The sequence below is a fragment of the Pteronotus mesoamericanus genome, unplaced genomic scaffold, assembly GCF_021234165.1.
Source record: "Pteronotus mesoamericanus isolate MK-2021 breed Mesoamerican mustached bat unplaced genomic scaffold, CSHL_Meso_final contig_1176, whole genome shotgun sequence".
Classification (NCBI taxonomy): domain Eukaryota; kingdom Metazoa; phylum Chordata; class Mammalia; order Chiroptera; family Mormoopidae; genus Pteronotus; species Pteronotus mesoamericanus.
The window spans coordinates 107604-172513 of record NW_026555035.1 but is presented as its reverse complement, the minus strand read 5'-3'; the positions used below and the strand labels follow the sequence as shown (position 1 = coordinate 172513).

General features: G+C 44.2%; 1 long non-coding RNA gene across 1 annotated transcript; it reads right to left on the bottom strand.

Moving 5' to 3' along the window:
* Window positions 1–14801: 14801 nt before the first annotated feature.
* On the bottom strand, window positions 14802–39047 carry LOC129077690 (uncharacterized). The gene is made up of 4 exons (XR_008529887.1): window positions 38857–39047; window positions 21286–21420; window positions 18916–19045; window positions 14802–17627 (listed from the first exon to the last, which is right to left on the bottom strand). It is a non-coding gene; the product is annotated as an uncharacterized LOC129077690 (long non-coding RNA).
* Window positions 39048–64910: the final 25863 nt, after the last annotated feature.

Here is a 64910-nt window from a genome sequence, read left to right as displayed (position 1 = left end):
TTATATTCATAAAGTTCTGCAACCATCACCACCATCTATTTCCAAAACTTTTTCACTCCAAACTGAAACTGTAACCACAAAGCAATCACAACCCATTCCTGCCTCCCCCAGATCCTGATAATTTCTAACCTACTTTCTGCCTCCATGAATTTGCTCATTCTAGATATTTTATATAGATATAAACTTAAAATATTTGCCCTTTCGTGGGTGGTTTATTCCATTTAGCATGATGTCCTCAAGGTTCCTCCATGTTGTATCAAAAATTCATTCCTTTTATGGCTGAATAAAATTCCATTGAAAAGCAATATTACATTTTGTTTGTCCATTCATCTGGTTATGGACACTTGTGTTGTCTGCCTTTTGCCTGCTGTAAATAATGCTGCAATAAATATTTATACATAAGTATTTGTTCATGCTTTTGTTTTTATTTCTTTGGTTATATACATAAGGGTGGAACTTCTGGGTCATAGGTAATTCTATGTTTAGCATTGAGGAACTACCAAACTGTTTTTTGTAACAATCACACCATCTTACATTCCCACTGGCAATGTACAATGATTCCAACTTCTCTACATCTATGCAAACAAATATTTGTTCCCAATATATGGCTTGCCTTTTAATTCTTGTAACAGTGTCTTTCTCAAAGGAACAGCTTTCAACTTTAATAAAATCCAGCATCAATTTTTTTCTTTCAGGGATCTGCTTTTGGTAATATGTCCAAAGAGTCATAACCCAATGCAAAGTCACCTAGGTTTTCTCCTGTTATCTTTGAAAAGTTTTAGAGTTTTGTGTTTTGCAGTTATGTCTACAATCTGTGAAAAGCCTGTGTTTTAGATTTATTCTTTTTCACATTGATGTTCAACTGTTGCAATATCATTTCACCTGGAACCAACAACTGAACAACAGTGAGAGAGGAGCCTTGTAACCTCGGACAGACAGAAAAATCAGCTTTAGCGCAATCTAACTGGTAAGGAGTGCGGTAGAGACTCCAAAAGGCAGGTGGGGTGCCAATGGGCAGCAGCACCAGAAGGATATTGAAACAGCCAGTTGTATCCCCCTGAGAGGAGTGGGGTCTAAACCAAAAGAGAGAATCCCCAGCCTAAAGCACCAGAGCCCAAAAAGTACACAGAAAACAGCCAGCTGTGAAAAGAAGCACGGTTGTTCTCTATCAGAGACAGGTGGCTGGAGACACAAAGAGCTGTTTAAAGGGCCAATGCATAAATTTTTATTTGCAGCCACTTACCCTGATCTCTGGCAAAAGTTGGGGCAAAGTGGGCTGGAGATGCCTGGGGACAGACTGGGGAAGGAGGCTTTGGAGAGAGAACAGAGAGTGGCTGGCGAGATCTCAGTGCTGACTCCTCCCTGATGTTGCCGCAGCCATCTTGTTCAGGCAGAGACCACTGCCTCCAGCGGCAGCAACATCAGAGGATGTGATAGCCCTGCCCCCAGGCAGGATTCCGCTGCGCCCTGTGCTGTCTAAGCTGCCTGCTGAGTACAGAGTGACTATATTAACAGCTGAAGGACACAGCCACAAACAGTAGATTCCTGGAAGTCTCAAACAGACTACCTAAGGTCTGTGTCAGACGGGGTCAACTTCTGACATCATCAGAGGCAGATCCAGAAAGTAAAAACAGCAGTCTCCTACCATAGAAGGTCAAACCACAAAGTCAGAAAATCAAGACAGATAAATTTAAGAGGAAGAGGCAAAAAAAAAAGAGTCTCACAAACAATGGAAAAACAAAGAAATACCCTCCCCCCATCAAAGGGAAAGGAGGAATCCCCAGAAAGAGAGGTACATGAAATAGAGGCAAGTAAACTATCAGATATTGAGTTCGAAACAACAGTTCTAAGGAAGCTCAATGAGCTCAGTGAGCTTAGAAAGAATTACAAAAAACTGCAGGGAAACAACAAGGTACTTATTGCAAACTATATCAGCATGAAAAAGGACATAGAAACTATCAATAAGAGACGAGAGGAAATGAAGAATACAGTTTCTGAATTGAAAAACACAGTAGAAGGAATCAAAAGCAGGCTAGATGAAGCTGAGGATTGAATCAGCAAGCTGGAAGACAAGGAAGAAAAAAGCTCCCAGAAAGAGCAAGAAAATGACAAAAGACTCAAAAAGAATGAAGAGGCACTTAGGGAAATGCACAACAACCTGAAATGTAATAATATCCATATAATAGGGATACCAGAAGGAGAAGAGGAGGAAGGGATAGAGAATCTGTTTGAAAAAGTAATGATGGAAAACTTTCCTCATTTGAGGACAGCAAAAGTCACACAAGTCCAAGAAGCACAGAGGGTCCCATTCAAGAGGAACCCAATGAGGTCCATTCCAAGACACATCATCATTAGAATGGCAAATAGCAAAGATAAACAGAGAATCCTGAAGGCAGCAAGGGAGAAACAGGTAATAACATATACAGGAGCCTCGACATGGCCAGCAGCTGACTTCTCAACAGAAACACTGCAAGCCAGAAGGGAGTGGCAAGAAATATTCCAGGTCATGAGAACCAAAGGCCTGCAACCAAGACTACACTACCCAGCAAAGCTCTCAAAATGGAAGGCGAAATAAGGTGTTTTCCAAACAGAGGAAGGCTAAAGAATGCACCACCACCAAAACAGCACTGCAAGATCTGCTAACAGGACTGCTTTAGGGAGATGAAGAAAAAGAGTGAGGAAGAGAGGAACACAGGTACAAAGGGGTAAAAAATGAGTAAGTACCTATCAATAATAACCTTACATGTTAATGGATTAAATGCTCCTATCAAAAGACATAGGGTAGCTGAATGGATAAGAAAACATGACCCGCACATATGCTGTCTACAAGAGACCCACCTCAGAACAAAAGACCCACACAGGCTGAAAGTGAAGGATTAGAAAAAAAATATTCCAAGCAAATGGACAGAAAAAAGGAAGCCTGAATAGTAATACCTATATTAGACCAAAAAAGACTTCAAAATAAAAGCCATAAAAAGAGATACTCTAGGACACTACATAATACTCAAGGGAAAGATCCACCAAGAAGACATAAACATTGTAAACCTATATGCACTCAATACAGGAGCACCCAAATATATAAGGAAAATCTTGGAGGACTTTAAGAAAGATATAAACAGCAACACACATGTATTAGAGGATTTTAACACCCTACTGTCAAAAATGGGTAGATCTAAACAAAGTATCAACAAGGACACTGCAACATTGAAAATGTCCTAGATCAAAGAGACTTAACTGATATATATCAAATCGTTCATCCCAAAGAAGCAAATACAAATTCTTTTCAAATGCATATGGAACATTTTCAAAGATAGACCACATGATACAACACAAAACAAGCGTCAACAAATACAAGAAATTTGAAATCATATCAGGCATTTTCTCAGACCACAATGGCTTGAAACTAGAAACCAACCTCAAGGAAAAAACTCAAAAACATTCACTCATGGAGATTGGATAGCATACTATTAAACAATGAATGGGTTAATAATGAGGTTAAGGGAGAAATCAAAAAGTTCCTGGAAACAAATGAAAATGAACACAGAACTATCCAAAACCTATGGGAGACAGCAAAGGCATGTCTGAGAGGGAAGTTCATAGTGATACACGCCTACCTAAAAAAGATAGAAACATTTCAAATAAACAACCTAACTCTACACCTACAAGAATTGTAGTAATAACAACAAATAAAGCCCAGAGCAAGCAGAAGGAAGGAAATAATCAAGATCAGAGCAGAATTGAATGACATACAGACTAAAAGAACAATTCAAAGAATCATAAATCCAGGAGCTGGTTCTTTGAAAAGATAAACAAAATCGGCAAGACTTTAAGCAGATTCATCAAAGAAAAAAGGCAGAGGACCCAAATAAACAAAATCAGAAACAAAAGAGGGGAGATTACAACTGACACCACAGAAATAAAAAGGATTAAGGAATTACTATGAACAACTATAAGCCCCAAAATTTGAAAACCTGATCAAAATGGACAAATTCCTCGAAGAATACAATCTTCCAAAACTGAATGAAGAAGAAGCAGAAAGACTGAACAGACTGATAACAGCTGGGGAAATCGAAGCAGTAATCAAAAAACTCCTGACACACAAAAGCCCTGGACCTGATGGTTTCACAGGAGAATTCTACAAAACATTTAAGGAAGAACTAACCCCTATCCTTCTCAAACTATTCCAAAAAATCTGAAAAGAGGGAAAACTCCTATACTCTTTTTATGAAGCCATAATCATCCTAATCCCAAAACCAGATAAGGCCATAACAAAGAAAGAAAAGTACAGGCCAATATTGCTCATGAACATAGACTCTAAAATCCTCAACGAAATATTTGTAAACTGCATTAATAAGATCCACAACACATTAATAAGATCATCCACCATGATCAAGTGGGATTCATCCCAGGGATGCAAGGATAGTACAATATTCATAGATCAATAAACATAATACATCACATAAACAAAAAGAAAGACAAAAAAATCACATGATTGTTGGGGACCACTTTGTGTATCGGGAACTGTAGCCCCACGGAAGAATGCATTATGTCCACTGAAAGCTTGCTCTGCTTCATACTGCCCTGATAAGGAAAAAACCAGGTGTTTTACTTCATCGTAAGGAGATAATTCCTGAGCCCTGAAAACTGTGCCTTAATGAGTATCTGGTGCCAACTTGTCTGACAACCTTGATTTAAGACAAACCTCTGTATTTCTTCAATATATTATCTATAGCCCTCTGAAGTAAATTGGTAGGCTTTGCATGCATGCTGTATACTTCTGTACGCATTTCATTCTCAATAAAAGCCACTTCAGGAGAAGGTCTTGGGCCATTCTCCACTATAGGGAATCGCCTCCCCCTTTTCCTGGCAGACCAAGAGTGTCTGGAATGGCTTATTTCCTCATTCATGGAGGCTGGGAGTACTTTGCGGGATGGGGTAGCCCCCCTCACATGATCATATCAATAGATCCAAAACAGCATTAGATAAGGTACAGAACCCATTTATGATAAAAACAGTCAGCAAAATGGGAGTTGAGGGAGTACACTTCAACATAATAAAGGCCATATGCAAGAAACGTACAGGCAGCACTATGTTCAATGGGCAAAAACTAAAAGCTTTCCCACTAAGATTGGGAACAAGACAAGAATGTCTGCTTTCACCACTTCTATTCAATGTAGTATTGGAAGTCCTAGCCACAATAATCAGACAAGAAAAAGAAATAAAAGGCATCCAAATTGGAAAAGAGGAAGTAAAACTGTCATTGTTTGCAGATGATATGATAGTGTACATAGAACACTCTATCAACTCCACCAAAAAAATACTTGACCTAATAAGTGAATTTGGCAAAACTGAGGGATACAAAGTCAATATTCAGGAATTGAAGGCTTTTTTATACACCAACAATGAAATATCAGAATCAGAAATCAGGAAAAACATCCCATTTACTATAGCAACAAGAAAAATAAAGTATTTAGGAATAAACCTTACCAAGGAGGTAAAAGATCTGTACTCAGAAAACTACACAACACCGAAGAAAGAAATTAAGGAAGACATAAATAAATGGAAGCATATACTGTGTTCATGGATTGAAAGAATTAACATCATCAAAATGTCCATACTACCCAAAGCAATTTATAGATTCAACACGATCCCTATTAAAATACCAATGATATATTTCACAGATATAGAACAAATAATAAAAAATTTATGTGGAATGACAAACAACCCCAAATAGCTACGGCAATCTTGAGAAAGAACTAAGTTGGAGAGATCACAATACCTGATATCAAACTATACTACAAAGCTACTGTGATCAAAACAGTCTGTTACTGGCATAAGAACAGACACATAGACCAATGGAACAGAATAGAGAGCCTAGAAATAAACCCATGACTCTATGGTCAATTAATATTTGACAAAGTGGGCAGAAGTATAAAATGGAGTAAGTAAAAATAGTTTCTTTAACAAATGGTGTTGGGAAATCTGGACAGCTACATGCAAAAAAAAAAAAAAAATGAAACTCGACCACCAAATTACACCATACATAAAAATAAACTCAAGGTGGATAAAAGAGTTAAATATAAGTTGTGACACAATAAAAGTCCTAAAGGAGAGCACAGGCATGAAAATCTCAGATATTCTATGCAGCAATATTTTCACCTCTATGTCCCCTAGAGCAAGGGACATAAAAGAAAGAATAAACAAATGGGACTTCATCCAAAAAAAAGCTTCTGCATGTCTAAAGAAAACATCATCAAAATGAAAAAGGAACCAACTGTATGGGAAAATATATTTGCCAATAATACCTCGGACAAGGCTTTGATCTCCAAAATATATAAAGAACTCATATAACTCCACTCCAGGAAGATAAACAATCCAATTTTTAAAAAATGGGCAAAGAACCTGAATAGACATTTCTCCAGGGAGGACATACAGAGGGCCCAGAGACATATGAAAGAATGCTCATCATCACTAGCCATCAGAGAGATGGAAATTAAAACCACAGTGAGATACCACTTCACACTGGTCAGAATGGCCATTATAAACAGATCAACAAGCAAGTGCTGGCGAGGTTGTGGAGAAAAGTGAACCCTAATGCACTGTCGGTGTGAATGCAGACTGGTGCAGCCACTGTGGAAAACAGTTTGGAATTTCCTCAGAAAACCAAAAATGTAACTGCCTTTTGATCCAGCAATTCCACTGTAGGGATTATACCCTAAGAATCCTGAAACACCAATTCAAAAGAACCTATGCACCCCAATGTTCACAGCAGGACAATTTACAATAGCCAAGTGTTGGAAGCAACCTAAGTGCCCATCAGTAAATGAGTGGGTCAAATAACTATGGTACATTTATACACAATGGAATACTACGGAGCAGAAAGAAGGAACGAGCTACTACCCTTTGCTACAGCATGGATGGAATGGGAGAACATTATGTTAAGTGAAATGAGCCATGCGGTGAAAGACAAATAACATACTATTTCACCTATAAGTGGAACTTAATCAACAGAACAAACAAGCAAGCCAAATATAACCAGAGACACTGAAATGGAGAACAGACTGAGGAGACCAGAACTGGAAAAATTGAAATGGAGACCAGAGGAGGGGTGGGGATAACAGGATAAAAGGAAGGACGTGTAATCAAGAAACATGTATAGAGGACACATGGACAAAGCCAAAGGGGGTGGGATTCAGTGTGAAAGGTGGGGATGGGCAGGGTCGGGGGAGTGGAGGGGTGTAAATGGAGAAAGCTGTACTTGAACATCAATAACAAAATAATAATGGGTCTTGGGGGAGTGCTGCGTGGGGCGCTTCTGGATCTGAGGGTTACTGTCTGGAGCCAGCTGAGGAGGGAGTGGGGCTCTGAGTCCCACAGAGCCTGTCCTGGGGTTGTCACGGACGGCGGGGGAATAAACACGAGTCATCGCAAACACTTCTCTGTGCCAGGAGAGGGGACATGGCTCTTCCGTCTAGTGGGGAAGTCCCTGAGCCCCCATGTCCAAAGGCTTTCATTGAGAACCATATGCACAGGGGTATGGAACAAAGCTCATCAATAAATGTCTAAAGGCTATGTTTAGAGAAAACAAATAGAGATTGTAGATAACAATTGGAGGAACACAAGAGATCTGCCTCAGGTCAGGGTTTATGAATGGTGTAAATCTCCTTCCCAGTATGAGCCAGTTATCATCGCTTTTGAGGGAAGAACAAAGCATGTTTAGAGGAACTTACTTCCAGGCCTGATTGTCCCTGGGAACCGCCCGATCCAGTTTAGAGCTCTACCTGCCTTTAGTATTGTTTCAAGCCTGAGCCAGGCGGGTGGGGCACAGCCCCCAAGAGATAAGGAGACTTCTTTTAGATAGAATGAAGACTCTGGCCATGTCCAAGCCAAGCCGAGGGATGTGGGCATTTTTGCCCTTTCTCCATGTCCCCCAAGTTCTTGTCTGCTACCCATACCAGCTGATGTCTGTCTTAGGTTGTCTCTCCTTGCGAGAGAACTTACCCATCTTCGATAGCCGACCATTACAGGGCCAAGCAGGGTGATGCGAGGGAGGCAGGGCCTGCGCCCCTGCCAGGAGAACAGATTTCGTCTCCTCAGTGGCCTGTTTTCCCAAGGCCTCCTTGATTGTTTCCAACCTTGGGGCCCTCTTGCCTGTCGGCAAGGCTACAGTCCCTGAAACCAGATAGGACGTTTCCCAGCAGGGATGAAAAGCAGGATATTGAAGAAATATTTGCATACCCATTTATTACAGCACTATTCACAATAGCCAAGAGGTGGAAGCAACCCTATTGTCCATAATAATGGAAGAAAATAATATGACAATGTATATAACATATACAATGGAATATTATTCAGCCTCAGGAGAAAAAGCAATTCTGGATAATATGCTAAGTGAAAAAAGCCATACACAAGAAGACAAGAATGGTATGTTCCACTTATATGAGGTATCTCAAGTATTCAAATTTATAGAAACAAAGTAGGTTGGTCATTGCAGGGTACTTGGGGGAAGATAAAATGGGGCATTGTTTTTCAGTGGATATCAATTTTCAGTTTTAATGACAAAAAAGGGATAGAGCTCTGTTTAACAATGATGAGAATATATATAATGCTACTGAACTGCACATGAACTCTTGGTTGTGATGGTAAATTTAATGTTATGTGTCTTTTAATATAATAAATAAATATATCTTAAGGGGAAAATTTAGGGTTCGGAACCCTGAGGCTTTTGAGAGTACTCTGCCTCAATAAGGGACATTGTGGATGTGATATATAAAATATATGTGGTTTGTGAGTTCATTTCCTGTTTTCAACCACCCTTTTCAGCCTGGGCAGCTGGTCTTGAGCTCTCTGTGCACCTCAAAAAGCCCGCAATGGGCGTGGAGGCCAGAAGATCCCGTGACTCTCAGTAGCAGAGGGGTCCAGGTGGGAGGGGAAAGGTCTTGCAGGGGTGGGAAAACTGGTCAAAGAGATTGAGTCTGGAGCAACAGATAGATGAGGGATTCAGGAAAACTAAGGAAACTAAAGTATAAAATAAAGGACCAATGAGGACATGGGTGATGAGGAGGGAGTCATCTTAGATGAGCAGTGGTAGTGACTTTCCAAGTCAGTCACCCTGTGTGGTCATTGAAGCTCTCCTTATGTTTAAGAAACTTTTGCCTTTTCTGAAGATATTAAACTGAGTTAGTTCCCCAGTGTTGAAGCATGTAGCCTATTGCAGAAGAGGAAAAAAGAGAGTTACCCATGGCATTAACTGGTTAAGGCAAAGGGAACATTTTTTTAAATTTTCTTTATTTTTATTTTTTTAGAGATGGGGGAGGGAGAGAAAAAGAGAGGGAGAGAAACATCAATGTGAAAGAGACACACCATGGATTGCCCTCCATATGTGCCTCAGCCAGGGACTGAACCTGTAACTCAGACATGTGCCCCAACCTGGAATCAAATGAGTGACCTTCCAGTTTGCAGGATGATGCCCAGCCTGCTGAGCCACTCTGGCCCAACTGAACCACATTGCCCAGCGTCAAGGGAACAATTTTAAGGTGCACAAACCATGTATCACTTGATTAACTCCCCCCCCATGAACAATATTCTGGGAAGGGCAGCAACGAACCTTCTCAGAATATCTGAGAGCTGAAAAGTCATAGGTAGGGAACCAGGTAACTGGTTTGTTTTTTTTTAAATCAACCACCCTTACCACCAAGAGAGCCAGATGGCACACTTAGGAGTGTCTACAATCTGTATTCAAGTGTACTGTTGACATTCACATTCGGAGACATGATTTTTTTAAATTTATTTATTTTTATTTTTAAAAGATGTTTTATTGTTATTCTATTATAGTTGTCCCAATTTTTCTCCCTTTTCTCTCCTCTGCCCATCCCACCCCCTGCTCCCACAGTTGTCCATGGCTATGGGTCATTCATACATGCTCTTTAGCTAGTCCTTTCCACCATTGTCCTCCTTCCCCCTTTCCTCTGATCACTCTCAGTCTGTGCCATGTTTCCATGCCTGTGGTTCTATTGTGTTTGTAAGTTTATTTTGTTCATTAGATTCCTCTTATAGGTGAGATCATATGATACTTGTCTTTCACCAACTGACTTATTGCGCTTAGCATAATATTCTCTAGTTCCACCCTTGTTGTTGCAAAAGGTAGGAGCTTTCTTTCTTTCTTTCTTTCTTTCTTTCTTTCTTTCTTTCTTTCTTTCTTTCTTTCTGCTTTGTAGTATTCCATTGTTTAAACAATTTTACACATAACATAAATTTACTGTCAACTATTTTAAGGTAGTTCAGTGGTATTAAATGCATTCACATTATACTGCAAATATCACCGCATCCATTCCTATAACTCTTTTCACCTTGTAAAAGTGAAACATTACCTATTAAACTTTAAAAAATTTTTATTCTCATCTCCCCCAGCCCCTGACAACCACTATTATACCTTGTTTCTTTATACTTTTGATTAATCGAAGTACATTTTGTACCTATGTCCTTTTGTGCCTGGTTTATTTCACTTAGCATCATATCCTCAATGTTTATCTACATTGTAGCATATTACAGAATTTCCTTTTTCAAAGGCTGGGTAATAATCCATTGTCTATATATACCACATTTTGCTTACTGATTCATCCATCGATGAACACTAAAGTTGCATTCACATTTTAGCTACTGTGAATAGATCTTCTATGAACATGGATATACAAATATTTATTTGAGACCCTGCAGTCAATTATTTTGAGTATATTCTCAGAAGTGGAATTGCTGGGCTATATAGTAATTCTATGTTTAACTTTTTGAGGAACTGCCATACTGTTCTCCAAAGCAGCTGTGCTATTTTCCATTCCCTCCAATAGTGCACAAGCATTCGGACATCTCCACATTGATGCCCAACACTTTTTATGTTCTGGTTTTTGGTAGTAGCCATCCTAGTGGGTATAAGATAAAATTTCATTGTATTTTTAAGTGTCTATTAATTGAAGTATAATTGACTTACAATAATCTATTAGTTTAAGGTGGACAACATAGTGACTTGATATTTATATAACTTACAAAGTGATCACCATTATTGGTCTAGTTACCCTCTGTCTCTATACAAAGTTATGGCAATGTTAATGACTACATTTTCTCTAGTGTTTGGTACATCCCAGTGACTTCTTTATTTTACAACTGGAAGTTTGCACTCTTTAATCCCTATTACCTATTTTTGCCTTTTTTTTTTTTCACCAACATGTCTCTGGAAGCCACCAGTTTATTCTCCATATCTATAAGTCTGTTTTTGTTTTGTTTTGCTGTTCATTTGTTTTGTTTTTTAGATTCCACGTACAGTAACATCATGTAGTATTTGTCTTTCTCTATTGGACTTATTTCACTTAATATAACACCATCAGGACCATCCATTTTGTCACAAATGGCAAGATTCAGTTTTTTTCATGTGTAATAGTCTACTTTATATCTTTATATATACATATGTATCTATATTACATATCTATGTTTTTACTTTATTCTTTCATCTACTCGTGGACACCCAGATTGCTCCCATATTTGGCTATTATTAATAATGTTACACTGGATATAGAGGTGCATATGTCCTTTTGAATTAGTGTTTACATTGTTTTTGAATGAATAAGCACAAGTGGAATTGCTGGGTCGTCTTACAGTTTTACTGTTAATTTTTCAGGAATTTCATTGTCATTTTGATTAGCATTTCCCTAAAAGACGTGACTGCTTACCCCGTTTCTTACACCCGACACACAGCCCTGGGCCGTGGCCACCACCTGCCCTGAGCGTGTTGAACTGACTCTCCCTCCCCTTGGGAACCTCTGTGGCCTGTGTCTCACTGAGCTCCAGCATCACCACGTGCCAGTGGTCTGAGTTCCCAACTCTGCAGACGCTGCCCTTCTAGGTACATGTGTGGGGGTGCAGGGTGGTGACAAAGGTCTGAAGTCACAGAGGAAGGAACCTCTTGCATGGGCCATGACTGGCCATGGAGAAAACAAGGTCTGGGGGAAACAACCGTTCACTGGGGACACCGCTCCTGGGTGACCTGGAAATATGCCTCCTCATTCAAAACAAAGCATGTAAATATAACCTCTACAGTAACAGTAAGAAGCACTGTCACTTTAAAACGAAACAGAGGGATACCTGTCCTGATATTCATTTGCTCTTTTGGAACCTCTGCTCTGGTATTGTTAGCACCTTGTTGTGACAGTGAGAAGAACGTGCCACGTGCTCCTGAGGATGAAGAGTCTAAAACTGGATGAATCAGGGCACGATGACTCATTCATAATTTCTGAATCTTAGCAGGTTTAACATAAAACCCGTGGGGGTGGTAAAAGTATGTCCTAAACAAGCAAGTTTGAATTCATGTTTGGAACAGCACATTCTGTTATACAGAGAGCTTTTAACGCCCAAAGAAAGAAAACTGTGTAAATAGCTGTGAGGCCTGGAGAGATAACCTCCCTTGGAGTCTATCCCCAGTCCTCCAGGATGTTGCCCCTGCTTTCAGCTGCGGGGGCTCCCCACTTTGTAAGGTAGTGGGGCCCTTGGCCTCCCTCCATCCCTCTCCCCCACCCAGCGCCATGCTCCTCTTCAGCGCCTCCTGGGGCCTCAGTTTCTCTTTCCCGCAGCCCGGGAGCCCCTGGGTCTCTTGCAAATTCCAAATCTCAGCCACAGAACAAACTGGTGGTAAGAGTGGAGAGTTTGCTGCTCTAAGTCTGCAAGGCAGTGCTTCAGTGGTGTGAACCCAGCCCCAGCTTTGAGGGCTACCTGCCCGGCTCACCCGGGCCAAGACTGGACACTGGAAACCCTGCTCTCACTCTGTCCCCGCTGTCCGTCCACCCCGGTCCCACTCCTAGCCCACGCGTCATGGCCCCACCCTGGCCAGTGTCCTGTCCCGGAACCTCTCTTGCCCTGACCCCTCTTGCCCCCGCCTCAGTCCCCTATTTGCCGGAGAAGCGCTCGTCAAGCCCGCAGCTCCAGCCGCTGCCTCTGCCTGTGCCGACACCCGGAATCCTCCCGCGATACTTCTCGTCCTCCCTGGATTCTGTCTCCTCTCTCGCCCTATCCCTTGTCCCTTGTTCTGCGTGGGCCTGCTGTTCTGGCACCCCCTCCTTACCAGGGGACTTTGTGCCCCTGGAGACTGGAGTCCGCCCGGCCCGCTGGCTCCCGACCCAGGGGACACACCCCACGCCCTACAGCAGCCCCATCACCTTTCACTGCTTTTTCCTTGTCACCTCCCCCAAGGGGCTGCCCTGCAAGGTGCTTCTTGGACTTCCCTTCGTGCCCAAGGCCCCGACTGCTTCTGCAGATGCACTGACAGTCCACGAGAAAACCAGCTTCTTCTGGGTTGGTTCTGAGACCCCCACCCCAACCTGGAACTGCAGCGGATACTCTGTGCCTCAGTTTTTATTTTATCTGAAGCTGGCGGCTCAGGCTACGTTGCTCAAAAATAAAAATACTGTTGTGTGCTTGCTGTAAAAAGAAATTTTGAAAGAACAGTTTATGTCTCAATGCGGAAACATTTAAGGACGTATGCTTTTTCATGTATCGTTGTCATTTGCAGGTTTCTCCTGGCAGCGTTCTCTTCGTTGGGAGGCAGTCCCGGCGTCTGCAGTCGTGCGCCCCTGGTGGCTGCAGGGAGAAGCGTCTCCTTGACTCCAGCTTCAGCGGAGGTCCCCCTTCCTTGAACCCTGGGCAGCCCCCAGCAGCCTTTTCTCCCCCTGCTCACCTCTCTTCTCACTCTGGCCTCTGCCTGTCTCTTATATAAACGCTGTTGTTCCATTAAGAAAATCCAGGACATTCCCCTGATCTCCTTAACTTCACCACATCTGCAAAGCCCCTTGTTACATAAAGGGCCACAGATTCCAGGATGAGACTGTGGATACCTTCAGCGGCCATTATTCAGCTTACCAAGTCCAAAAAGAACTTCCGAATGTTCTGAATTCACTTTTAGAACCCTTTCCAAACACCCACCCTTTTCAAAACACTCTTACTTGAAAAGGAAAAGTGTTATCTCCTTGTTTGCACCATTTGCACTGCCCCTACTGTGGGAGGGTCCCCCTCGCCCCTTGCCCCTCGCCCCGCACTGCTGGCGGTCACACCTGCCAGCCTGGCTGGAGGGTGGTGATGAAACGGGTCATGGTGCTGGGTGACGTGGCGCGTGCCCATTGGCCAGGAGCCCCTCGGCCCCGCGGGAAGGGCAGACGTGTCTCCTGACTCGTTTCCTGGCTGAGCCCTCAGGGACGAGGTCATAACCAGGACTGGGGCAAGAAGACACACACATTGTGTTTCACAAGCATTTGATCATTTCACATTTAAGTACAAAGCCACAGAAGTTCTAGTGGACATCCGGGCTACATTTCTCGTGGATTAAATAAGGGTATCCCTAACAGACTAATGACATGGTCAAAGGAAGAGTCAATGCTCTTCTTAAACCAGGTGTTCAATTGCTAATCAAGACCCTGCCTGTATCTGTGTTGGGAAAGAAGGCTCCCTTCTATATAATCAGTTGGTGGTAAAGTGTTTAAAAACAGTATCATTTTTTAGGTGATATGTTACAAACCAGTAACAAAGATTGTGGTTTAATTACTGCTTACAAATTGAGCACAATATCTGCACAACCAGATTGTATTGAAATGTTTAAAAAACGAAATCACATTGGAAATTAATAGTACTTATTGATACACAACATTATGAATGTACTTAAGGCCAATGAATTGTGCACATAAAAATGGTTACAATGGCTGATTTTATTTATGTATATTTTACCACAATAAACATAAAATTAAGGAGAAAAAAAAAGAATGACTCCTGCTTTACTGCAATGAGCTTGATGTTTACAACTTAATAGAGAGTAAAAGATTTGAGATAAGTTGGCACCTGGAGTATGATATGCATTATTAGGAGTTGAGAAGACAAACTCTAAACCCCAATCACTAGATTTAGTGTAGCTGGAAATTCTGCAGTATATAAAAAAGGGAAATGACCATAAATTCACAGAATTGTCACTTCTGGGTTCTAGGGGGGAGCGTGTGGCCAGGACTGTGCACAGAGGGGCTGCTGAGTGCTGGCAGCCCACCGTCTCCTGACTGGGCAGTCACTCAGGTCTTAGCTTGGTTATGTTTTGTTTATTCATGTGTAGGTGCTATGAACTTTTACATACTTACTAAATAAACTAGCTTATAAAGTAACATTCATGGTTTTGTTTTATAATCACCTTGGCTTTAAACATAATTGCCTTATCTTTAATAAAAATATTTTTACAAAAATACAATGACCCATTTCTATAAATGACACTTTTACCTTTTTTAAAAATGTTCACCTGAGTATATGTTTGTTGGTTTTACAGAGACAGGAAGGAAGAGAGAAACAGAGAAACATCAACATGAGAGAAAAGCATCAATTGGTTTCCTCTTGTACATGCCCCAAACAAGGACCAAACCTACAACCTAGGTATGTGCCCTGACTGGGAATTGAACCCTCCAACTTTTGGTGTATGGGACGATGCTCCAAAAATCTGAGCCACTCGGCCAGGTCACCTTTGTCCTTTATAATTAATAATCATCTATTAAAATAAGATTGTATTGTTTGTTTCCAAATAATAAAATAATCATGTCCATTTAAAAATTCAATACCCAGTTTTCTAAAAGTAATGAGCTTGTGCTTATAAAAAATGAAATGATCGTGTCTCCTTATTAACTGTATAGACATTGCCTTTTGAACTTTGAACTTTGCTTTTCAAAACATCAAGATCACGTTCCATAGACAATGATCCTGCCTTTAATAAATGTGCCTTTTCATGAGGAAGTGGAAAATCTTGTAGCAATGGCAACGAGAGGAAGAAGACCACACGTGCCCCCTTGCGTGTATCACAGAGTCACGGTGTTCAGTAAAAGAAGCAACACTGATCCATGGCCTAATCCACGGAGCGTGTGTAGGTAAGTACAGAGATGACAGAATAGCCCCACCGAGGTCTGTGCCTTGTGAAGTGACAGCCCCAGTCAGAGCCTGTTCTCACTCTGAGAACAGAGTGGGTCTCCCAGGGTCATTCCAGAGACGCAGTGAAGAGAAGGCATAAAAGGTCAGAAGGGCAGACCCTCCAAAGTGTCCCCAGCATCCCTTCCCCAGAGAACTTCACAGATTTTGGGTCTTCCGTACCTTGTGCAAAAACTGACCACGTACCATGATTGGAGTTTGTCATTTTCAGGTTTCTCATCATGTCAGACATGCAGCAATTTTAAGTTTGGGGTCTTTTGTTACATAGCAATGGATACCAGGAAGGAAGCTCATTCTTACATGATTCCTACATGTTGACAGAGCTGGAATTATTCTCATTTTACAGTCAGTTAAACTGAAGGGAATGTACTTACTTCCCAGTGTGCAACTATTCACAGGTGAGTGAGTTCCCTTTTGAACAATGAGCGCACATTCTGCACAGGCCGACAGTGGCAGTGGGGACACAGAAGTGAACCTGGCAGCCCCGGGCCTCCCGGAGCTGATATGCTGGTGGAGAGAGAGCGGCAACCCAGCAATAAACAAACAGTATTTCAACTGGTGGTAAGTCCACTACAGGACAACAAAGTAGAATGAAAAAGATAGGGAGTGTGTGGGTTGGAAGGCATCTTTCTATTTTACATAAGATGGTCTGAGAAATCCTCCTTAACAGTGTGACATTTGAGTGAGAAGAGGGAGGAAGGGGTCACCTGGGTCTCTGCAGAAAGATTAGTCCAGGAAGAGGAAGCAGCCAGTGCAAGGCCCTGGGGCAGGAGGGTGTTTGCCATGTTGAGAGTTCAGGAAGTGGCCACAACAGATGGAATGAGGAGAAAGACATTAGAAGTGTGGGCAGGGACCAGTTTGTTTAGGTCCTGCCTATCACATCCAGTGATATGCAAAGGGCCATCTGCAAGGAGCTAAAGAGACTGGGACAGAGAGTAGACCAACCACATCCCTAAGTGTCCTGTTTATTTCAGCCGACACTTTCTTCACTGCAAGACTTTCTTGACGAAGGCACTGAGATGCTTGACCTTCTTGTGAAGACTCCTTGTTTTTTGACACCAGCACTTTGAGCAGCACTATGGTAAGACTTTGTGGGCTGTAGTAAAAACTTTGGATTTGGGTGGGATTGAGATGTGAGTGACAGGAGGACTTTGAGCAGAAGAAAGATGACCTGACTTGGGTTTTAAAAGAATTCATCTCTAAGAATTCACAGGTCCTACCTGGAGAGATTGACATATAGTGGGCCAAGGAGGCAGCAGTAACCCCCTTGTAGGAGAGATGGAGGGATGGACCTGAGTGTTGGGGTTCTATCTATACTTTGTAGAACAACCACAGGTATGTTGATGGATTAGAGATTGCAGACTGACAGCATATTGAGAGTGTGAGGCCTAGAAGAGGGGAATGATTTTGTGAGGTGCTGGTTGTGCCTCTCCTGGCGCTTTGGGTCATGGAGCCGGTGGGGCCTAAGAAGGTTGCTACGAAGGCTGTGGCTGCAGAGAGGCTGTGGCTTAAGACCAATGTAGTGTGTCCATTTCTTCGTTTTTTCATCCCGGAAGTAGCAACAACGTTTTGCGTGTATATGTGAGAGCCATACCTCCAATCCAGCCCTTGGAGATCTTTCAAGAAGGTGCATTTTGTGTTTGCTTTCCAAATATACAAGTAAAACATAAAAATTCAGTTAAGTAAGTAATACTCTAAAAGAGGAAGGCAGGCCATTAATGGACTGTTAATGATAATGGGTCATGAACCAAGGATTTCAATATTTTTAATTGAAAAAATTTGACATATAACATTGTATTATTTTAAGAAGTAAAAATGTTACTTTGATACATTTATATATTGTCATATGATTGTCAGGTAGCAATATTTACATATTACATACATAAAGTACAATATTATTGTCTCATTCATTATAATATGCATTATGTCTCTGTGGCTTGTTTACTACTCATTTCAAAATTGTACTTTAACAGCATTGTTCTTATTCCCTACCCCATACAGCCCCTGGTAACCACCATTGCTCTGTGTTTTACAGGTTTAACTTTTGTGATTTCACACATAAGGGATATCATGCAGTATTGGTCCTTTTCTGTCTGACTTACCTCCGGTAGCATAATGTGCTCAAGGCCCATCTTTGTGGTCAAAATTGAAAGTTATTGTGCATTCTCACAGCTGAATATCTTTCCATTGTCTATATGTACCACATCTTTTTTATCCATACATTAGTGATCATGTGTTATTTTTATCTTATTGTGAATAATGTGTTAAACATGAAAGTGCATATCTCATCAAAATAGGGTTATGATTTTTTAATTTCTTGCCCCAATGTAAAAAAAAAAGAAACAGTTACAAGTCAATACCCATCATATGTTTTACCCAAAAAGTTTGAGCCCCTTGGATGAATCTTAAGTAGGTATGGAAGGCTTATTCAAGAAGGCACTTTTGTTTTCAGGTAGATCACCTAAAACCCCAAGATGTTAACTTTCTTTGCAGGTGGAACATGAAATTGTTGTCCTATGTCTGATATTCACACTATGAGTAAAGCCAGCTCCTGGCGTTTTGACATTGAGCTGAGGTTGGCATGATATTTGGGGACTCAAAGCACAACCAGGGGTCCTATTTAGAATATTAGCATAAAAGGAACAAAAAACTTAGAGGACAATGGTGGAAAGAAGGGGAAGGGACTAGACAAAGAACAGGTCTGAATGACCCATGGACATGGACAGCAGAGTGGGAATTAACTGTGGGAGTCAGGGGTGAGGGTGGGATGGGTGGAGGGGGGTAAAGGGGTAAAAATTGAGACAAGTGTAATAGAATAAACACGATTTATAAATTAAAAAATAAAAATAATTTCAATTTATTCAAATTTTCAATAATTTAAAAAAGAAAAGTTGAAATAAAATAAATAAAAAGGAAAAAAATCATAGATACCTTGCCCACATTAATCTCACATTGGTCCCACTGGGCCTGTTGACCCACCTGGAACTCATTTGCCCAGCTCCAAGTAGACTAGAATGGATGTCCAGAGCAGAAAAGAGAATCCTCACATTGGTTCCTTGACCTGTAAGTAAAAGCTATCATTATAGAAGAAACAGCCCTGGCTGGTGTGGCTCAGTGGATTGAGCACCAGCCTACGAACCAAAGGGTCACAGGTTTGATTCCTAGTCAGGGCACATGCCTGGGTTGCGGGCTCAGTCCCCAATAGGGGGTATGCAAGAGGCAACCACACATTGATGTTTCTCTCTCTCTTTCTCCCTCTCTTCCCATCGCTCTAAAAATAAAATAAATAAAATCTTTAAAAAAGAAAAAACAAAATGTTTGGTGAAGACTTCTGTGTCAATCTATCCCTATCTACTGATAATTCAGTAAAAGAAAAACATATCACATCCCAGGGCAAATGGCAGAGATTAGGGCCACCATCAAACTGAAGAATACAGGGGTCATGGTTCCCATTATATCCCCATTTAATTCATTAGTCTAGTATCTCCAAAATACAGATGGATAATGGTAAATAACAGTGCATTCGCATGAATGTAACTTAATTTAAACCAAACTTGTAGTTGCTGTGACAAACATTGTATCAAAACTAGAGCAGATAATCACACACCCTCACATATGTGCTATGCAGGTTTTGATCCGAAAACACACTCTTTCCAAAACTCACCAGGGAGTAGTTCAGCAACAGTCTGTGTTTACATGGCACCCACAACGCTATACATTCACGGTCTCTCGCTCTACATCTGCGTAGTCCACAGGATTCTGGACAACCTGCCGGACATCACACTGACTTCCTCACAATGTGAGAGATTCTCAACCTTTTTCATCTCATGGCTCACATAAACTAATTGCCAAAATTCTGCAGCACACCAAAATATATAATTTTGGCTGATCTAACCAGATATTAGGTATAAGTTTGATTCATTCACACTTTACAGCTATTGTTATGTGGGCTGTTGCATTTTTTTAATATGATGATCTAAAGGAAAAGAGGTCAGTGCCCCTGACTAGTCAGATATTGCATGTTTTAAAGGTTCTTGTGGCACAACGGTGTGCCATGGCACACCGGTTGAAAATCACTAGTCCATTATTTTAATGACAATATGATAATCAGACTATCTGAATAAAAAATGGCAAGTGTTCTGAATGCCTTAGTAAGACACGTGGCCTGTGTCTTCCTTGATGATTAGCAACCATGTCAGTGAGCACAACAGCATCCACTGACGAAAATGATACCACTGACAGAATCACCCCTAGTGATCAGCAATTTAAGCAAAGTGCGGGTGCTCCGTGAGCTGTAGGACCATCCACATTTGCAACCATCCAGGGATCTGCCACATCTATGAGGCTTTATGGCTCCAACAGTCTGGGCCATACTGGATTGACTCTCCAGAGTAAAGAACAGGTTACTGCACTTGCACCTCCATCTAATTCATGTTAGAAGGGTGAAACTGCTTTGTGAAGCCTCTGTTAGGATCTAATAAGAGAATTATATGCAGGCTTCCAAGGTTTGGAGGGAGGCCATGTTTTCCACAGCAATAGACCAACATTCTGGACCTGCTTCTAGGTTTCAGGAGACATGGAGTATCTGAACGTGGGCTGTATGTGACCAGGAAGCCAGAACTCTTCATCATGACCTGGGTTCTATCACATGCGCCTACATAAGGACAAATAGGGAGAGCAGCATCTATCAGAAATGGAAGTGTCACCTCCTGAATTACCCAGAAATACGTGGCCTAGACCACTGACACCTGCCACTCCAGGAATGTGACCTGACACACATCTTTCTTCTGTGGACTCACAGAAGTCCCTTCTGACAAGTCAACAAAGAAAGAAAAGGGACCACGTACTCCAAAACGATTCTTCACTTTAATCCCTGACCCATTCACAATTCCCCCACCTGTCCAAGCTCCTATTCAGCCTAACACACTCATGTACAAATCCCCTGGAAATGGCTAGATTTTTTACTGGAATAAAGGAAGACTTTAAAAGAAGGGCTGTTGAAAACCATCCCACCTAGTTTCAGGGACTGTAGCCTCGCCAGCAGGCGAGAGGGTCCCAAGGCTGGAGCTGAGCAAGGAGGCCTTGGGAAAATAGGTCACTGAGGGGACAAAACCTGCCCCCCCTGGCAGGGGCACAGCCCCTACCTCCCTCACATCACCCTGCCCGGCCCTGGAGAATGGCTGGTTAGTCAGTGGTGAGTAAGACCCCGATGGCAGGGGCAACTGAAGACAAGCACAGTCGCATAGGGGCCATCATGGGAGGGACTTGGAGGAACACAGAGAAGGGGAAAAAGACCCTCACCCCTCGGCTTTGATATGGCTGGAGTCCTCATTCTATCTGAAAGAAGTCTCCTTATCTCTTGGCGGTTCAGCCCCATCCACATGGCTCTGGCTTGAAACAATACTGGAGACAGCCCTAGTCTGCATCAGGTGGATCCTGGGGGGAAATCAGGTTTAGAAGTAAGTTCCTTGAAGCATGCTTTGTTTTTCCCTCAAAACCTATGATAACTGGCTTATGCTGGGAAGGAAATTTACATTATTCACTGACCCTGACCTGAGCCAAATCTCGTGTTCCTTCAGTTGTTATCTATGGTCTCTGTTTGTTTTCTATAAACATAGCCTTTTAACATTGATTGGTGAGCTTTTGCATTGATGCTGTATACCCCTGCGCATGTGGTTCTCAATAAAAGTCATCGAGCACAGGGGCTCTGAGCCTTCTCCACTAGAGGGAACTGCCACCTCCTTCCTCTCTCAGACCAAGAGAAAAGTGTCTGGGATGACTTATTTTATTTTCCCATCTGTGACGACCCAGAGCATACTCTGAGGGCCAGAGGACTGCTCTACCTCAGCTGGCGCCCAAACAGGGACCCTCAGATCCAGAGCCCCACGCCTCCTTAAAGGGCAACACATTGTTTTTCTGCAGTGCACCCAGAGATTCTGAAAATGTCTGACTTGTGATCACACTTTACAGCAAGCTGCACGCACCAACCTGGTCACAGGTAGATACTGCAGCACTTCGGCATCACTCTGGAAACGGCTCGCTGTGCACTTGGTTCCCTGCTCCGCATTCACCGCCCTCCCCCGACTGCTATCCCAGTCCTTTTTTCTGGTCTGGCTTCCTCACACTCAAACTCCCTTCCTGACTCAAGTGCCCAAACACCCTTGGGTCAGGATTCCTATGTTCATGGTGCCCTCAGTCCTCCATTTCCTCCTCACTGTACAGAATCACAGACCCCACTGGAGGCTCATCTTCTCCCACTTTCCTTCTGTCCCATGTCCCCTATTGGCCTGTACATCTGGGGCTCCCTCCTGTCCTTAATGTCTCAACACTAATATGCATTTTCAAGACCTTGTCTTTTCCCCCTTCCTAAACCCATCCCAGTGTGGAAGAACCCATGCTCAACTTCATCAAAGCAATTTTGGTTGCTCCTCCCTCAAATAGTAGGTCCATCCCCCCAACTCAGGTTCTTCAGCCTCATCGTTAAGTCCCTCTTTATAACAGCCCTTCTCCATGGCAAAAGTAGATTCACTTAATCCCACACCTATTCACCACCCCAAACCCTTCCCAAGCTTTATAATTCTCTCATCCCAACTCTGCGCAGGAGCCCGACCTCCCGTGCCATTCCCTGCTGCCCGCATCGGGTGTCGGCTACCCGCTCTGGGGCAGGTGCTCTAGGACTCAATCCAGTGCTCAGCAGCCATCATGAGCGAAAAGTAAGACAACTCACATGGGAGAAGCTATTTCTCAACTTCTGTGTCCTGTTTTTGAACTCTGTTTCAGATAAACATACCAAATTGATGAAATAAACACAGAAAGTAAGTCGGGGACCCACACATACAAAATTCATTTATTAAAAATAATGTATTTACTCTTACATTTTAAAATGTCAGTCACCTTTAAAGTACTCTCCATTTGATATAATACACCTATTGAGATGCTTTTTCCACTGCACAAAATTTCTTGAACTTGTTAATTTTGATGCCTTTTAGTGTTTCTACCTTTTTTGTTTTAGCACTTTCTCATTGACAAAATATTTCCCTTTGAGGACTTTTTTTAACCTGGGGAAACAAGTCACTCGGGGTGAGATCAGGTGTATACTTAGGGCCGGGCACCGCGGTCATGCCATTTTTTATCAAAAACACCACGTACTCTGCTTTTAAAGACACTGCCCACCAGCAGGAACCCCTACTGCGGGGAAAGCCGCTGAGTCAGGCGGTGCCGGCGGGAGTGGCGGCCACACTGCCCCTGCCGCGCACGCGCCCTCCTTGGAGCTTCCAACCCCTCCGCCATTTCCTGGGCGGGACACCCATTCCAGGGACAAAAGCCAGCTCTTCGGGGAGCATTAGTTAGCCTATCACAGCATTAAAACAACTTCAAAATTGTTAATGTTCATAATAAAAAATGTTGCTCCTATAGTTGAACTGCTCCATGCTCCCCCAGCACCGTAGAGGAGCCTCACCGCCGCCGGCGCTGGCCCCGTGGCACCAGACCCAGACGGCGGAAGTGACATTGGACCTCAAGTGGGCACTGGGCATTGGCTAAGCCACACGGCCATTGGTTGAGCCGCATGCTCATCAGCTCCTGCGTGTTTCAAGGGTCTGGGTTAGCTCTCAGCATGTGACTCTCCTGTCGCTCAGTTAGAACTGAAATCCGCAAGGACAAGGCCATGGAAAATGAAGAATTTGCAGCTTCTCTGCACGTCGTAAGATGGGTGGCTACTTGTCTATCTACGCCCATATGGAATTTCTTAAGAGAGAAACTAATTGCAAATGGAATGGAGCAGGTCCTGATCATCTTAGACCCACTGGCTCCAGGTCTCATCAGGGATATACTGCAAGTTGTACTCAGAAAGGTAATTTTAGCATTCACCCAGTAGACTGGGAAATGTTTTAAAAAGCATCAAGTTTTTTTTCACCTTTCTTTGGAAAGGTGATGCTTTGCCAAATAGAAAAAGTCCATGTGCTTTAACTTTTCCTTAGGAACACCGCCTGTGTCTACGCAATCTTTGTGAATTCTTGAAAGACAACCTGACATATTTTTTATTAGATGATACTTCCTGGGAAATTAACAGAGGAGATTACGGCTTCATTACAAAATAAGAATTTCATACGTTATAATAATCATCTTCAGGAAGACAAATTCCTGTCTATGCAGCCTGGATTGATTCCTCAGCTGTGGCCTCAACAACCACTGGTGCAAAATTTTGATTCTGAACTTTGTTATCATCGAAATACTAACTGTCTCCCTGACAAAAAAGACAACCTTGACACTGAGAAGATGAAGGATCGCCCCAGAAGAATGCAATCCTGGGACTGGTTCTGAGGATACTTCCTTCTAATTTTGAGGTGAGTTTCTGCACCACGCTCTGACCGCGGTCGGGGGCTGGGGGTGGTTCCTGACCTGGAGGGAACCCATGAGGGGCCAGAAAAATGTCTCCATGGGGCAGGAGGTACCAGGACATTGCATTTACATGGGGTTTAGAGGGCGCTGAAGTTCAAAGGATGAAAGTCTGGAGGGAAGTTCTGAGCAGGCTTTGGAAACCTTCTGCTTTAGTATCAAGAACAGGAGAGAACCCTGTAAATGTTGCAGGAGAGTAAGAAGGTAGGGAAATTCCTTGATAAATGGAATAAAGGAAACTGCAACAAAATCATTAAACAAAGCCAAACAATTTGAGCAATTTCAGCCAGCTAAGGAATCAGATGGTTTTACCTTTTCTAACCAGGAACAGTCTGGAACAAATGGTTTAGACATTTCAGACCATCCCAGGACAGGATGACCTCAGTTCTGGTCCCTGTCCAGTGATGTTCTTTGAAAATAAAACTAAGCAGAAAATAACCCTAATGCCTTTTTATGCACATATTGATGAATCAGAATATTGAATGACACACCTGAGACTTCCACTAGCATCCCCGCCATCGAGGTAAAGATAAAAAATCTCAAGACATATAATCCATGAAGCGCTCTGGCTAGGCTTGCCCATGCCTTGTATTCACACTCAGTTTCTCCTAAACTCTAAGAATCCTCATGAGACTTGCAACAGGGAAAGAGCGAGCAGCAGCAGCCCATTCGGGCTTACTCCTGAACCTGTCTTAAGGCTTTCTTTTCCTCTGATTTTCCTCGGAGCTAACAGCAACCCCTCATTGACGCACTAATTTTTTTTTTTTTACCATGAATTCTATTGCTCAGTGAGCTGAAGAAGCCCCACCTAGGCTCACTTCTATCCCACAAGGTTTCTGGAGAGCCAAAAAACCATGCCTAGTCTCCTTCCTTTTGCTTCTTCTACATTAAGCACTTCCCTTGTTTCACCATCCCCACGTACTAAACATGCTCAAAAATCACCAGGATATGTGAAATCTCTTCTGCATGAAGTTAAGAACCCACACACTTCTGCCACCCCGAGGCAGACACATTCCAGGCCTGGACCCCATCTGGTGACATAACTACAAATTATTGGTGCTAGAGGGGGTTATTCCTGGATTGGAGGGAGGAGCGACATAAAATGGACACTACGAGGAAGTCATTGCAGTGAATCGGCCACAAGAGATTCATTGAGTAAGAAGCTTTTAAGAGACAAATTGTGGTTGGGACAAAGGAAGCTCTGTCCTGCAGAGGATTCAAAAAAATTTTATAGACAGATCTTGGCTCTGGCCAGGTGGATCAGATGATTGGAGCATCATCCTGTCCACCAAACGGTTGTAGGTTTAATTCCCAGTCACGGCACATACATAGGTTGTGGGTTCTGTCCCCAATCAGGGTGCATACAAGAGGCCACCGATTGATGTTTCTTTCTCACATTGCTGTCTCTGTCTCTCTCTTCTCTAGAGCTATCTCTATCTTTGTACCTCTATTTCTATCTCTATCACTATCTCTATCTGTCTATATCTTGATCATCTCTATCTCTATCCCTATCTCTATCATCTTTCTCTCTTTTTTCTCTCTAAAATAAATAAATTTTCTTGGGGAAAAATTTTAAAAATAATAAAGCCAGACCTTGGTTGAGAAAGGCTGTGCACTTGAAAAAGTCTCTATGCTAACCAAAAGAAGCCTGTCAGACTGCAGTTGAAAAAGCATGTAATATCATTGAGACCTGTTTCTATATTTTTAAAAATGTGGACAAGTAGTCCCAACTGCTGTAGAATATTTCCTCACCTGGAGATTCACCCCTTTCCTCAGAGTGGTGGCACTTTCTTCATTCTCTACCCCCTTTCTTCTTGCATTCTCCCCTCTCACCCTCTTTTCTTTTTTAAAAAGATTTTATTTATTTATTTTTAGAGAGGTGAAGAGAGGCAGGAAGAAAGGGAGAGAAACATCAATGTGTGTTTGCCATTCACACGCCCTCTCCTGAGGACCTGGCCTGCAACCCAGGCATGTGCCCCACACTGGAAATCGAACCGGTGACCCTTTGGTTCACAGGCCGGTGCTAAATACACTGAGCCACACCAGCCAGGGCTCACCCACTTTTCTGTGTTCCTCTGGGCTTTGCTCATTCTGGCCCCCCACACCACCCTGCTTTCACATCTCAATTTTTTAGATTTTTCTGGGCTCCCCTAACTCTAGGTGTCCCTAGTGCTCTATTCCACTCTGCCACACCCAACCCTGTTATTTTATCCTCATCGGAGGTTATTTTCATTTGCTTTTTTACAGACAGAGGAAGAGAGATAGAAATGTCGATGTGAGAGAAGCATTGATCGGTTGCCTCCATATGCACCCAGAACAGGGATTTACGCCTGGACTTGGATTCGTACGTGCCCGGACTAGGAATACACATGCTTGCGCCTGCTCTCAGATTGGGGATGAAACAGGAGCCTCGGTATGTGCCTGACCAGGAATCGAACCCACAACCTTTTTTGGTTATGGGATGACGTTCCAACCACTGAGCCACACAGGCCAGGGCCCCACCTGTTTTTTACCTTCTTGTGCCTTCAGAACACTCCAGGTTTTTCCCACTCTCCAGCTTTCACCTTGCCCAGAATTTTCTTTCAGCCTTTATATGAGGCCTAATTAGTTTCACTTACAGTACTTGGCATTTTGCTAACTTGAAAGCTTGGCTAATCAGTGTTGTGAAGTGATGGTCTGTGCAAGTTGAAGAAGAATTGTGGTGGGGGAGGGGAGAAACAAAAAGAAGGAAATGAGGAAGTGAAATAGGGAGAGAAAGAATAAAGGAAAGAGACATATAGGACGAAGGGCATTAGAGTAAGAAACCCAAGAAGGAAAATAGGAATGAGAAAAACTAGAAATTAGAAAAGGAAATGCACATAGATAAATGGCAGACAAATTTAATGACAAATAAAAAACTCCCTTTAATTTTCCAAGGCCAATCATTATTTCCAGTAGAAACCCCAGGTAAAATAGACAGTTAAGGACAAACAAATTAATTTCTCAGCCTGTTTCATTTTCACTTACAATTTTTGGTATTATTTCAAAATGTTGTTATAAAAAGCTAAATCCTTTGTCAGTTGTAATCACTGATTTATGACCTAACTTGGAGTAACTTAGAGATTATTCTCTCCCACTGTTGCACTGCAAACAACAACGACAACACAAAGGGGATCTGCTAGGGTTTATAAAATAAATTAGCTGGTCATCATGCTCAACAGTCCACATCAACCAGGGGGAAATACAATCCCAGGTCAGGACCATAACTAGACCTACTGAACTAGGACAAATGAAGGACAACAGGGAAAGAATAAAACCCTACCACTTTTCAGTGAAATTATCTAAGGCTTTGCAAAAGTACAAACATCATCCTTAAGTCTGCTAAGGGCCAAGCACTTCTGGGAATACATTCACCCATTAAGCAACCAAAAGAAATAGCCATCAGTGTTTTTTGAACAATTGTAACAGGGCAGAGGAGGAGCAAAAGCCACTATCCAATGGAAACAAAGGCTCACTTGTCAGTCGCAGCTTTAAGCCATATGACAGTTCAGGACACCCAGCCCCTAGAAAGCCAGGCAAGGGAAGGGGTAACCTCATTGCTACCCAAATTTGCCAGACAATCTTGCCCCTCCCTTATAAGGTAGTCTCACCGCTGCCTATCCCTCATATTTTTCCCTTCTCCGGATCCTACTGGTACCCCTTGAGAGGCAAAGCCAGGTAACAGCTGTGTCAGGGGACTCCTTCCTTTGGTGCAAAGGAAGATAGGGACAAAAACTCTGGAAGGGTCCATCTAGAATGGAGATGTCCATTGTAAATACAGCTGGGTCTCAGGTTCCAGAATTCTGAGACTCAAAGGCTACACCCCTGGATTCCTGGGTTCTCTAGCTTGTTGCATTCGCCCGTCCAGCCACACTGACATCTGTCTAGAATGGAGACATCCATTCTGGCTACAGCAGGGTCTCGGGTCCCAGTGCTGAGGCTCTCGAGGTTATACCCTAAATATAGGCTCTCTAACCTTAGAGTATTTCTCTCTTCCAGATGGGGAATCAGGAGTCCATACCAGACCGAAGCCCCCTAGGCTGTATCTTTTCCAGCTGGTTGCAGTTTGACCCCCAACTCTAAACTCTAAAGAAGCCCTTTTTTTTTTTTTTTTTTGCAACACTGCTTGTTCTCAGTATAAGTTAGCTGATGGGATATCTTTGCCAATATATGGAAGCATAAATCACAATACCATATTCCTTCCAACTTAATGTCTTTTGCTAATGCGTAGGCAGGTGGTCAGACATCCCATATATACCAGTATTCTTCTGTTTAAGGGGCAAAGGGGACCTGTGCTACAAAAGTTAACTTTTACCACAGTGCCATCTAATGGCCATTTCATAGGCACCTTCCTGTCCACAATCCGGCCCTCCAATGAGACAGGGAAGCCAGGGTTCAGGAGAAGGAGAAACGGTAGGAGAATAGCACGCCCATGTTTTAGCTGCACTTGCGGGACATTCAGTCACATCCTGCTGGCCCTGTACAGCTTGCTCCGTAAGACCCTAGGTGTTGTGTGTGCTGAATGGTGGGGCATCAAGCAAAGTTTCCTAATTATAAGAAGCCCCCTCAAACGCCCTGCTATACAAATACAGGACTGCAGGCCATTGGGCAGCCCCCTCTGTCCCTGGGACCGTAGGGCCCCTGGGCCTGAGGCTGCAATGGTCTTACAATTGGAAACTCCACCTCAAGAAGTCACTATCACTGGACTGGAGCCCAGGGTACATTGGGATGTGGCAGGTAGGACAGTAACTTTCTTATTAGATACTAGGGTCACCTACTCTGTCCTTACTTCCTTCTCCTGACCCCTCTCCTCATGATCCTACACCATTCTAGGAGTAGCAGGAGAGCCCACTATTAAGAATTTCACTCCTCCTTGAGGCTGTCTCTGCGACGGATATTATTTCACTTATTCCTCTCTTAGAGTAGCTTTCCTAGCAGAGAGGGTTTGGGCATTCAGGTCTCAGAAGGGACCTTCTCCAAATATTAGGAACCACAATAGTTATAGGTGAGAATCCTATTTTGAGACTACCTATCCAAATCTTGAAGGCCATCTAAACCCTCCTATTGCTATATGGCAGGGCCAAATTAACCCAGAGTTCTAGGACACCGGGGTCCCTGGTAGGGCTAAAATGCTACCCCAATCCCCATTTATCTTAAACATCCCTCACAATTTCCCCACCAGAAACAATACCCAAAAGCCCTGAAGCAAGGCTATAATTCAGCCTATCATTTCTTAGTGGGTTTGAGTAACCCATGAGAATTCCTTTCTCATGGGTTACTCAAACCCACTAATTTCCCATGTAATACTCCTACATTAACGGTCAGGAAAAAGGACAACTCCTATTGACTAGTCCAAGAACTAAGAATTATTAATGAAGGAGTAATTCTAACACACCTTGTTGTTTCCAACCCAGTTTCTTTTATAGGGATGATACCTGCAGATCCTGCAAGGTTTACTGTATTAGTTCTCAAGGATACATAATTTGAATCCTGTTACATGTAAAGTCTCAATTTCTTTTTGCTTTGAATGGACACTCCCTGAAGGACGGTCCCAACAACTAACCTGGAGTGTTTTACCCCAGGAATTCAGAGACAGCCCCCACTTATTTGGTCAGGCCCTGGTTGAGGACTTACCTGACTTACAGCTAGAGAATGGGGCACTCCTTCAGTATGTAGATAATTTATTTATCTGCTCCACAAATCAGGAACTATCTATCTTGCACACTACTGAAACATTAAATTTCTTAGCTTTGTGGCGGTATAAAGTTTCAAGCCCGAGGCTCAGCTGGTGAAACAGGAAGCACACTGTTTAGGCTTGGTCCTGGCTCCTGGGCAAAGGGGCCTTTCCCCAGGTGGAGTCCAGGCCATCACCCAGCTCCCTGCACCTAGCACCCAGAAACAACGGAGGGCCTTTCTCGGCTTAACTGGGTATTGCAGAATCTGGATACCTAACTATGGCTTCCTAGCACGGCCCCTTCATGATAGCCTCAGGGCCAGAAAAATTCAGACCCTTTACAGTAGGGACTAAATCAACAAAAGTTTTTTAATCAACTTTAAATCCTACTCACTCAGGCCCCAGCCCTAGGATTCCCTAATCGTTCCAAACCTTTCCAACTATGCACACTGGAAAGGCAGGGGATATCCCTGGGGTCCTCAACCCAGAAGTTAGACAGCCTCTGGCCTGCATATCTAAGAAGCTAGACTCCAGGCTCATGGGGGGCTGTCCTGTTTTCAAGCTGTTGGGGCCCCCACCTTTCTGTTAGAAAAGGCTTTTAAGTTAACCCTTGGGGCTCCGATTCAGGCATGTACTAGTCATCGGATCCTGGAACTTTTACAAACTAAGGGCCACTACTGGCCCTCAGATAATAGCCTCTTAAACTATGAGGCCCTACTTTTAGAACATCCTGATGTAACTCTCTTTGCCTGGGGGACCCTAATTCCTGCCACTCTCCTTCCCAACTCAGTGCAGGACTTACCACTCCACTCCTTCTCTGAAACCCTATCTCCTCTCACTAACCGTCTATCTCCTCCATTTAACCCTCACCCCGATCTCTGTGATCAGCCTCTAGACAACCCAGGTATTACTTGGCTCACAGATGGCATCAGTTTTGTTCTGGAGGGAAAAAGAAGGCAGAGTATGCAGTAGTTTCCCTTCACCAGGCCACAGAGGCATGGGCACTACCCCTAACTCCTCAGCCCAATGAGTGCAATTAAGAGCTCTAACCCCCTAACCTGAGCGCTTATGCTGACAGAGGAAAAATGAGCAACCATTTTCACAGATTCCAAATATACCTTTTGTAGTCTTGCATGCTCACGCAGCCATCTGAAAAGAAAGGGCAGTTCTCACCACCAAGGACAGCCCTGTCAAATATGGGCCCCAAATCCTAGATCTTCTTGAGGCTCTTCTGAGGCCTCCGCATGTATCCGTTATTCATTGTAAGGGGCATCAGAGAGGGCGTGCTGAGACAGCCAAGGGCAATCATCGGGCAGCTGCCGTTGCCAGGCAGGCGGTCCTGCAGGATATAAGAGCTCCCAGGAGTCCAGCCCGACAGAAGCTCTCATTGCTGAAATGTCCCTACCCACTCCATCCTATACTGAAGGGAAGCGGTCTTGGGGAACACGGAAGGGGTTTCAACTTCTCCCTTCAGAATGGCTCAGACAAGGAACTATTTAACTCTACCACAGAATATACAATAGAAAATTATTAAGTCCTTCTATGAATCAACCCACCAAGGAAGGAAATTTTTAGCCACCCTTTTTGATAGGGTATTTCAGGGAATAGGACTGTCCAAGACAATTGACCGAGCAGTATCCTCATATCCCACCTGCCTTCTTAAAAACCCCTAAGGAATGATTCAGCCTTCGCTAGCCCAGCCTGTCCAATGTAAGGGATCTTATCCAGGGGAGGATTGGCAAATAGATTTCACCCAAATGCCCACCTCGGCAAGGACAGAAATGCCTGCTAGTCTTTATTGACACCTTTATGGGATAAATAGAGGCCTTTCCATCCTGAACTGAAAAGGTTCAGGAGGTAGCTTAAAGCTCCTACGCAAAATTGTTTCTAGGTTCGGGTTACCCTGCTCACCACAAAGCGATAATGGGGCAGCCTTTACTTCCACCACAGTCCAAACAGTCGCCAAAGCCTTAGGAATAGATTACAGTCTCCACTGTGCCTGGCACCCACAATCATCAGGACAAGTAGAAAAGGCCGATCGCTTCCTAAAAACTGCCATTAGAAAAATCACACATGAAACCTCTCTTAACTGGAAAGAAACTTTGCCAATTGCTTTTCTCCGGACAACGGTAGCCCCCAAAGCCCACTTAATATTCATTCCCTTTGAGACACTATATGGCTGACCTGCTCTATGTTCAGAACTCCTGCTGGACACGGAGGCTTCCTCCCTAGAGGCCTACCAAACAGGAGCTCGGTTCCAAGCCACCGTTTGGTACTTCGGCCTGCCTCAATGTTGACTACATGCAACTACCCAACTGTATTTCCCGGAGCCCAGGTTTTAGTAAAAGTCTGGCAAGATAGTTCCTCGAGCTCTCAACTGCAACCCACGTGGAAGGACCCCTTCCTGTTCTCACATCTTCCCTGAGAGCCAACAAGGTCCCTAGCTTCTCCAGCTGGATACATCACTCCAAAGTCACGCTGTAAAGGAAGCCCACTTTTTCGGGACTTCCAAACAGCAGGACAGTACTGCCTACCCCTGTGAGCCGTCAAAGAACTTCAAACTCCTCTTCAAGGAAACAAAAACCTGTTACAAATAAGTAACACAGTAACTAGGCTGTAATGTACTTTTCTCTCTCATATTTCTGACACTCTTTCCACCAGGTTGTCCGTATGCCCAGCGTGGCCACCAGAAGGAAACTTTCTATCCCTGTTAGGCTTAATGCTTATCAAATAAAGCTGCAGGTCCTCCACTCCACTCCACTTCTTGTCAAATTTTTCCCCTCTAGGACACAGCAATTCCAGGTCAAGATAATAACTTTTTGGGAATTCCAGCCCACCCCCACTTTGAGGAAAAGCAGCCAACTCTCTTCGACCTCTTATTATGGGCCCCGAGAAGGACATCGCTAATGGCCGCCGCCTCCAGTCCACAGTCAGCAAGTAGAGGAACCCAAACCAAAACAGCGCCCCCTCTCAACAAGAAGCAGTCAGAGCAGTCATCGCCCAAAGTCCCCAAAGATTTGGGTTTCTAGTACTTGAGGGGAGAAATGTTAGGTAGCAGCCAGGAATGAGCGGCCAGAGCGGGAGTGAAAGCAGGGCCCTCGCCATCCTGATCTAACAAAGCACTTCGTACAGGAGTCTAGAAGCCAAAGGAAGACCTGTCTCACCAATTCACTCAGCAGTCCTGAGCTCGGTTTCATAAAATTGCCAGGTGTCCCAAGCATTGCAAACAAAATACCACAGCAAGAGGGGAGTCCTTGGGACTGTGCTGAGAAAAGGGGCCTCTGTAACAATCTTACTAAGATCGCTGCTGCTGGGTGTCCTGAACATCACAAGCGAGAATTGCACGGGAGGAGGAGGGAGGCCTAAGCTGGGAATGGGGGCCTCTGTGACAATTTCACAAACTAAGACAATGAACCTTTACTAACTGAGAAATAAAGCCTTTGTAGCTGCATATTATTCTCAAGGGGAAGAAGGAGGGGAGCTTAGCAGCCAGCTGAGGTCTGTAACCCCTGAACCCCAATGGTCGGGGTACTTAGATTAGCTAAGTACCCATTTGTAGCCTTGGCTCAACTGTACAGAACAAGCTTACAGCTTTTTTTCTCTATATGTGGGGCACCTAGACTAGCCGGGTGCCTGCTTGTGGCTTTGTGCTTGTGTGCTTCATAAATAAAATTACTATCTCATTTCCACTATACGTGTTTGTCTCTCATTTGAATTTGTGTCTTGTGGGCAGGACAAGAACTGAGGCAGGGAGGGAAGGCCTTCAGACTCGGGTCTCTCCCTCCCCACCTACAACAATGGCACATACATAGGTTGCAGGATCTAGCGACAGTATGGGCAGCCAGCAACGACTGTTTCTCTCTCACATCACTGTCTCTCTCTCTTTCTTTCCTTTTCTCTCTCACTGATTACATAAAAAAAAAAATGTCAACAAGTAATGCCAAGCCTTGAAACATATTTCCTCACCTCAAGCTTCGCCCCTTTCTTCAGGGTAGTGGCACTTTCTTCATTCTCTTCCCCCTTTCATTTTGCCCTGTTTCCCCTGCTTTTCTCTATTCTTCTGAGCTCTGCCCATCCTGACCCTCCACAAGCACTGCCCCCTCATTTTTATCTTGATTTTTTAGACATTTCTGTGCTTCCCAAACTCCAGGTCTCCTGGTCCTTTATTGCCCTCTGCCACACCCATCCCTGTTTTTTTACGAGTCCATTCTTCTGCCTTCAGAAATCTCCAAGGTCTTCTCATTCTCCATCCCTCTCCCTGCCCCATAATTTTGCCTAGGCTTCGTTTTAGCCCCCATATGGGACCTCAATTAGTTCTAATTATAGATCTTGGCATTTTGCTAACTTGAAAACTAGGCTGATGAGCATCGTGAAGCTTAGGAATCGACATTAGCTTTTTTACACACAACTGGAGATGCCACATCTCCTAACCCACACCTGGCTTTGACAGCAACTGCACAATTGAGCTGGATTCTAGGAACCCTATTCTGGGTCTGGAAGGTGCATAGCATGTTTTCTATCCTGGTCCCAAGCCTGTTTTTTTCCTGTTTATAAGAAATTTATTTCTGAACAATACCCCCGCTGCCGCATAGCTATTTTCCTGTTTTGAATATATTTACCCCCTAAGCTCAGGCCTTCTGTCTCCCCAGAGTCCTGATGTCATCCTCCCTCTTTCCCATATTCTGTGTCCTGTGTTCTTGAGACTTAGACTTACTCTTCGACGTGCAATCTCCTGTTTGCCTGGATTTTGCAACATTGAGTCCCTTAGACTAGCTCAACACATACAGACACACAGACAAACCCACACTTACACAGGACATAGGCATAATCACATATACATATGCATAGACACACACATACATATATAGACACAGACACACACACACCATAGCACATTCATGCATGTAATTGTAGTAGGCAACTAGACAAATATGACCAGAGCAAGGATGACAGGCCAGGTACTGAAGGTCACCAAGAGTAGAAGCCCTGGGTGCCTTCTAACAGGAAAACCTGAGAAAGCAAGGACCTCAGCCTCTGCCCTTTCACATTGCTGGTCATCCAATTTTAACTTTCCCACAATTTTTCTTCCCTTGGCATGTCTATATTCATGCTGTAGATTCTCTTAGAAGTGGAAATAAAAAGATGGTCAGCTCTGGCTGGTGTGGCTCAGTGGATTGAGTGCTGGCCTGGGAACCAAAGGGTTGCCAGTTTGACTCCCAGTCAGGGCATATGCCTGGGTTGCGGGCCAGGTCCCCAGTTGGGGTCATATAAATGGCAACCACACATTGATGTTTCTCTCCCTCTCTTTCTCCCTCCCCATCTCCCTCCCTTTCTCTCTAAAAATAAATAAAATCTTTAAAAGAAAAAAGATGGTCAGATAACAGCCCTTAACCAATAAGCCCTAAAAACCATGATGTTCAGATGTGCATCAGACACATCTAGTCTGCAGTTTTGTTTCAGCTCCAGCCCAGAGCAGCAAAGCCAGACAAGTGATGCTATGCCCCCAAGACTGGCTGCTGCGTGGGCACCTCCAAGCCCGGCACAAGTAGCAGCCATCAGCATATTGCTTTATTACTTATGCCAAGTAGCCCCAAATAGAATAAAGGTGGTGGCTGACTTGGCTTGCACACTTGAGAAACGCCAGACCCTGCCCACCCAGTGGGCAGTTACAGACCATGTCAGAGCACCACCACCCAACCAATTTCACAAGTGACAAACACAAGGGGCTAACTCAGTGGGCACCAGAGCCCTGCTGAAGTAAGTCTTGCACTGGGGAGAGGGCCCAAGCACAGCTGATCCTCCACAGAGGGCGGAGGGAGGTTCGTGGTCAGGGGTTGCAGCCAGTCCTTGTAGCTGGCTGGCCTGGGTATATCCCTCCCATTCACCTGCCAGCAGCAACCAAGTCTCAACTGTAAGAGGAGGGTGTACTCAGCCCACACAAAGGATGCACCTCAAGGACCTAGCTTGAGTGATAGGGGAGGCTGTGTCACTGCACTCTATACGACACCTACTACTTTAGGCCACGTTACCAAGACCCGGAGTCAAAGCAGCTCTACCTAATACATAGAAACAAACACAGGGAGGCTGCCCAAATGCAGAGATAAAGAACCATGGCTGAAGTGAAAGAACAAATCAAAACTCCAGAAGAGCTAAATGAAATGGAGATAAGCAATCTATCAGATGCAGAGTTCAAATCACTGGTTATAAGGATGCTCTAGGAACATAGTGAAGACTTCAACAGCATAAAAAGACCCAGTCATAAATGAAGAATATACTAATTGAAATAAAAAACAATTTACAAGGAATCAACAGTAGTGTGGATGAAGCCAAGAATCAAATCAATGATTTGGAACATAAGGAAGGGAAAAACAGCCGATTAGAACAGCAAGTAGAAAAAGGAATTTAAAAAAAAAAGAAATATTGGCTAAAAAAAAAAAAAGAAATGCGGATCAGGCTTTTAGTCAAGAGAGAGGCATAGGTAGACTGGTAGACTTACCTCGCCTCATTGCACGACCATAAGAAGGAACACAACTAACTTAAAAATGAAAAACACCTGGAACTGCCAGACAATCATCCAGAAAAACACCCGGAACTGTAAAGAAGTCAGACAACCAAGAATTTAAAGAACTTATATCCAGACGAGTAGGAAGGGCAGAGACAGGAAATCAGAGCAGAGAGGACACAGTGTGGCTGTGGTGAGCTGGGGGTGGGAAGGGAGAGAGGCAGAGAGGCGGCAGTGGCCGGCAGAACAGGCAGCCCCACATTTTGTGTGGTCGATGAAAATCACGGAGACACCTTGTTAGCGAGCAAGCCCAGCCTCAGGCCTGACTGGGCAGCCCACAGTTCTAATCCTGGGAAAAGATTCTGGCTGTATGCCCTAATTCTGGCTGTAAACCAGAAGGTACTGGGGCAGCAAAAGAAACTGCCAGTTTCTCAGCAGGGTCTGGAACGTAGGCAAACCCACCCTGGGAACCAAACCAGGACAGCAGCCGAAGGTGCACCAGTAGCACATGGGAAGTGGGTAAAATAAGTGGGAATGGGGCAAGGGCCAGACAAACCTCCAGGAGTCAGCCAGCAATGGTGTTGCCCCCTCTTTGACCTCTCCCCCCCACATAGAGCCACAGTTGCCCCACCCTGGTGAATAGCCAAGGCTCTGCCCCATATAACTTAACAGGCGTGCTAAAACATAATCAAAGCAGCTCTACCTAGTCCACAGACACAGGGAGTCTGCCAAAATCAGGAGACAAAGGAATATGGCCCAAATGAGGGAAGAGAACAGAAACAGAACTAAGCAATGTAGAGACAGCCAACTCATCAGACACAGTTCAAAACACTGGTGGCCAGAGTGCTCAAAGATCTCATTGACTATGGCAAAAGGATAAGGGAAGAAATGAAGGCTCTACTAAGGGAAATAAAGAATAATTCACAGGAAACCAGCTGGGAAGGGAAGGAGGCCGGGACTCAAATCAACGATTTGGAACATAAGGAAGAAATGAACATTCAACCAGAACAAAATGAAGGAACAAGAATTCAACAAAAATGAGGAGAGTTTAAGAAGACTCTGGGACATCTCCAAAAGGGCCAACATTGGAACCATAGGGATGCCAGAAGGAGAAGAGGAAAAGCAAGAAATTGGAAATCTATTTTAAAAAATAATGAAAGGAAACTTTCCCAATCTGGTAAAGGAAATAGACATACAAGCCCAGGAAACTCAGAGAATCCCAAATAAATTGGATCCAAAGTGGGCCACACGAAGATACATCATAATTAAAATGCCAGAGATTAAAGATAGAGAGAATCTTAAAAGCAGCAAGAGGAAAGAAGAGAGTTCCCTACAAAGGAGTTCATATAAGACTATCAGCTGATTTCTCAAAAGAAACTTTGCAGGCAAGAAGGGACCAGCAGGAAATATTCAAAGGCCTAAAAAGCAATGATCTACATCCAAGATTACACTATCATTTAGAATAGATGGGCACATAAAGTGCTTCCCAGACAAGGTAAAGCTAAAGGAGTTCATCATCACCAAGGCGTTATTGAAGGCCTTATATGAAACGTTAAAGGGACTTATTTAAGAAAAAGAAGAAAAACAAAAGTATGAACAATAAAATGGCAATAAATGCATATCTATGAATGCTGAATCTAAAAACAAACTAAGCAAACAAACAGGACAGAAACAGAAGCATAAATAGAGAGGACATTTTAATGATCACCAGAAATGAGGGGCGGGGTGGGGGGGTGAAAAAGTGGAGGCTGTATCCTGTTGCTCCTTGCATCCCAAGTCGTTCTTTCTGCACTATCCCCAGGTAAAACATGCTCTCAAAATTACCAGGACTTTTGTTGTGAAATCTTAGACCTACAGTTTAAAGAGCATGAAATATGACTGAAGCTTCTGTTTCTATGAAAACATTAAAATGTGGACAGTTGTCCCAAACGCTGTGGGATATTTCCGCACCTTGAGATTCACGTCTTTCTTCAGAGTAGGGACAGTTTCTTCATTCTCTTCCCCCTTCCATCTTGCCCTCTCCCCTCTTGTCTTCTTTTCTATATTCCTCTGGCATCTGCCCACCCTGGTTCTCTGCATCACCTCACTTTCATAACTCAGATTTTTCGATTTTTCAGAGCTCCCCACACTTCAGGTCTCCCTGGTCCTCTATTTCCCTCTGCCACACCCATCCCTGCTATTAATGATTTTCTTCCTTCAGAAGACTCCAAGGTCTTCCCACCCCGCCCCTCACCCAGGCTTTTTTCAGACTCCACATGGGGTCTCAATTAGTTTCACTTACAGATCTTGCCATTTGCTAACTTGAAATCTTGGCTGATGAACATCCTGAAGCTCGGAAACTGACGTTAGTTTTCTTTTACACAACTGGAGATGCCACCACCATTCAATTCACAGCTGGCTCTGAGAGCCTGGAAGACAGTGGAAGCTTTTCCCTGGGCCTGCAAACTGCAATTCATTTTTATATTCTGATCCCAGGCCTGCCCTTTTCCTGCTGATAAGAACTGCACTTCTGAACAAAAGCCTCCCCTCCTGTTTACAACTGCCTGATACATACAGTCCAGACTTTCTGTCTCCCGAGAGTCCTGTTTCTGTGAACTCCCTCTTCATTTATGCCTTTCCACTGACCTGTGTCATCCTGTCCAAGTGCATCACTTCTCAACTTGCAAGCTTCTGAACGCCAGGAGTTGGCTTGCCTCTCTGCGTCCTTTATCCTAATTCAATACATTCAGACATGCACAGGCACAAAAAAGCCATTACGCATCCATGCACATAATCACACATATATAGACATGTATATACATACAAACACATACACAGGCATATATACACAGAGACACAATTACACACACATCCACATAAATGCGGCAGGCAGTTACACACATGAGCAGAGCAAGAACAACAGACCAGGTGCAGAAGGGCGCCTGAGAAAGGAGCCCCAGGGCCTGGCATTAGGACATATAGGGAAAGCAAGGACCGCACCCTCTGACTTTTCATATCCCTCGGTGTGCAGTTTATACCTTCTCATTATCTTTCCTCCCCTGGCTTGTCAGTATTCATGCTGTAGAGCCCCTTAGAAATGGAACTAAAAAGAGGGCCAGAGAACAGCCCTTAAGCAGTAAGCCCTCAGGACAATGAGGTTTTCACCTTCATCAAATACTATAAAATTCAGTTGTGTTTCAGCTCCAGGTTAGAAAGGCAGCAAAACCAGACAAGTGGTGCCATGAGTGTCATCAAGACCAGCTGCCTTGTGTAATGACCGCCCTGCCCTGGCATCAACCAATCAGTGGAGGCCACGATTTTGAAAGGAAACATCTGGCAAGCTGATGGATACACTGTTAGTAACATCCTCTGAGACTTCCCCTAGCATCCCTGCAAGACAAAGAAATATAAAACGTCTCAGGAAAACAACTCATTGTGTTCTCTTGCTAAGGCACACCTTGTACCTCTGCACTTTTTCTCCGAAACTCGAAGGCTCTCCACAAGACTTATAAGCAGGGGAGCAATCAATGGACAGCAGTAGCTTGTCCACAGCTTATCCCCTGAAACTTCTTTAAGTCTCCCCTTTTCTCAGACCTTCCAGTGAGCTATAGTAGCCCACCTTGACACACTTCTTTTACTGTGACTTTTATTTCTCAGTGAGTTAACAATATTTCTGCCCAGGCTGGGTCCTATTACTTCTCCAACAGTAAGTTTTACTTTGTTTCACCCTCCAGCTATATTAAACACACTCTCAAAATCACCGGGACTTGCATTATGAAATCTTTCCCGCATGAAGTCAAACCCACACACTAGCACTGGCCTGAAGAGATGGGGGCCCACTCCAGGCCCCATCTGGTAAAATAAATACAGACCCTTGGTGCTGCTATGGGGCATTCCCAAATTTCAGGGGTTGACTCAATACGAAATGGAGGAGCAGACATAAAATCATTGCCAGGAAGTAGATAGCACAATCAATCAGCCACAAAATACTCAATGGGGCGTGAAGTCCTAAAGTAAAATTATGGTTGGGACAAAGGAAAAATGAAGTCCTGTGCTGCAGAGAATCCCCCAAGAACTTTAAAGACAGACCTTGGCTCTGGCCAAGTGGCTCAGTTGATTGGAGTGTTGTCCTTTACACCAAAAGGTTGTGGATTTGATTCCGGGTCAGGAAACATACAGAGGTGGCTCATTCTAGCCATCATCAAGGCAACCGATTGATGTGTTTCTCTCACATTGGTGTTTCTCTCTCCCCATTTCTCTCTCTCTCTTCTTTCTCTCTGAAATGAATAAACATATTTTAGTGAGGATTAAAAAAACAATAATAATAAAGACAGACCTTGGTTGAGGAAAGGTGTAAACTTGAACAAGTCTCTATGCTGTCCATAAGAAACCTGTTAGACCTACAGTTTTAAGAGCATGAACTATGACTGAGGCCCCTTTTAGTATGAAAATTAAATGAAAGTGTGAACAAGTAGTCCCAACCTCTATAAGATATATCCTCACCTCGAGAGACATCCTTTCTTCTAGGTAGTGGCACTTTTCACATTTCTCTGCTCCGTTCTTCTTGCACCCTCCCCTCTCACCCTCTTTTCTGTGTTCCTCTGGGCTTTGCCTATCTTACTGCCCACACCATCTCACTTTCACATCTGTTTTCTAGATTCTTTTCTGGGCACCCCACACTCCAGATATCCCTTGTTTTCCGTTTCCCCCTACCATACCCATCCTCGTTTTCTACATCCTTCTGCCTTCAGAACACCTCAAGGCCCGCCTGCCTTCCATCCCTCACCCTGCCACCTTACCTTGCCCAGGCTCCGCTTTAGCATTCACACAGGACCTAGGGTATTTGCACCTACTGATACTGGCATTTTGATTACTTGAAAGAAAGCTTGGCTGATGAACGTCATGAATCTTGGAAATCAGCCTTAGCTTTCCTACACACAACTGGTGACACCACAACCACCCAACATACACCTGGCTTTGAGAGCAATCATGTAACAGAACTGAATTTTAGACACACTACCATGGCTATTGAAACTGCCTTGCACATTTTCAGCTCTTGCCCCAGGCCTGCCCTTTCCCTGATGATAAAACACACTTCTGAACAATATGCCCCCTGTGGCACTCTTCCCCCATTTTTAATATATCTGCACTTTTAGCTCAGGCTATCTGTTTCCACAGGATCCTGATGTCAACCTCTCCCTTGGCCATATTTCCTGTTCTGTTTCCTGTCTGCCTGTCCATGAGCCTTTCTCTTCAACCTGGGAGCCCCTATGCCCCTGAAATGACTCTGTGCCCCTTAGTCTAATTTGACACATGGACACACAGTTTCATGTGCATACACATAATCACACATATGCATGTGTACATAGACACACATATATACACACAGACACACCCAAGTACACATACATGCATGCATGTAATTGTGGTAGGCAGCTAGATAGATATGCACAGAGCGAGGATGATAGGCCAGGTACAGACGGTCACCAGGATGGAAGCCCCAGATGTCTAGCAACAGGAAAAACTGAGGAAGGACCTTGGCCCCTGACCTTTCATATCTCTGGTCATCAAGTCCAGGGTTTCTCACGATCTTGGCTTGTCAGTATTCATGCTGAAGACCACCTTAGATGGTGTACTAAAAATAGGGCCAGAGAATAGACCTTAATTGTTAAGCACCCAGAACAATGAGGTTCTGATGCTCAAATATAAGGAGTGACCCTAAAATAACCGGAATTATGTTCTGAATGGGGGGCCCTTGTAGTACAGGTTTCCCTTGCTAGGTGAGTGTTCTCGGAACCCATTTGTATCAGTGTACCTTCTGGTTTTGTTGTGAGAGGCTGCGTTCAACTTCAGTCATTTTTTTGAGGACTCTTTCAACAATTTTGCTAATTTCATGATGGTCGATCTGTGAGCGCACCTGCCCACACTGTGCTGAGTGTTCAGCAGCTTTTGACTAAAACAGCATGATGACCATGCCCCACCCTCCCTAGTCACCCAAACTTATTCCAAGTGCCCTTTTTTTGTTTCTGCAGATTAAAAAAATAAAAGTCTTCAAAGCAAAACATTCTCCTGATATGGAAGAGGTGAAACCAAAAACGTCAGGAGCACTAAAACTCATCAATATCAATGAGTTAAAAAAACTGTTTTGAGCAGTGGAAGAAAGGTCTCAATTGGTGTATTGCATCAAATGGAGAGTATTTTGAAGGTGACTGAAGTTTAAACATGTAAGACTAAATAAACAACTTCTTTTAAATAAATACCAGTTTTTGGAGACCCCTCTCGTACATCAACATTTCAATGGTGTTTCAGCTGCAGCCAAGAAAAGCCACGAATCCAGACACGTGATGCAGTGACTGTCCTCAGGATCAGCTGAATTGACTAATGAGCTCCGGCCCTGGTGTCCACCAATCATTGAACAACACGACCCTGGAAGGAAAATCCTGGAACACTGATGAATATTCTGTTGAGAAAATTGCCTGAGACCTTTTTTTAACCAAAAAATGTAAGCCAAACAAATGTAGTAAGTCTCAACACAAACAATCCATGGCAACCTTTTGCTACAGCATGCTCACACGTGTATCTCTGCTGTTTTTATCTTTAATTCAGAGTTACCATGAGACTTACAACCAGGTGAGAAATGGGCAGCTGCACCTTGTCCCAAGCTTACCCCCTGAAGCTGTCTCCAAGGCCCCCTTTTTCTTGACTTTTCAGAGAGCGAACAGCAGCCCCTGCTTCATGCATTTCTTTTATTGTGACTTTTATTTCTCAGTGAGCTAACAGAAGGTCCGCTCAGGCTGTATTCTGTTGTTTCTCCTAACCCAAGACTTTCCTTTCTTTCACTGTCCCTGCCATATTAAACATACTCTAAAATACATTGGAACTTTCCTGCATGAAATCAAGAACACACACACGGCTGTCAGTCTTAGGCCTACACACTCCAGGCCTGAACCTCATCTGGTAATATAGCTACAGATTATGAGCACTGGTAGGGGGCACTCCAGGGTGAGAAGGGAGGAGTCAACACAAAATAGAGGAGCAGACAAAAAATCACTGCCCTGAGGGAGTCAACACAATGACTAGGCCACAAGATTGTTGTTGGGGCAAGAACTCTTCAAGAAAAACACTGTAGTTGGGACAACGAGAAGGTGAAGCTCTGTGATGCAGAGGAGCCCAAAACTTGTAGTGACACGCCCGAGCTCTGGTTTGGTGGCCCAGTTGGTTGGAACATCGTCCCATACACCAAATAGCTGTCAGTTTGATTCTTGGTCAGGGTACATACATATATTGGGTGACTATTCCAAGTTGGACTGCATACAGAAGGAAACGATCAAAGTTTCTACCTTACATCACTCTATTTTCCTCCCATTTCCCTCTAAATTGAACAAACATAACCTTGGGTAAGGATTAAAATATAATAATAATAAAAACAAACCTTGGCTGAGGAAAGGTGTGGAATTGATCATGTGTCTATGCTGTCCAAAAGACTCTAGTGTACAGGGTTTGTGCCTAGGGTCCTAGAGAGCAACCGGGCTGGCTGGAGAGAGCCTGCTAGATGTGAAGGGGGTGGGGAGGGGGTCTTTCTGGAGGAGAAAAGCTTCCTGCCTAGGCACTGGATTGGGGCTGGAGAAGTGGTAAGGGAATGAGGAGAGGGCAGGCCCAAAGGCAAAAATTCAGAAGAAACTTAGGTGGCATTGCTGACCAACTGGCTCATGGGAGAATCTCCTAGAGGCTAAGTCCCTACTGTGGGTGGATTCAGCAAATAATTTTTAACCTGAGGGACAGTCGTGGAAGGGGACCAGAATACAAAGAGAGTCCAGAGGATATGCTGAAGGAAAACATAGGGCACCGAGGAACCTCCCAAAGGCTTTCTGAAGGCATCTTTCTCATCACGCCCCCAAGAAGACTGAATCCACCTTTTCTTAAAGTATTACTTTAAGTGCTTGGAACAACCACAAGCTAAGAGCTACGTGCTCCTGGCAGAGGAAAGTCCTGACAACTGGACTGATCTGTGCAGGCTCTTTGATGGCACAATTTTTGAATCCTAGTTGGCTGAGCATGTAACAAGCTATTCTGGGAAAACAATGCAGTAATGGACATGCTCAGGGGACAAGTGAAGAGCACGTTATGCCGCAGAGGTCCTTTTCATAAGAAGGAACAAAAGCGCGCCAATAGCTGCGAAGCCTGGAGAGGACTCCTGCCTGTGTTTACCGCAGGCATCTCAGGTCCTGGGTCCCCAACCATCGCTCGGCCCTTTCCTCACTCCATGGGGCTCAGCAAGCTCCAAGGACACCCTGCCTCTACCCTCTTCTATCAGGCACTCCAACACCCACAGGCTGCCCCTCAGCCCCCATTCCGTGCGTGCCTCCGTCCTGAGCCCTTCCTGCCAATCGCAGCCTTGGGATCAGAGGTCTTTGTGTTACCGAACAAATGGACCTGTGAGGGGTGGGGTTGTCCAGATGCTATTATTGAAACAATGACCGCCCCCTCCTTCCCCGAGGTCCCTCGGGTTGTAGGTCCTTTGCCTGCCGCCCTTGGAATTGTGGCTCTCAATGGCAGAGTTTGGTGAAAAGGAAAGGAACTATTTATTCAAAAGTTATACAGGTTTGATTAATGGCTAAATGTCGCTCTCAAATCTTAAAATCCCTTTAAAATACCCACCAACACACACAGTCCTGCCTTCCTCCCTTTGCCCAGTCAGGCCAGTCAGGGTACCGTCCTTCAGAAGAAAAAGAACAGAAGTCCGGGGCTCGGCTAGGCAGGCCTCTTGCTGTTCTCAGAGCCATCTGCTGTGTCACCGTGATATCCAGCTCTTAATCCAAAACCATGTGGCACCTCCTCATGGCCCACTACAAGAGTCCTTTCTCCCCTCTTCTTCCCGTGGGGCCTTGCCATTGTTCCCCAGAGCCTGTGTCCCTGTGTCTCTCCCGCAGGCCCCTGTCTCTCCTCCTTCCTCTCCCAACAGTTACATTTTGTATTAAAAATTTTTCAGACCTTCCCGGTTAGCCTTGTTGAGATGTAAAATTACCTTCTTTGTACATGAGGAATGAAGCTATCCTGTTATTGACATGCAAAATGACTCTCAATGGCCCTGCTCCACGTCAGGTAAGGAGCTGGCCTGTTACTGATACCTGAAGTCACTCTCAATGGCCCTGCTCCAGGTCTCCCATCGTCCATGGCAGCCTGTCTTGGGGTGGGGAGAATATATTTTTCTGGGACACTCCAATTTCTGGACCCTGTTACAAATACCCTTTGGGGGACCCTGGCTGCGCCACGTTACATTGGGGTAGTAGGGAGGCGACCTTTTGCGTTTCCAGGCCACTTCCAAGGAAAGCAGAAAAGGCCGGGCTCTGACCCGCCTTGGGGAAAATCAGCACCAGCCTCTCCCTGGCCAGACCCTCACTCTGGAGCCTGCAATCCCTGGACTCTAGCCAGCAAGCTTCCCAGAACCCCAGCCCGCCCGCCTTTCTCCCTGTTCCCCCAAGGCTGGTCCTGTTTCCTCTCCGGATCAGAAACAGGGCGTGCCCCGACTTCCTTCCTCTGGAATCTCCTCCACCTCCTCTCAAGATTTCAGCTTGCCTGAGGGGTCCCCACACTCTCCAGTTCCTTCTAGCTCTGTGGAATCCAGGACCCCAGTGTTCTCTAGGCTCCCTCCCTCCTTGGGTGTTCCTTCCGCACCTCTCTTAGTGTCCCATGGCACCTTCCCCTGGGAATACCATGTACTAAACAATGGGCAACCGAGCTACCTCCTTTAAAGAACGCTTTTTTTTCTCTTCCTCCTTAACTGATCCTCTGCCCCAGCACTTTGTTGGTTTTGTTTTGTTTTGTTCTAACTTTCCTGTCTTTCCACCCCATCTGTAGCAGTGCACAGTCCACCATGGACTGCCCAAAATCAAAGGTAAACTCCCCATATCAAGGGCATCCATGTGAGTTTTCACTTGAGTATGTTATCCATTCATCCAAAAAGCCATCCTCTCAAGACCACTGCCATGTCTGCAAGAAAGGCTTCCTCTTTCTTCCCGACCCAGTCCTCTAGGTACCGGGATTCTCTTCTTTGTGATTGGACTCTGCACCACAGCCACAATTCAAATTTGGAATCCTCAGACTCTCCCGAATACACGTTGCCCTCCCTAGTCTCTCCAATATTCTTTCCCTTAATCCAGGGCTCACAGCGCAGCCACTTTCCCTCCCTCCCCTGTACCTAACCCTCCAGTACCCCTCCCCACTCCCCATAGAGAACCATAGCCTGAGGCAGTAAAATCTTTTGAAGAAGTAAGCCAGCAAAGATTTCCCATGCACTTGTTGCTCCTTGAGTGGCTGTGGAAAGAGAAGGTGTTTGCCATAACCTGCTGGGGGTTTCTCCAAACTTAACATGACCTGTTGCAACGATAAGAAATCAAGGTGCGAAGTGTTCATCTGTGCTTGCACAAATATGAGACAGGATCCTGGGCTGGAGATGGAGCACACAAAGGACATGGAGAGGGAAAGCACAAGGCGTGGGGCCTGGCTGTTTTAGTGAAGGAGCTTGGAGTGCTGTGAGCGCAGAGTGGTCGGACTTGTAAGTACATCCACTTACAAGCTCCTGAAGAGTTCTAAGTTCTGCCACAGAGACACTTAGGGACCTCAAGGGTCACACTCAGTCCCCACTTCTGTCCCCTCCCTGTTTCTGTGGGCAGTTAAGAGCTCAGCAAGCAAATGGTCCTCTTGATGCCCAGACAGAGTGATAGGCCGGGGAGGAAAGGAGCAGAAGGAGACTAAGTGAGGCCCTCAGCAGGAACCCAAGCAGAGTACCAGGTTCGCAGGATGGGAGAAGAAACCAGAGAGCTGTGACTCTGAAAGAACACCACAGGGAAATGAAGACACGCTAGTTTCATTTCAGACAGGCCCTTTCTGCCCAGAATCTACATGTGCAGATGGAACCAGCCAAAAATCTGAACCAGCGGGGAACCTTGTGAGTGCAAAGTTCACCTGAAATCCTTTGGAGTTTAGGTCCTCGGTGCCCATAAGAAAATGAGCACCGTTAGACTTTCACCTTGTTCCTCAGGTAGCATTTTTTTATCCTCAAACTCCAAGCTATTTGAAGGTACTTTCAATGCACAGAGGAGATTTTTGGGGTTGGCGCTTCAGGGCACTTGATTCTCTTGGGTCAGTTTTCTCAGGCACAGCCTGCAAGCTCGTCCCCACAACTCCTTCCAATTACTGTCCCTTCCTGAGACCCCTCAGGAAGAGACCCCTGATATCTGGAAATGAATTCGAAATAGAAAGAAATCTGTCTGTCCTGTCCTGTTAATTAACCCCTTCAAAAAGTTTTTGATTGTATCCGGTTCCCTCCAGCTATTCTCTCAGTTCTCTCCCCAAAGCCTCCATCTTCAGACTTTACTTAAGCGTCTCTAGAACACTCTGCGCCCCCTTTAGCTAGGGATCTATATCTGTGGCTGCCACTCTGTACTCAGCGGTCAGGCTTTAGCACTACCAGGCCAGGGCCAAGTCCCTCCTGGGGTCAGGGCTATTGTGTCCTCTTACGCTGCTGCCTCTCAGGGGAGTGGTCTGCCTGAGCAAGATGGCTGCTGCCACATAGGGGAGGAGTCAGCATCAGGACCCTGCCAGCCACTCTCTCAGTTCTTGCCCCAAAGCCTCCTTCCCCAGTCTCTCCCCAGGGGTCTCCACACCAGTTTGCCCCCACCTTTGCCAGAGACCAGGGTAAGTGGCTGCAAATAAAATTTTATGTGTTGGCTCTTTAAATGGCTCTTTGTGTCCCCAGCCACCCATCTCTGTCAGAGAGCAACCCTGCCGCTTTTCGCAGCTGGCTGTTATCTGTGTACTTTTTGGGCTCTGGTGCTGTAGGATGGGGATTCTCTCTTTTGGTTTAGACCCCACTCTTCTCAGCGGGGGTCCAACTGGCCATTTCAATATCCTTCTGGTGCTGCCACCTGTGGGCGCCCCACTCGCTTTCTTCAGTCTCTACTACACTCCTTACCAGTTAGGTTGTGGTAAAGCTGATTCTTCTGTCTGTCCACAGTTATAAGGCTCCTCTCTCGCCATTGTTCAGTTGTTTGTTCCAGGTGATTTCTCCACAACTTAGTTGTCATTCCAGATTGGTCCTGGGAGGAGGTAAGTGTGACTTTCACTCACTCCTCCACCACTTTGATTCCAAAATCCATTAAAGATTTTCTTTTTTTTTTAATGTTTCCATGCCTGTGGTTTATTTTGTTCATTAGTTGATTTTGTTGAATAGATTCCACTTATAGGTGAGGTCATATGGTATTTGTCTTTCAGCGACTGGCTTATTTCACTTAGTTTAATAATCTCCAGTTCCATCCATGTTGTTGCAAAAGGTAGGAGTTCCTTTTTTCTTTTTTTAAAAATGCAGATTGACTTTATTTGTTTATTTTTTAAATGTCAAAATCCATTATAAAATATTTAAAAATTTAAATCCTTTATAAAGTCCCACCAATTAAAACAACATGACACTGGCACAGAAATAATCAAATAGATCAACAAAATAAAATGAGCATTCTAGAAACAAACATGTATATCTGTCTAACAAAATAACATATGATTAAATCAATATTTAGAATCAATGGGGAAAATAAGGTTTATTCAACCAATAAGGTTGCATGGACCACTATTACTTGAAATAAAACAAATAGAGAGCCCTATTTCACACATTATACAAAAAATATTGAGGTGAGTTAAAAATCAATATGTAAAATCTGAGGAGTTTTAGGAGAAAATACAAAATAATATTTTCCTCACCCTGGAGAAAAATATTCAAACCCAGAAACTATAAACTAAAATGTCAACGATATGACTATATTAAACATTTAAGACTATATAGCAATATACCTACAAAAAGAGTTAAAGGACAATAATAGAATAAGAAAGTTTTTACAACACATCTATAAAAAGGTTAATAGTTTTTTTGGGGGGGGTTTAGGGCAAAAATTCTGCAAACATTAAATCAAAAAATGGATAAAGAATACCAAAAAGTCACTTAAAGCTTTTATAAAATAATAGAAATAGGCAAGAAATATACAAAAACAAGTTTAGTTTCAACAAATAACAAAAGAACAATTAAAACACATCATTGTCACAATCAGATTAGTAAGTATTAAAAATATTGGTAATATCAAGCATTGACAACTGTGAAAGGAACTGGGTATTCACACTCTTTTTCTTCATCTTCTTAAAGCAGTCCCTTGAGCATATCTTGCAGTGCTGGTTTGGTGGAGGTGCATTCTTTAGCTTTCCTCTGTCTGGGAAATGCCTTATTTCGCCTTCCATTTTAATTGAAAACTTTGCTGGGTAGAGCAGTCTTGGTTGCAGGCCTTTGCTTTTCATGACTTGGAATATTTCTTGCCATTCCCTTCTGTTGAGAAGTCAGCAGCTAGCCGTATCGGGGCTCCCTTATATGTTACTACCTGTTTCTCCCTTGCTGCCTTTAGGATTCTCTGTTTGTCTTTGATATTTGCCATTTTAATGATGATGTATCTTGGAGTGGGCCTGATTGTGTTCCTCTTGAATGGGACCCTCTGTCCTTCCTGAACTTGTGTGACTTTTTCTGTCCTCCAATGAGGGAAGTTTTCTATCATTACCTTTTCAAACAGGTTCTCTATCCCTTCCTCATCCTCTTCACCTTCTGGTATCCCTATTATATGGATATTATTATGTTTCAGGTTGTTGTGCATTTCCATAAGTGCATCTTTCATTCTTTTTGAGTCTTTTTTTCATTTTCTTGCTCTTTCTGGAAGCTTTTTTCTACCTTGTCCTCCAGCTCGCTGATTCGATCTTCTGCTTCATCTAGTCTGCTTTTCATTCCTTCTACTGTGTTCTTCAATTCAGAAATTGTATTTTTCATTTCCTCTTGTCTCTTATTGATAGTTTCATGTCCTTTTACATGCTACGATAGTTTGCAGTAAGTTCCTCATAGTTTCCCTGTAGTTTTTGTAATTCTCTCTGAGCTCACTGAGCTCATTGAGCTTTCTTAGAACTGTTGTTTGGAACTCAGTATCTGATAGTTTACTTGCCTCTATTTCATGTAGCTCTCTTTCTGGGGATTCCTCCTTTCCCTTTGATGGGGGGAGGGTATTTCTTTGTTTTTCCATTGTTTGTGAGACTCTTCTTTTTTGCTTCTTCCTCTTAAATTGATCTGTCTTGATTTCCTGACTTTGTGGTGTGATCTTATATGGTAGGAGACTGCTGGGGTTTTTTTTTTCTTTCTTTCTGGATCTGCCTCTGATGATGTCAGGTGTTGACCCCGTCTGACTTTAGGCAGTCTGTTTGAGACTTCCAGGAATCTACCATCTGTGGCTATCTCCTTCAGCTGTTAATCTTGGTTTTCTTATGTTTCTAATGAGAAAGATTGCAGCTGCTTTGGGGAAACACTACATTTTTAGCACTGTAAAAAAATGCAAAGAGCTTCTTCGAACAATGTGTTCAAAAATGTTTTAAGGAAATTAAACACACATAAATGAGAAATTATACTTGCCTTTCTCCATACTACTTAATGTAAATATCATCATACATTGAAGAGATCCATTATTGGAAAATTACTTCTACAAAGATCTACCTACATACCATCCAAATGTAGTTGACAGAGAAAGAAATAAGAACATAAAAACATTAAATAAAATTTTGTTTACCCAATACAGTCTATGGACTGTTTCTGTGCTGAGGTCTGTGAGACATCTTGCCCATGGTTGGTGCCCTGGGTCCTAGGGCTAGCTGGTCTGGCTGGAGATAGTCCACCAGATGCAGAGGGGTTGAAGAGTGGACCTCTGTGGAGAACAGCTACATGCCAAACTTGAAGTTAGAATGAAGTTAGAGAAGTGGTAAGAGTATGGGGAGAGGGCAGATCCAAAGGCTAAAATAGTGAAGTTTAGAATCCTTAGTGGCTTTGCTGACCAACTGGCTCATTGGAGAATCTCCAGGGAGATGAATCCACAATGTGTATGTTTTGAGGGCACTACCTTCCACCTGACAGAACAATGTTGAAAAGGATAGAACAGAAGTGACAGTATAGGTGATACAGTGAAGGAATACATAGGATGCAGAGAAACCTCCTAAAGTCTCTCTGAAGGTATCTTTTTGGCCACTGGAACCCAGGAGGACTGGATCTGCCCTTTCTTTAAGTAACATCAATACTTTGCCAGGTGCTTGGAACGGCCATGACCTATTTGCTGCTGGCAGAGAGAAGTCCTAATAACTGTACTGCTCAGTTCAAGTTTTTGTTTAAAGTTTTTATTTATTTATTTATTTATTTATTTATTTAGAGAGTGGAATGGAGGGAGAAAGTAGAAAAGAAACATCGATGTGGCCCACATCACAAACATGTGCCCCAACAGGGAATCAAACCAAGGACCCTTGTGTTTGCGGGACTGTGACCAACCCACTGAGCCACACTGGTCAGAGCTGCTCTCTGCAGGTTCTTTGGATGCAACAACTGATGAATCTTGGTTGATTTAGCATTCCACAAGCAATTTTAGGAAAATGATGCAACAACAGGCAAGCTTAGAGGAGAAGTAAAGAGCACAGTATATGGCAGAGGTCCTTTTTGTAAGAATAAATAAAACAACACAAATAGCTGTGAAGACTAAAAAGGACCCTGCCCCTCATTGACACAGGCATCTAATGTTCTGGGTCCCCAATCCTCACTTACCCCTTTTCTTGCACAATCAGCTGATATTGTCCTGAAACAGCCATGGTGTTTGATCAGCTGCCTGCAAGATGTGTGACTCCCAAGGCGAGTTTAGTGAAAAAGAAAAGGGGTTGCCTAGTTGAAGGTTATACAGATTTAAAACAATGGCAGATTTCTGTTTTTAAGTCTCACTCCCTTTAAAAACACCCCAAAACAAATATCCTTGCCTCCTTCTGCTCAACCAGGCCAGTTTCAGAATATGCCATCCAGAGGTACCATCTTTCGGAAAAGAAGAAGTGAGCAGCTCAACATTCCTGGTCACAGTTCAGCCACAAGCATCTCTCACACATCTGTACTTGGCCAGGCAGGTCCCCTCAGCACTACCAGCTCTGCTGCCTTCTTCTCCAGGCAGACTTCCAACAAACCTCCTGACTTTGTGGCCATCTCCTGTTACTCAGCCCATTCTAAGTTCAATGTTTAGCTCAGAACTTCCTCTATGACCTTACATCTGGCATTTCCTATAGTGCACTAGTGTCTGCTATTTTTGTTAGCTCCCCAGTGTCTTTGGCCTTCTTTTGGCTGCCATTTTTAGTCAAGGCAAGGGTTCCCAGTGATACACAGGCATCCAGGGAGGGTATCCGCCCCCTCCATGTCTCATGCAGGTGCTGTATGAGTTTCCCCTGTGGCTCTGTCATGAGTCACTGCATGTTCTCACTGTCATGTACACAATTCACACCAGGAAGCTGTCTTCTTCATTCAGGAAAGCACAACTGTTAATCTGACTTTGTTAGACAATGTATTTTAAATGCTATATTTTCTGCCCTCTGGGCACCCCCTCCCCCCCAACACTGGCCCCCAGAAATATTTGGGGGCGATGTTGGGGCTCCCCCACCCACAGGGTATCCTTGCTCCATACCCCATTACAATCCCAACTTCCACACCTATGGACCATTTGTAATCTTACAATGGCAATGGGCGAAGGTCTTGTAATCTTCTGGAGCTCCTTCCTGCTGGCCATGTTTGTAATTCTACCTACACCTGGCTCCAGAGGTGCCCAACAGAATGGAAACAGGGAGTGGAGTATGGCAGTGGCCACATGAGAGAAAGGATTGTTTAGAGTCCAGGTCAGCTGGCTGTCTCTGGAGAGCGGCATGCTTGATATCCGAAAGTTGGCACTGCTGGACAAGTTGGCATCCTAGTCATATTCTGCAGGCAACAAATTTGGCAAGAAGGTTAGTAGGCACAATTAAAACTATAACTGCTAAATGACAAAGGTAGGGACCAATTCTGTAACGTCCCACATTAAAAAAAGTGTGGCTTCCCTGAAGAAAGGTGTGCAAGGCGTGTCACACCTGTCCAAAGCCCTTTTACCCACTACATTTAATTTGGGCTGAGGGGAATATTCTCAGAATGCCGCCCACCCCGTTTTACACCTCTAGGCTCTTTCTGTCCAAGCTATTAGGGCAGAATAGGGAATCAGTTTTACAGTGAAGCCCACAGACCACTCCATGTTTCACCAACCCAAACACTTATTTCAAACTGTTGAGTCTCAGGAGGCAGGGATGCAGATGGGCTTCTCTTGTGAGGCCTATATTGTGCAAATAACCACTCAGGTAATGAGGTCATGGCCTTATGCCCTATGAAAACAGAAGGAAGAACACATGTGTTAATTCATGCAACCACCCACAAACCAGTCTATGGGTCGACAAGACCATCTTTTGAGAAGACATCCAGTCACAAGGCCTTTGCTTGAACAACATTATACAGTGACAATTTGACAGATCCTTCTTGCCTGAACATTGAGCATCTTTGATGTTGCCATAAAGCCAGTTCTAACTTCCAAATGAACACAAACTTTGAAGACAGTTAACTGCACTAGATCAATGTCCACCACTGAGTATTATGATTTTCCTTGAACCATGATTTTTCTTCTTAAGATCACCCACTTTGTCCTCAAAGGGACTGCGTTAAGTGCAGTTTTAATTTTTGCCTGTTCATTTGCATAAACACATGAACAACGATTGATCACATCAGATCTTTAAGTCTTCTTGGCTGGAACTCACACAAGGAACCTTTGGATTGAGCCTTAGTCCACCCTTTAGGGTATGGAATCCAAGCCACACATCTGTCATTTGGTTTTGCTTGCAGTACCTGCTTCCTTCAAGTCCTTGAGGTTTCTAGCATGTCTGAAGGTTCCTTCTTGTCATCTTTCAGGAAAGCAAACTTCATTCCTTCCCTCAAAAGACTGCCATGAACCACATGACAAACCAAGGTAAAAGGCCTTTTCTTCAGTGGACTTTTGCTAGCTTTGAAAGTCAACTCAGTTCCTCAAGGCTTTCTGGTTAATAACCAGAAGCCAGTCATGTCCCCTTTAGGCATGACCTTCCAGTCAATGCCTTGGTTAACAAAATCCACCATTTACGACTGGTCTTATTGGTTTTATGCAAAGAAACCAAAACCTTATGCCATCACTCTCTTCTTTAGAATGACAAATTCTGAAGGGATCAGCTAGGGAGGAAAACACAAAGCATGAAGGAAAATCCTTGTTCTTCTAATATCCACTAAAATTGCATTGCTATGCTTCATACTACCCATTGTTCAGTTTCCCACTTGGTGTGAAGTTTTAACTCTTCTTGGGAAACCTCAGTTTCCTTCCAAAACAGAAACAAAGCACAGACAGAGTTGCAAAAGGAGGGGAACTACAACTAGCCTCAAAATCTTGTCTCATTTCCCACTGGCCTGACTAACCAGTCACACAGGTGACCTTTCCTAGGTCCCACATAGCCCAAAGCATCACTGGTAGGGGCATCCTCTCACCTACTACTGTCTCCTGGCAGAGACATGCCCTCTTACCACCTGGTCTCAAGGCAGAGACATGCTCTCTTGCCCTGAGCCGGATTCCACCAACACCCCATGACCCTTCCTAAGTTCCACATGGCAAAGGCATTCTCTCCAACTGCTTTCGCAGACGATCTCTCCTAGATCTCACTGGCCCAACAACAGAGACGGAAGATTCCTGATGTACCCAAACAGCAAAGTTCAAACCGCATCCCTAAGAGATTAGGAAGCAAGCTTTAAACAAAGCCAGGAAAGGACACCTTCCCCAGGCATGAAATTTCCTTTCCTCCAGGCTTAAAACTTTCACAGCTGTTCGATATACATTTGCTGATTCAGATTTATCCATAATCTACTATCTTTTTATTAAATATTTTATTGTTATTATGTTATAGTTGTCCAAATTTTCTGCCCTTTGCCCTCCCAAGTTAGCCCCCACTCCCACAGTCAGTCCCCACCCTGTCGTCCGTGTCCATGGGCCATCCATACACGTTCCTTTCCTAGTCCCTTCCCCTCATTTCCACCCTTATCCTACTCCGCTCCCCCCTCTGGTCACTGTCAGTCTGTTCCTTGTTTCCAGGGTAGCTGAATGGATAAGTAAACATAACCTGCACACATGCTGTCTACAAGAGACCCACCTCAGCATAATCCGACTACAGGCCTTCTTTCCCACACTGGGAAGGACCATAGTCAAACTCAGTATCTGGCAGCTAGAAGTCTCTAGATTTACAAGCACATGCATAAAGTAACAGAAACATTGTCACCCTGTGTTGGGGGTCACTCTCTTTTTCCAGAAGAGGAATTTCAAATCTCCTTTGGGAGTTCAGGTCCAGCTTTCTCTTCCAGCATCAATCACAGTGACAGGGTCTGTGTCCACCTGAGGCAGTGCCCATTTTATTCGTGTGTGATGGACCAGGGCTTGATTCCCATCAGCCTTAGAGAAGAATGTGTTGTCAACAAGATGACATAGGGACTGGCAAGTTGGCAAGCTGGCTACTGTTCAGAGCCTTGAGTCTCCCAGGTCTTTCATAAGACTCAGCTTCCAGGCTGGAATGAATGTAGGGTGGCCATGTTCAGGGTCATGGTAGTCTGCAAGGGGGCCTTTGGTTTGTCCAGCAGAATGGCCTTGGTATTTTCCCATGCACCCTGCTGTCAGCCAATACCATCCTTTTTGTTCCCATAGAGTCAGGACCTGGTGCGGTACCAACACTGCAGTGGGCTGTCCCAGAGTAAACTTCTCTGCTTCCTGTAAGATGGCACCGGTAACTGCTACTGCTCCAAGACATGATGGCCACCCCTTTGTCATGTGATCCAACTTCATTGAGGGCTAGTCTATGGGTCGTGCAATATTTCCCCAAGTCTGGGTAAGTACTCCTGCCTTTCATGAACATAGCAGTTTGAAAAGCTTCTCTAAAGGCTTCTGCCTTTGTTATGCAATGTATCTTAAATGCTGTACTTTCTGCTCTGTGGGCTCACTTTCTGCTCCCTCCAGCCCCACTGAGAGATTTGGGGCTGATGGTGGGACTCCTCTGCCCTCAGGGGACCCATGTTCCATGCCCTGTTACACTTTCCTCACTCTCTTGGGATCAATAAGCTCCAAGGATACCCTGCCTCTATCCCTTCTATCAAGCACCCTAACACCCACCGCCAGGCTGCTCCTCAGCCTCCACTCCCTGCCTCCTTTGTGGCCACTTCCTGCCAATTGCAGCCTCAGGATCCCTTTCATGGTACTTCCTGCAGAAGCTAAAAGGGTAAGATCAAACCCGCCCTGGGGAAAAGCAGCACCAGCCTCACCCTGCTGGACACTGAAAATCCTGGCCTTCATGCTAGAACCCACGGTCCCTGGACTCTAGCCCACACGCACTCCCTGGAACATAACCCCCCACTTTTTCCCCCTTCCCCTCCACACTGGAGTTTTCCAGTCCTCTTCGGATCTTACACAGGGTGCACCCAGACTTCCTGCCTCTTTGGGATCTCCTCCTGGCCCCTCTCCCAACTTCAGCCTTCCTGAAGGGTCCCCACACCCTCCAATTCCTTCTAGTTTCCTACACTCCCAGTCTCCCAGTGGCCACTAGTCTAATTCTCACCCTGTGTGTCCCTTCCACACCTCTCTCAGGGTCCATTTACCTCATGGGGACACCGTGTTCTAAACTGCTGGCACCTGCTCCACTGATGGTAAGGGCCCCGGTGTTTCTCCGGCTACCTCTGTTCAGAAACACATCTTTCTCCTCCCTTAAGACACCCCGCCCCTGCACTCTGTTTGTTTTAATACTTACTTGCACCCCCCACCATAGGAGTGCCCAGCCAACACGGAGGGCCCAAAATCAAAAGTAAAGTCCCATATCAAGGGCACTCCTCTGAGTCTTCAAGTGTATTATTCTTTCAACCAAAAGCCATCCTGCCTCTCAGGACCCCATCCATGTCTGGAAGAAGAGCTTTCTCTTCTTCACCTACCCTGTTCTCCAGCTACAGTGATTCTTCTCTCCATGATTGGACCCCCCTCCACCACAACCACATTCCCAATTTTGTATCCTCAGAGTCTCCTGAACACTCGTTACCCTCTCTGGTCCTTTCAATATTCTTCACCCAAAACCCAGACTTGCATCTCAGTCCTTTTCCTACCCGTTCTCCCTTCCCCTCTACCCCAGCAGGCACCCAGGGCCTGAGACAGCAAAATCTTAGGGAAAAGTAACCCAACAAAGATATCTCCTGTAAAGCTTTCCCTTATGTGGCTGTGCAAAGAAGAGGATTTTGCTATAAACTGCTAGGGGTTCTCCAGCCTTAACATGACCTGTTGCAATGACAGGAAATCAAGATGTTCATCTTGTGTTCATTTGTGCTTACACAAATATGAGACAGGATCCTGGGCTGGAGATGGAGCACACAAAGGACCTGGAGAGGGAAAGCACAAGGCGTGGGGCCTGGCTGTTTTAGTGAAGGAGCTTGGAGTGCTGTGAGCGCAGAGTGGTCGGACTTGTAAGTGGCTGGGCTTTGGGGGTCTCCCTTCTTAGGGAGATTTCTTAGGCCTGGCACAGAGCACCTTAGCCACTTCGAGGGTCATACCCTGACCCAACTTCTGTCTATTTTCTGCCCTGGGGATCAGTCAAGAGCTCAGCAAGAAAATAGAACTCCTACCCTGGCTGGTGTGGCTCAGTGGATTCAGTGCCAGCCTGTAAACCAAAGGGCCACAGGTTCAATTCCCAGTCAGGACACATGCAGGGGTTGCAGGCCAGGTCCCCAGTTAGGGGGGCATAGAGGCAACCACACATACTGATATTTCTCTTCCTTTCTCCCTCCCTTCCCTGTTCTCTGTAAGTAAATAAGTAAAATCTTTTTTAAAAACAAAAAAAAGAAAATGGAGCTCCTGATGCCCATCCTTGGTGACAGACCAGGGTGGGAACAGATGGAGATTCAGAGAGGCCTCCAGCAAGGACCCCAGCATAGTACACTTTTGGCAGGTTTTGAGAGGAGACTAGGGAGCTGTGACTCTGAAAGGGAACACCAGAGGGAAGGGAGGGGACACCATTCTCACCCCAGACAGGCCCCTTCTCCCCAGAAGCTACATGTGCAGATGGCACCAGCAGTGTGGAACCTGGTGAGCGCTGAGTTCACCTGCAACCCTCTGGATCTTAGGTCTCCGGTCCCTATTTTACGTGAGCACAGTCAGCCTTTCACCATGCTCTTCAGGTAGTGTTTTTTGTCCCCAGAGCCCAAGCCATTTGCAGGTACTTTCCTTGCACTTAGGCAATTGTTGGGCTTGGCTTTTCAGGGCACGGGATTCGGTGAGGAGGACAGTTGTCACAGGCACAGACTGCAAGTGCATCCCCACAGCCCCGCCCAGGCAGGGAGACCCCTGATATCTGGAAAGGCTTTCAAAATAAATATAAGTGTGTCTCTCCTGTCCTGTTATTTACATACAGTTTCAAAAACTTTTTGATTGTATTGTTACATGGATTTAAAAAATTTTAAGATTTCCTAATCTTTATGTTTTCTATGGTATTTGTCACAGTGGGTTTAAAATGTTTTCTAACAAGAAACCAGTGTCTTCTTGTTGGTATAAAATGTAGGAAAATGTTTTTATGGGGACATTTTCTTACAAACCCTCGGGAGTCCATCAGTAACAGGAAATCAGCAATTAAACAATATTACTATCTAATCCGAAGACCCTCTTCCAATTTTCCTTGTTGTTCAAATAATATCTTTACAACAGGAAATAAAATAAATGAATTCACCTTTCAGATAGAAGAGAGAGACAGATAGGGAGCAGGAGAGGATTTCCTTCTTTCCCTTCCCCCACTGTCTCCGGACCAAGTCCAGGAGGGTGTCCTGCCTTTAGGGGCCAGGCTTCTGCATCTGAGTCTGTTTTTGTTTCCTGACACGGATGTTTCCCGACACGGATGTTTCCCAAGAGCTTCCTGCTGAGGTTTTGTTGAAGATGGTTCAGTTTGTGTTTGTTATTATTTCTTCAAGAATTGATGTTGGTCATGTATTTTGGTCAGGATAGCCCAAGAAATGATGCTGTGGTCTCTCTATCGCATGAAGAGAAGCATAACATGTACTTATTTCCTTCTCATTTGGTTTTGCTGATATCTGCCAGATCTCTGTACCATTCTTATAATTAACATGTATTTTGTACTTATTACTTAACAAGAATTAGGCATTGGCATGTGTTTCGTAGAGGAGTCTAGAAATGAGAGACTGTGCTCTGTGATTAACCTGTTCTTCCTCAGACCTTCAGCCTCTGAGATGACACACAGTGGTTTTCTTATTTAAATTAGCTATTATTATGATTGTTGTCAACTGGTGTGTTTCCAAATATATTGTTTCTTCAATATATAGCATTGACATTTTACTGTAGTTTTGGCTTTCTTTCCATTGCAGCTTCAGTATTAAAGATCTTGGGGTATCTATTCGGTGACATTGTGCACTTCCAAGATGCTTCGTGGAGAAGATGAAAATGCAGGACTCAGCCTTAAGAAAAAACTGTGCCAGTCTTGCCCTCATCACAGCTGAACACTGAAATCCTTGGCTTTCACTATGGACTCCATGATTCTTGGACTCTCGCCCTCTAGCCAGGGCGCTTCCCCCACACCAGCCTGCCTGCCTTGCTCGCCCTTCGTCCAGTTTCATGTTTGCTGACCTTTATGGGTCTGACGCTGTGCTTCTGACCTTTATTTATTTTTGTAATTAGCCCTGCCTCATCCCGGCATTCAGCCTGCCTGCTGCCTCCTTACACCCTTCCATCTCTCTTTGTTATTTAGAGTCCCGGACCCCCAATGGCTGCTGGTCTCCATCTCACCCTGGGCCTCCCTCTTACACTTATCCCAGGGTCTTCTGGCTTCTTTGCTTGAGGCCACCAAGTCCTAAACTGAGAGCTCACGAGTCTCTGATGATAAGTGCCCCCATATTTCTCTGGCTACCTCTATTTATGGTCGCATCCTCTCCTTCCTTCCATTCTTTCTCCCATCCTCACTCCACATTTTGGGGGTTTTTTTCATGTTAAAAAAAGGCACATCCACCATGAGCTCCCCAAATCAAGTGTTTGATTTCAGCATCAAGGACATTAATCTGAGTCTCCAGTAATCTTATTCTTTCTTCCAAATAGCCATCTTGTATCTCAGGACCACACCCATCTCTGAAAGAACCAAAACGATTCTTTTTTGGGGGTGGGTGGGGTAATTGCTGGAAATGACCAAAGATGTATTTGGAAAGATAAGCACTGAAAACATCATTACAGATGACCTGTGGATACAGCATACATCACCTACCTTATTTTAGGACAATTGGTGAAGATGAGTTGCATAAATATAAGGAGGTCTTTTTAAGTGTTCTTTTGGGGTAGCATTGCATGCCCCATCATCTGGCCAGTCTCTAAAAGGCAGAAGTGAAGTGTTTGCTGCTCATCCCAACTAGCCTGTTTTATCTTCAGTGACCCTCCTTTCTGAGTGTGGGCCCCGCAACTTTACCTTGTCTTTAAACTGAAGACACCAGTCTCTCCTGAACACTTGCTCCCTCCCTATTCCTTCTCCATTCTCTTCATCCTGAACCAAGGTAACACATTATTCCTTCTTTTCCTTTCTGCTTCTCCAATGATTACACTTTATTATCTAACTCTGCCCAGAGCCTTACGCCGTCTTTTTTGTTCTGGCTGTCTTCTGGTCTCCGAAGGCCATCGGGTCTGCAGGTCTCTGTAGGGTATAACCGTATGCTTAGAACCCAACAGGGTCCAACAAAGCTCAGCATCCTCCAAAGGTTAGAGTCCATTTTCCAATACCTTGTATCCTTTTTGTATGTGGAGGGGGGGCTCTCTTTGAAATAGGCAGGTGGAGTTTAGAAAAGGACATCAAATGCCAAGAATGTCTCCTGTGTTGTGTATGTCCCCCTGGATGGCGCTCAGTGTCCACAGGGCAGTGAAGAGACCGGGAGCGCATGCCCAGGAGGACATGTGTTTGACATGACTCCCACCCCATGGCCTTTTTAAGGCATCCTTACACTTCACAGAATGTCGAAGTTCTATGACAGCATATGTTTGAAAGATCTGTGCATCTGTTTCCTTACATGTGAGGTAAAAATGTGTGTGGAATTGGAACAATGGTGGTCCTTAGGGTGCTCTCAGCTCCCTAGCCAGTTGTTGATCATTTATCAAACACATAATTTGCTCCGTGTTCCTGCCAATCTTAGTGGGGAGACCTTAAAGATTTCCTGTGCCCTCCTGTGCCATCTTATGGAGGCTGTGGGGGAAATTTCAGACAAGGGACTAAGGGGTGAGCAGAGGGCCACCCAGGTGTCCCCAGAGTGCATCTGAGTGGATAAGTCATTCAGCATGCCTGCACATTTTCTAAAAGCCTTGGAGGCCAGAAGCCTGAAATGGGTGTCACTGTGCTAGAATCCTGGTGTCTGTCTGCACACCTTGCTCCCTCCACAAACTTTGGGGAGAATCTCTTGTCGCCTTTTCCAGCTTCTGGAGACTGTCCGCATTTTTGCCCCATGAGCTGACATCGCAAGTGTTTTTCTTCTGCTGCTCCCATGGTCGCATCTGCTCTTTTCCTTCTGTCGTTTACCCTCCATCTGCCTCTCTCTCTCTCCCTCTCCCCCCCCACTATAAGGTCACTTGAGTTTACATGGAGGAACCACCCACAAAATCCAGAGTAGCCTTTCTGTCTCACCATCTATAATTTCATCACACGTGCAATGTGTTCTCTGCCAGGGATTGTAACAGTCACAGGTTCCAGGGATGAAACTCAGGATAACGTTAGGGGCCAATTATTGCCTCGACCACAGTATTCAAAGAATTTCAAATTGTGTTATCTTTACATTTTAAACCCCTGCTAAAAACGAGCCTGTCGCAGTCCTGCGCACTACAGCAGGGTAAGTATTGTCCCCACAGTTGTAGCTCCCCGTGGTTCCAGCCCTGGAGGAAGTTCCCATTGCTCCTCACCCCCTTTGACATTTGTGTTGTTAGATAGCCTTCCAGACAGTCCTATTCCAGGGAGGTCACACCGGAATGAAAATGGGGCCGCACACCAACCACAGGTTCCTTGGCCGGGAGCACTTTGTAAGGGTGTGGAGTTCGCTCAAGTCAGACCTGCAGCTCTGCAAGAAGCCCTTCAGGTCTGAAGTCATTCCTGGGAGGTAGGCTAACAGACTCACTCATTTTGTCTTCCAAAAGATTCAGTTATTTTATTTATGAAGGACAAATTTCTTTTTTTTTAAGATTTTAATTATTTATTTTTAGAGAGGGGGAAGGGAGGAAGAGAGAGGGAGAAAAACATCAATGTGTGGTTGCCTCTTATACACCCCCCACCGGGGACCTTGTCTGCAACCCAGGCATATGTCCTGACTAGGAATTGAACCACCAACCTTTTGGGTTCACAGGCCAGCACTCAATCCACTGAGCCACACCAGCCAGGGCTAGAATATCTAATAGACCATTTGACTACATTTCTCATGAACAAACATGAAATATTTCTGGCATATTAGTGATGTGTCCAATGAATGAGTCATCAACATTCTTAAGTCAGAAATTTTCTATTTTTAAAATTTATTTCTTTATTTAAATTTATTTCTTTATTTAAATTTATTGGGATGATATTGGTTCACAAACCCATACAGGTTTCAAGTGTACAACTTAATAAAACATCATCTGCACACTGCTTCATGCTCCTATTGCCCCAAGCAAAGTCTCCTTGTATTCCTTACGTTTTCTACTGAATAAGGTTCTTATTTGTCCCAAGTAAAATTTTTTCAGTTGCACTTGAGTTGGCAGAAGAGGATGGAATACAGAACAAAGTCACCCATGGGGGTAACAGTTAAACCAGAGTGAAAAAGTGGAGGGAGCAGGGAAAGAATCCAGATTGCTTAGTCTCCTTACACAACCCCTGGATGTGAAGCCTTGGAACCCTTGTCCTGCTCTGTGCCCACCTCAGGGAGTCTGTGAGTGGGGTGGCAGAGGTGCAAGGACTCCCTCAGAGGGGTGGGTACCAAGAGATCACGGGGAGGCACCCAGAGTAACTGCTTCTGTGAAAACCCTTCCTCATCAGCAACAAACCTGTAGATTGGAAGATTAATATTGTTACACTTTACATACCACCTTAAAGCGATCTATAGATTCGATGTACTATATTAGAATCCCAATGGCATTTTTAAAAGAAATAGAATATATTATCTCAATTCATATTATATCTCAAAATACACTGAGGATCCAAAATAATCTTCCAAACACAACAAAGTTAGAGGCTTGCATTTCCTCATTTAAAAACACAGTATAAAGCTAAAGTAACAATAAAATGGCACCGGCATAAAGACAGACGTACAAACCAATGGAACTAAATAGAGGGCCCAGAAATAAACCCGCCTGTGTATGATCAAATGACGCTCATCAAGGCTGCCAAGGCCACTCAATGGAAAAAAAAGACAGACTCCAAAAAACAGTTGTTCGGAAAACTGGATATTCTCATGGAAAAGAATCTTATGTCACATACAAAAATTAACTCAAAATTGATTAAAGATCTAGATGTAAGACATGAAACTATAACACTCACAGGAGAAAACATGGGGGAAACTCTCCCTGCCATTGGATTTGGCAATGATGCCTTGGATGTGACTCTGGAAGCTCAGGGAACAAAGGAAAATAGAAAATGGGACTGCATCAGGCTTAAAACTATGGGCCGGCAAAGAAACAATCAAATGAGTAAAAAAGGAACCTACAGAATGAAAGAAGGTATTTGAAAATCACAGATATCTGTTAAGCGGTTAGCCTGTAGGGTATATAAAGAAACCCTACAATTCAACATCAGCAAAAAAAGCCAAAATTACCTGATCAGAAATGGTCAAAACACTTGAATAAACATTTCTCCAAAGAAGACATACAAATGGCCTACAAGGTTATCAAAAGACCAACACCAGTACTCATGAGAGAGATCAAATCCAAACCAGGTAATGCCCCGTCACACCCACCAGGATGGTCCCTGTCAGAAACACAGAGAGTAGCTGGTGTTGGCACGATGTGGAGAAATTGGAACCTGGATCCACTGTTGGAGGAAATGCAAAATCGTGCAGCTACTGTGGAAACAGTTAGGAGGTTCCTCTAAAATAAGAAACAGACTTTCCATGTGGTCCAGCAGTCTCACTTCTGCTTTTACATCCAAAAGAATGGAAGCAAGATTTTGAAGAGATATTTACACATCCATTTTCATTGCAGCATGAATGCCAAGAGGTGGAAGAAATCTGGCTGTCAACAGAGAGAATAATGAAAAAAGAAAATGTAGTATATGCATACACTACATGAATATTATTCAGCCTTAGAAAAAAATGTAAAGCTGGATACTGGGCTAAGTGAAACGAGCCAGTTGGAAGAAGACAGAAATATTATGTTCCACTTTTATGAG